This window comes from Nansenia antarctica (genome assembly GCF_963989245.1).
Source record: "Nansenia antarctica genome assembly, chromosome: 8".
In the NCBI taxonomy this organism is placed as follows: Eukaryota; Metazoa; Chordata; class Actinopteri; order Argentiniformes; family Microstomatidae; genus Nansenia; species Nansenia antarctica.
The window spans coordinates 39,303,051-39,375,139 of record NC_137678.1 but is presented as its reverse complement, the minus strand read 5'-3'; the positions used below and the strand labels follow the sequence as shown (position 1 = coordinate 39,375,139).

The window sequence follows — 72,089 nt, the reverse complement described above, 5'->3', positions numbered from 1 at the left end:
GACAAGACTGGAACGTTTCGGGTTTTCATCCAAGAAACCAAACTTGAATTCAGCTGCACCTGTTATGACACCTAACTGTTGAAATAGCAGAGCTCAAACAAAAGCAAGTGCTTCCGAAGAAAGTAGCAGAACTCACCTCCAGTATGTATAAGGAGACAGCTAGTTCGTTCAGGGCAGCCTATACTGTCGCTAAAGAAAGGATTATACAGTCGGTCCTACTCACTGATCCGATCATTCATGTGCCCAGATTGTAGAGCACATTGCACAAGAGATGAAAAACAAATTCATTTCTAATGTCAAATCACTTGATTCCCGTAGTAGCATAACATTAGATGAAAGCACAATTCATGGACGAGCATACATGATTATTTATGTCAGGTGCGATGTCACTGGAAATGGAGACGGGGACAATGTGTCGTGCTTGTGTAGTACCCTCGAAAATAATAACCAATAATATGGTTATTATAACTATAACTATTAATTACAACATTTATTTTAATGCAAAGTTGCCAACTAATAATTATTTCTACAGCCAACTGTAAGGGGTTAAATTTAGATCAGGACTGAAGAGGGGAGTCAATGGCGTTGTATTTAGTAGGTCAGGTGGTAGTCTGCCCAGTGTCATCTAGGCCGCTCCCGCGCTGCCTTCAGAGCAAACTTGGGAAGAGAAGCTAGTCCTGTTAATATCCTGTGTTTTCCAGGTTTGTTACAACGTGAAAAGCACACAAATTAACTTTTAACTGTTATTATATTAATGTAGAATACATCAGAGATATGTTTTGAGTAGACTTGAGTGTTTAGAATCCGACTTTTGATTAACGTGAGAATTGTGCCCGTTGCCTTTCTGTATGTCCATTGCTAGCTAGCTGCTAGCCAGGCATCCAAACGGCACGTTATAATGCGGTCAAAACCGTCAGATGAAGTGATTTTCCTGAATACACTTGACAGTCATTTTGATTAGTATTTCGAAAGTTTGTTGTTTATATTTGATGCCAATAGGCTAATATTACGTTTTGTGAATGTTTTAGTCTTAAAGTAAGACTACAGTTTAAATTGTATTATATTGCTATATCCCAGTGTGTCGTGATGATAATTTGGAATAGCCAATTGAGAATGTTTTTGAGTGAGACACTCTTGCCACAGAATAGTAGGCTACTGTATGACTTGGTACCAGAATAAGTAGGTCTATTATATGTTTATTGAAAAGTGTGTGTTTATAGATTGGAGGAGAATGTGGATTTATTATTTTATTACAATTTCATTCAATTATACTATGAGTGTATTATGCTAGGTAATAGCATACACACCAGCATAAATGCTGCAACAAATTGACATTTAATTGAGTCTTGAAAGACATGGATATATTTCACACTAGCATTAGGGACATATTTGGAAAATGATTGTTTTATCGGATATTGTAAATAAATTCAGAGCAAACTTGGGAAGAGAGAAGCTAGTCTTCATTCCTGTGCTAATATCCTGTGTTTTCCAGGGGATTGAAGAGCACGGACACTTTAATAACTGCTATCACGCATCATCGCCTGGTGCGGGTAACACTAACAAGGAAAGTGAATGGACTGTATAGCAAAAACAACAAAATGATTGGCCGAGATACCCGTGACTATCACTTACAGCTGTTGTTTCATGTGGCTGGGGCCAGAACAGTAGCAGGTGCTGGGGTCATACTAATGTGTTGTTGTTTTGTTTGTTTTTCCTTGTGTAAAGTGGAACTGCAACATGGAAGCCCCAGACCATCCAGAACCTATGGAAATGGACTTGCTGTCTGCACAGGCGGAAATGGACTTGCTGTCTGCTTAGGCGGAAATGGACTTACTGTCTGCACAGGCGGAAATCGACCTGCTGTCTTCACAGGCTAACATGGACCTTCTACCTGTACAAACTGGTATGAACCCAGGGCCTGCACTGACTGGTATGAACCCTCTGCCTGGACAGACTGTTATGGACATACTGGCCTGTCCTGAATTACTGGCGCCAGAGGGCAACTGTGTGGAGCAGAGGGACATCGGCGAGTCGACCCCCCTCCTCACCCAATCGGAGAGGGAGAGACAGAAAACTCAGGATAGCCTAAGCATTCTGGGAGACCCAGACTCACTTGAACTTTCCAAAGCCCAGGTGGAGGAGTTTTACAACCGCACGTTTCCAGAACCCTCCACGGGTCCCAGCCAGGCTCTCGCGAAAGCCACAGGAGCGGCGGAGCCCACGAGAGACCGGCCTGAAGCCGCTCAGCGTGTAAGTGGGATGGGGATGCTGGACGCAGGAGAGGAGGAGCAAATGGACATAGCGCATAAGGACTCCTCCACTGCACCCACCCAATATGAAGAAATGTTAGTCAGTTGTAATATTGACGTCAATGTGCCTTCGTTAATCAAAGTAGAGGATTCGTACTTTGACAACGGCCCAGAAAAAGAGGGGGCCTTTTCAGACCAGGTATCGGTGTTACAAGGGGAAGAGGGTCCAAACACAAGGCCAGAAGGAGCCATCGTGATCTCAGATGTTAGCCCTACTACCCCTGTCAATGAGCCAGACACACTGGAGGAGAGAGGAGAGGAGCTGCCAGTAGGGGGCAATGTGTCCCCACAATCGTCCAATGCCAAATCAGTTAAAGGTATGTTCAGCACACTGGGAAAAACGTTCATTATCTTTCGACTGTAAAAATGATTTCTCCCTTCTTGCTTGTCATTTATTGAAACGGTTGTACAGAAAGTCTTGTGAACTGACTGTGTACAAATGTCCTTTTTGATTTGTTCTTGACTTTACTATTTTGATATCAGTTGCAGTCCTTTCGTTCAGTTAGATTCTTTGTTTTGTCTCAACAGAGAGTTGTGCTGAAACTGTGGTTACCATTGATGGCGCTGGAGTAGCTACAAATGTTGAATTGACTACGGTAACAATTCTTAAACAAAGACATATATACTCTAGTATGTGGATTTGTTGTTGTTGTTGTTTTAGTTATTGTCCCTGTAGTTTATTATAGAAATGTCGGAAAGGACAACGTCAAGGAGAGTCGGGAGAAGGGGGACAAACCGTGACTGACAAGGGTAGGGGGCGCCACTACCTCATCCAACACAGACATGAGGAGGCACCACTCCTCCATCCAACACAGACATGAGGAGGCACCACTCCTCCATCCAACACAGACATGAGGAGGCACCACTCCTCCATCCAACACAGACATGAGGAGGCACCACTACCTCATCCAACACAGACATGAGGAGGCACCACTACCTCATCCAACACAGACATGAGGAGGCACCACTACCTCATCCAACACAGACATGAGGAGGCACCACTCCTCCATCCAACACAGACATGAGGAGGCACCACTACCTCATCCAACACAGACATGAGGAGGCACCACTACCTCATCCAACACAGACATGAGGAGGCACCACTCCTCCATCCAACACAGACATGAGGAGGCACCACTACCTCATCCAACACAGACATGAGGAGGCACCACTCCTCCATCCAACACAGACGTGAGGAGGCACCACTACCTCATCCAACACAGACATGAGGAGGCACCACTCCTCCATCCAACACAGACATGAGGAGGCACCACTCCTCCATCCAACACAGACATGAGGAGGCACCACTCCTCCATCCAACACAGACATGAGGAGGCACCACTACCTCATCCAACACAGACATGAGGAGGCACCACTACCTCATCCAACACAGACATGAGGAGGCACCACTACCTCATCCAACACAGACATGAGGAGGCACCACTACCTCATCCAACACAGACATGAGGAGGCACCACTCCTCCATCCAACACAGACATGAGGAGGCACCACTCCTCCATCCAACACAGACATGAGGAGGCACCACTACCTCATCCAACACAGACATGAGGAGGCACCACTCCTCCATCCAACACAGACATGAGGAGGCACCACTCCTCCATCCAACACAGACATGAGGAGGCACCACTCCTCCATCCAACACAGACATGAGGAGGCACCACTACCTCATCCAACACAGACATGAGGAGGCACCACTCCTCCATCCAACACACATATGAGGAGGCACCACTCCTCCATCCAACACAGACATGAGGAGGCACCACTCCTCCATCCAACACAGACATGAGGAGGCGCCACTACCTCATCCAACACAGACATGAGGAGGCACACTGAAGAAATGCCACATATGTTTTGAGACCTGTCGACCATGAAACCTTCCAATCACGAAACACTAAGGACAAATGTATATGACCAAATTAGAATCCATGCAACAATAACACACCTTGGACAAAATATCATTGATTTACTTCTTAATTCTTCCATCTATCGTCATCATGATTTTCCTCCAGACATGGGCCTTTCGTTTTGTCAGAGACTTTAGGATCCTGTGTGTGATTGTCCTGCGTGTGATTGTCCTATGTGTTGATACCAGTGCTTTCTCTCCCGTAGCAGACCAGCAGTCGGACAACGACTCTGAGGCGTCCCGCGGCCTGCGTCGCTCCTCCAGGTCGTCCCTGAAGAAGCCCCAGTACAGTACAGTCTTCAGTAGGAAACCCCAGAGGAAAAAGCCATGTGCCTACTGTAAACAGTGAGAACCGTCAGTCTCTACTACACAAACCTTCAGTTTTAATTCTAGCCTCATAAACAGTATCGGCTGTCCACTGTTAGGGAAAACCTGAAAACAGTCGAAACCCGTGTGATTGTTTCTACCATAGGGTGTCATCTGTTGTTTTGATCACTGTGTTGTCTTGCCTATTTTAGGGACATGGGGGAGAGTAAGGCCCCGTTGATTGCACAGGTTGGCCAGACTTTCCAAGAGTTCTGCAGCAGCACTTGCCATTCCAAGTATGAGGCCCGGCTGGAGATTGGCCTAGCAAAGGAACCAAGCCCCTCCCAGGCCAGGAGATGTAGTGTGTGCAGCAGCACACGTGAGGTACTTCTATCTTCTTAAAGACACGCCCATCTGTTCAGCTAGTTACACTGCCCCCCCTCAATAACTTGCACCGTTTTGGGGGACATCACAAGAATGAAAATGAAATACATGAATTTAGCAATGTTCACTGCCTGCTCTCAAAAAGATTGTAATGATTCTAGGCTACTGCTGCTGTCAGGTTAAACATACAGGAGCACATTTGGGAGACACCTCGACAATCACCCTTTATCTGAATCAGTGACTTATTGAGGTGAGAGTTCTGAAGGGGTCGGTGTGTATTGCATGCCAGTCACATTAGGATGATAACCACTCTCAGGTATGAGTACAGCTGGATCACTGCTTTGCACATTGGACAGTAATGGGTAGGTCATGTACTTTTGTCATGAAATGTAATGGCCATACATTACTGGGTAGTAAAGTTGGTCTGCAGCTTCTGTTCTTGCAACAAGTCAAAAATCTATGTTTACCTCAGAAAGCTGGCACTAACCATACCTATTCTGGTTTGAGTTTCACTCACCATCTGGTAGCCATTTGTGAATTAGTACAATACAATGTATTAAAAAATAAGTAAGTGCTTTTTAATGCCAAGCGCTGCAAAACCAAACAATGATGTGATTATGCTATAGGTTACATTCTTTATAAAGCTGCCTCTGTGGAAGACGTGCTGGTTCCACTTCTGATCAGCACGCTTCAATCTGACCTCAGTCTATGTAACGTGAAATATTTGTCACATTGTGGGCTTGTCCCTGAAGTGGCTCCTAAAAAGCCTTCATCCTAGTGGCAGATGTTTCCCTGTCTTCTCATCTTGGTCGATTTGTACTGAGCAGTTTGTATGTCAGTGTATGATGGACATGATAATGGAGTTTTATTTTTTAATCAAACCTAGATTTCTGTGATCAGTGATCATGTTCAGCCTTGAGTTTGACACATCTCTCTTCTCCGTCTCAGATGGTCCATGAAGTGAGCAGCGGGAACACGGTGCATCTCCTCTGCAGTGACGCCTGCTTCACCCGCTTCCGGGCCACCAAGGGCCTCAAGACCAGCTGCTGTGACGCCTGCGGCACCTACATCAACATGTCTGACTGTCGGGCTGAGTACCTCCTCCATGAGGGCCAGCAGAGGAGGTTCTGCAACTCTTCCTGTCTGAGGCTCTATAAGATGGTGAGGATGTTTGTCTTTAATCCTTTAACGTCCGATTCTCGTTACATATAGCCAACAAAGTCTTTGAACATCTGGTTAAGTGTCTGTATGCCGTCAGTTCACAAAAGGAACGTACTGTCTTGGACGCTAGATTCTAATAAACACTTGAAGCACCATCTGGTGCTGGGGCGTTTTACTGACACCGGCGTAAGTCTTTTCACCAGTCTGTAAACACAGAACTTCTGCTCCTCTGAAAGAGTATCGTACATGGACAAAAGAGTGAGATTATGGAAATCAATGGATGCAAAATGCTCATAAGATGTCCAGAAATACAGTACATTTTCTAAGAAACAGAAATGTTTGGCAAAGGTATAGTCAGATAAAATGTATATATGCAACACTTTCATGCATAGGCTTTCATGTTAAATAATATTTTTGAGGCTCAAAAGCTGAATGAAAACTGGGATGTTAAAGGGATGTTCCACTTCTTTGAAATGTTTTCATGGGTTGGCCCAGACCGAGGCTTTAGTTGAGTATTCCACACAGGGGACACTTCAATTCAAAACATCTTGCAGACACTTCAATTCAAGTCCTATTATGACTAAATCCCTCTGCATGGATGTGTTTGTTTGTTATGCTGTAATACAGTTTTTGTAACAAAATGCTAAAGTGTATTACAACATAGTATAGTGAATGTAATGAAAAATCATGTGTCCTGAATGAAGGGGGCCCATATGATTACTCAGTAATAGGGGTGTATGTCGCGGTTTTCGGTACAATAGGGTAATTATTATTTTACAGTTTTTCTCAATTGCTAAAACACATTTCACAAAACTTTCCTCCATTTTCCCAAAACTCTAAACACAACACACTTTTCTAAAGCTACATAAACAAAACCACACCTTCTCTCTTCAAAACTCAAACTTTCACACCAAAACAGCTGCTCAAAGCCTGCAAAAATGTAAACACTATAAGCACAGGGTATCCGCGGTGTCTTGAAAAGTATTAAAAGTTGATAAATCAATTTTGGGAAAATCAAGACCCTTAATAAGTATTAAAAAGTCTTATCCCGATTTTATGAGGTCTTGAATTTTGTTGGTATTTTTCTGAATTAGACTGTCCAAAGAGTTTGAGTCCTAAAAACCTTTAGTAAAAGTTTGTGAATTTATTAGTTTTATTAAAAAACAAAGATGAACCGGAAATTCTGTTGTATGATAGTGGTCTAGTCTATTGCAAACTAAAACTGTTTAGTTAAAGGTCTCACTGATGTAAACGGTTACAGCTCGAAGTGGCGGTGAGGTCTGGAAAAATATTGACAAGGTCTTTAAAAAGTTTTAGAAAGGTATTGAAATTAACCTCAAGATTCCTGTATATACCCTGAATAAGAATACCAGATAGAAAAGTCTGAGGCCTCGAGCTCATCACCCAGATGATGCACCGATTCGCGGCGTTTGCATCCGAAGCATAGAGGGAAACCATAATTAATTATCCACGATCGTTGCTTAGCAACAAACGGCCAGTAAAAGAAAGTTGACCAAAACAAACGTATGAATCGATAATGATGGGTCTTATCTACACAACATTTCGGATGGAGGTATTATTAGGCAGTGTAAACTTTCCACCTAGGACATAGCCTATAAGGCCTAACTAACAGTAGGTGTCACCAAAGTTTTACATGAAAAATGTAACTGTTTTATTGATAACCAGGATAGCCTTTGATGGATCACATCAAGCTTTTAAAATCACTCATCTCTTTCAAAAGATGAAATCCCCTCTTGCTTTGCAGCCTAACATGGGTAAGAAGCAGAATGGAAAGGGGAAGAAGGAGACGCAGGAGCCACCAGAGGAGTTTGTTGTAGAGAAGGTGATGGACCAATGCATCGTCAATGGGAAGGTTGAATTCTTTCTCAAATGGAAAGGATTTACAGAGTGAGTACAACCTGGAAGTGCTTCCCTGGTATGGGGCTATGTTTGTAGAATTAAATGTGAATTATTGGCTTGGTGATCATTTTTTTATTTTATATTTCAGTACGGATAACACATGGGAGCCTGAGGAAAACCTTGACTGTCCGGAGCTGCTTTCAGCGTTCCTTGAATCTCAGAAGAATGTAGTGGAGAAGCCTGATTCCAACAAAAGGAAGTCCTCCACTGAGGAGCCAGAGACTGAGGAAAACAAAGCTAAGAAGAAGAAGGATACGGTGGGTGTGCTGACTGATCTGCAGCTGTGGTTATCAAGTGTATGTGCATGCAATGATTGTACCCACTTAGATAGCCTTTTCCATTTACACCTGTAGGTCTTGAATTTTGTTGGTATTTTTCTGAATTAGACTCTGTCCAAAGAGTTTGAGTCCTAAAAACTTTTAGTAAAAGTTTGTGAATTTATTCGTTTTATTAAAAAACAAAGATGAACCGGAAATTCTGTTGTATGATAGTGGTCTAGTCTATTGCAAACTAAAACTGTTAAGTTAAAGGTCTCACTGATGTAAACGGTTACAGCTCGAAGTGGCGGTGAGGTCTGGAAAAATATTGACAAGGTCTTTAAAAAGTCTTAGAAAGGTATTAAAATTAACCTCAAGATTCCTGTATATACCCTGAAGCATCATTACAGACTACAACAAAACAACTGAAAACACAATGTTCAGTGTGTGAGAATGTTCTTTTTTTCACAACTGCCAAAGCACATTTTTAGAAACCTTACAGTATCTGTTCTCAGAATATATCACTGTAGAGTATTGGGCATTCATAGATGTGTGTGTTTCATATGAACAGTATGTAAATCTACAGAAAATACAGTATGTTACGGTACATGTGGGAAAACTAGGGTTAGGGTTAGGTGCTAGGGTGACTTGGTACATGCTGGCATGTCTAACCCTAACCCTAACCTTAACCCTAACCCTAACCCTAACCTTAACCCTAGCACCCTAGCACCTAACCCTAACCCTAGTTTTCCCACATGTACCGTATTCCCACATGTACCGTAACATGTACACTACTGTACTGTATCACAACTCAATGCAAACACTACAGAGGATCCATTACACACAACAATACTCACTAAAAACAATGTTCAGGGCAGGGTTTCCGTTAACCGGTAATTCCCGGACTTTGTCCGGTAAAATTTATTGAAGTCCGACAAAATGAAAACTCGTCGGACATTTATGTCCGGTGAAAATAATTCCCTCTAAGCACAATTTGAATACAATTCGCTAAAGTTCACATTCTGATTCCTTCTATTTTAAAAAAGACGAATATATAGGCTATGTATTTCTTTTATTATTATATGATTTGACACCGGCATGATGATGACTCCTAATGTGTAGGCTGCCTATGCGAAACAGCGGTTGTTTCCGGTGTGCGCTATAACTCGTGCACAATCGAGTCGAGGCAGAGAGGAGGATAGCGATGTTTCTCTCTGTGATAGTGTGATTATGCAAGCCTTTTCTGAAAGGGATGAGAACCCGATTGTTTCAGCTTCTCCCAGGGAGAAAGTGGTAGAGTTACCATCCTCCCCGAGTCCTACCATACCATCCGCTGACAGCCTATCTCTCCCGGTAACCGGCGAGCGATTGCGTGTCGCTCAAGTAGCTGATCAGTCATTAAACAATTGTTTTTTACATGCAGCTAGTGAGGAATCTGAAATAGGGGGCAACGTAGTTTATTTCCTTAACGATGGGATATTAATGCGTAAATGGTCTCCTCCTAATGCAAATGGTTGTGAGTGGAATACTGTAAAACAAGTGGTTGTGCCTGTGGGTTATAGACAACAGGTGTTATCTGTAGCACATGAGAGCCAGTGGTCAGGACATTTAGGTATAACTAAAACTTATCAGCTGATATTGAAACATTTCTTTTGGCCCGGACTGAAGGCGGATGTTGCCAAGCACTGCCGCTGTTGCCATACTTGTCAGATGGCGGGTAAGCCTAATCAATCCATTCCACCCGCACCATTGCATCCCATTCCTGCTATAGGGGAGCCATTTGAACGTGTAATAATTGATTGTGTTGGACCTTTGCCTAGGACTAAAAGTGGAAGTCAGTATTTGCTCACTACTATGTGCGCTGCTACTCGTTTTCCCGAAGCTGTTCGGTTGCGTAACATATCAGCTAAACGAAATGCGTTCCCAACCAGCGAGACCTGGTTATAGAAATGACGTTGTTTTATTGATAAAAAAAAGGGTCAAACTGGAAAGAGAAAATAGAAAACTCACATTAATCCCAAACAATTTAACAAACTTCAGTTAACGTAATGTGGAGTCCGTTCATTGATCGATGCTGTCTGTTCAGTTCCCAGAGGCGCCCGTTCAGCGCTGGACATATAGCGCGCATGCGAATCATGTTATATTATTATATATTATATAGCTCGCATCTAATCGTATCGGATGAGAAATAGACATTAAATGGCATATATAGGCCGCTACACAACAGTAATCACCGCGACAAACAGCTATATTAGATTTGGAAAAAAAAATATATAATTTTGAAAAAAAATATTTTTATTATATTTTAATATGTCCGGAATATATCACGTTTGTCCGGTAAATCGAAATCTTCCCGGACACGATGTCCGGCGGCAATTTTTTCTAACGGAAACCCTGGTTCAGGGTGTGATGTTTTTTTTATTTATTTATGGATCTATACCACACACACACACACACACACACACACACACACACACACACACACACACACACACACACACACACACACACACACACACACACGCACACACACACACACACACACACACACACACACACACACACACACCACAATCATTTGCAACAAGTGTCTTACATTTTGAGTCGTTATGTTTAATGAATGAAGCTAGGTGTGTTCATTGTGTTAACATTTTGCTGACTGTGGCAAGCATTTTGCATCACATGAGCTTTAATTTGAGAATTTGAGCAGAGTTTTTTGCAACTTGTTCTTCTTCGGCGTATGGGTAGTTGTTTTTCCTCTCCACTCCACCAGGCTCGGGGCCGAGGGGCTACCCTTTTACCACCCCGAGACCTGGTTGAGGGGCTCACCCGGGCTATATTTCTGGACACCCCTCCAGAAGCCACGTCATCGTCTCGTCATCTAATACCGACAGACCATGCATCCCGTTGGGTGGGTGGTACACCGGGCAATCCAGGATAATATGGTCTGCGGTTTGGTCCTCTGCGCCACACTCGCACGACGCATTTGGGGCCAAGCCCCATCTGTGCATTGATGAGCGGAAACGCCCGACGCCGGTCCGGAGACGATTGAGCCTCACCCAGGATAGCCTTGGCAAGTCCATCCCGAGGGGCTCAGCGCCGGCGACTGGGATGTGGTCGCGGAGTTTGGAGGTGTTAGCCTCCCACTCCGCGCGCCACATATAATCCGCCCATCCTGCCGCACTGATGTTGAGATTTCTGCATTGCTGCCTGAGATCCTGTGCGGCAGGCACAAATGGGTGTCTCGACTTGAGACGCCGGGAGGGCTCCGCTGTTATAGTGAGCCTATCATGGAGCAGATGGTTATTAAGCTCCACGGCCCGGCAGGCGAGACGTGCTGTGGCTCCCATGCGGCGGAGGCCTGCGGGCTGGATGCCTGCTAGGATGGGAAGGTTGTCCACGGGGGTAGGACGCAAGCATCCTGTCACAATGCGCAAGGCTTCGTTTATAGGCGAGTCGATGAGGCGGGTGTGGGCACTGCGACACCATACTGGGGCGCAGTATTCACTAGTTGAATAAACGAGGGCTAGGGCTGCCGTGCGCAAGGTCCTTGCGCCGGCGCCCCAGCCCGAGCCAACCAGTCGCCTCATCAACGCCACACGAGCTGTTAACTTCTTGCGCAGTGACTCGAGGTGTCGGCGAAACGTGAGCGTCCTGTCCAATGTCACGCCGAGATACATTGGCTCAGCGGAACATGGCAGGGGAGTTCCATCTAGGTGTACTCTAAGCTCACGTTTAGCCTCCCTGTTGTTAAGGTGGAAGGCAGCCGGCACCGTCTTTGCCTCGCTAAGCTTCAATCTCCATTTCCGGAAGTATGCCACTAGTGTCTGCATGTCCTGGCTCAGAATCCCCTCCACAGACTGCCAGACTGTGGGGTCTCTAAAGCTAGACAAGCGAATAGAGAGCACTCAGCATCCGTGCATGTTGATGTGGCGTGGCAAACACCTTCTCGTGGTGCCCCCCGTAAGTAGCTAATGACTGCCAAAAGCAAGAAGCGAAACAAAGTTTGCCAACCAGGGCCCCTCACCCGGGCTGGTGTTCGGCAGCAGCCGGGGGAGAGGTCTGCTGACCTCGAACCCAGAATACTGCAGCTGAACACCGAAGGACTTGCAACTTGTGTTTTAGCAAGACAAAATGTGTTTAGATTTATGAGAAAAGGAGGATTGTGTTTTGTGAATTGTGTCTTCATGTGAAATGTGTTTATGGTTTTGGCAAATGGGAGCTAGTTTTATTAAATGTGTTTAGAGAACTGGTCATTTGGTTTAGAGAATTGGCTTTTGTGTTTTAGCAATTGGGAAAAACTGTATTATTATTACATTATTATTAAACCTTGGTTTACTCTGTTTGAACAGTACTATACTTGTATAATAAAGTTACATTTGTGATGTAGTGCGCAGTTACTGTTATCAGTGGGCCTAGATGTCTACCCATCGGTCGTGAGAGTGATGGCAGGTCCCTTGGATAAGTCATGGACAACTGTAGTTTGTGCTTGTTTATAAAGGGCTGGTAAGATTTTCTGGTTGAACTGCGGACGAGAGGGAACTACGTAACAAGGCTCGATTACTTTCATCATGTTTAGAACCTGTGTTCTCAACAACAGAATATGGTCTGCTGCTGTAAAAACACCTATTGCGTTTCTTATTGCTTTGGCCCCATTGCAGTTGAACAATGCCGGCATATAGCTTTGGTCTGATCCACCTGTCTTTGTCCATCGTCATTGTAGGTAACTGTCATTCTGCCAAACAGGAGACTTCAGGTCTGCTGTGTTTCTGAATACTCCCGCAACTTCACGTGCTTGCTAACAGTTTTGTGATTGTTCAGAATTTGCAGTGTGTCATTTTCTGTTCAAACAAAACCACATAATCATGACCAGGTTATCACAGAGTTTAGGGTTAGGGTCTAATGTCCACATGCATTGTTAATGAGACGGATTATACAGCTATTGGAATGAGGGTAAACTCCGCGCAAGCCGATTTATCTTAATGTGAGGGCATGGTGGAATAGCATTTTGGGTATTCTTGATGGAATCAAGGATCCGATATGATTGTCACACAGGGATGAGCAAAGCATTGTCAATGATTAATCATGGAATATCTTTTGGAGTCAGATGTAATGTAGTGTTATGTTGTTTAAGTTGGTCATGTGACCACCGGTATGAGTTTGACATCTCTTGTGCGTGTGCATGCGTACTGGCTGAGTTTACTTCAACACACAAACAAGTTCTGCATGTGCGGTGGGTAAAAGAATGCTGCATTCGTTCAGTACACACGTACTGAACCGAAGGACCCATACTGGAAATATTCTGTACGAATACGTGTACCGTTACACCCCTAATATCTAAGGAAGCAACAACACTTCACTAAAAACTTTCTGACCTAATAAACTACATCCAATGTCAGCCCCAAACCAGGAAAACATTTCACAACAGTGGAACTTCACTTTAATAGTCGTAATTCTACCTGAATGAGATCTCACGCATTCGGCATCTAGCCATAAAGATATATGTACAGTACGATATATGCACAGAGCAGGGGCAATGGTTATCAATCCAATATGTACAGTATACATGTATGTGCAAAAACAATTGAAATGAGTATGCGATGAAAGAAAACATTTTCGCTGTGCTTTCTCTTTGATTTCAGAAAAACACCAAGGTGCTCTCGTGCCAGTGGTGTAAGACTCTGTGCAAGAGCTTTGACATGCTGTCTAAATTCATTATTGTCTTGACCTAGGTTATTTCTTAATCAGTGCAAACTAAATCTGGAGTGTTATTGATAGATGATAATAGATCAGGCTAATTAGTGGATTTATTTATTACCATTTATTATTGTTAATGTTTGCTTAGATATTTTAATGCTGGCATTCATTTGTTAAAGTTAACTATTTATAGCAGGAGGCCACTGACAATGGTTTGATTTGTATTGTTGATTTTCCTCCAGATTTAGTTGAGGACGATGGAAGCCAGAGCATTGAAAGAGGACTGCAAGACCCTGTGGAGAATCTGCCTCTTGTGAAAGACCTCTCTGAGGGGAGGGAGGAGGCCTGGGTTAACAGGCTTTCTGAGGAGACAGAAACACTGGAAATAGCCGACATTCTGCTCATGTTGAAGCGGAGAAAAAAGGAGTGAAAAGAAATGTTGAAGTGTAGGAAAAGAGGATATGTGCTTGCCTATGTATGTGCTAATCTGTAATGGTATTGTCAGCACTACACTTTCACACAAAATGTGTCAGTTCTACATTTATCCAACGTCTCCCTGAGGTTTAAAATAAGTGAATTAAAACAAAGCCAGACATTTGGAAGATAATTCGTTAGTTTTAATTTTTTTCCCAGATACATATTCAAGTGTTCAAGATTTCATGAATATATTCAGTTTTTATAGAATATAAATTCTAGCAAAACATTTACAGCAACAATAATCAAATGTACTTTACAGCACTGATAAATCTATTTGTTTTTCTTTACTAGTTCTTCATAAACTGTAGAAACACTGCATTTAATTGTTTCACATAGAAAAGATTGCACCCATTCACCATAAACACACGTTGGATGTCCCCATTTGGAATTAAAGCAAAGGCAATATATAACACAATGGGTTGTCAAGGGTTGAGCGTCTTTCCTTAATCAAAGTGCATTCTAAAATTACAATACATCAAATATCTGGTTGACACAATATTCCATATACAATTCTGTTTTACATAACGGCAATGTCACGTCAATGAAGGTGATTGCAATAAAGCACTCTCTATAAAACTAGTCTATGATGATAAAGGGGAAGACATCTGTCCTCCAGTGAACCTCTGGTTGAGTCTTTCTACCATCTCTTCTGTCTGGGCAAAAAGTGAAATACTCTCATTCTATTCTAATGAACTGACAATCAACAGGGATCAACCGTAAACTAAAAACACTCATTACTGAGAACTATAGGGAACCTGTCTGCATTAACAGTCATCAAACAGACAGGTTGTAACCCAAGGACTGGAGTGAGCACCTGTAGGTCACAGGCCATAAGAACAGCATCATAACTTTGTGTAGCTGTGATTTCAGTAAAGGAAAACGTTATCTAATTCAATTGCTATCTATTTTTGTTTCATCACAGATAATACACATACTTTAATCTCTGTATTGTTATTATGTCCTCTACTTTCAGTAGTCTCTGCTACACACACACATTATGTGTACTTGACTAACATGGTGTAACCTCACAAAGTTTTACAATATCATTTAAAACGACGTCGGCAAGTACAGTACTCCTCGACTTTTGAGAATATGATAATCCAACTCTTCCACATGAGTGATATGCATTTGCGATTTGTACATAAGGCTATGGAGGAAGACGAAAGTAAAATGTGGAGAAAATACGACATTCCAACATTATTTTTGAAAGAAATACACGTTTAAAAAAGCAACTGCGTGTGTTACATGGCATTAACATACTGTCCATTTCACTGATGAGGGTCGTTTTTTTTCTCTGATGGACAACGAGCAGAAACCCAGGTGGCTATAGTACACTATCAACGTAATGTTCTGAAATTTAAAAGGCTAACCATGGCCATTAGTCAACTCCTTCATAATGTCACTTCAAAACTGGCGTCAATGTCTTGGGTAACATAGACTGGAATACATTGCTGTACAACCCAAGCTTTTGGCCTACTAAGGACGACATACTGTAGAGTCAGGTGCTAATGTAGCTAATTAACAAAGTAAAACCATACCAAAGCAAGACAACTTCTTCGGACAAAGACCGACTGACGACAACCCGTTTGTGATGCTACAAGCTGAGACAACAGTTTTACTGAGATGTGGTTCATATAGAAAGGCATACTGGTATCAACACTGAATATATCACAACCCCCTCTGATCTGAACAAATGTTATGTCCCATTCAGTGGACATTTGGTGCACTACACTACGGTTTTGTCTTTAATCAAAGAGTATAATTATCTTCTCATGTTGTAGGAAAAAGGCAATTGTTTTGCTAATCCTGTTGGTCTACCTCACAAATGAAAAGTCCTAATGAACTGTATTGTATGTATGCAGACGTGTTGATCAGAAGCAGGTGGATAAGAGGTAACCTAACCTGATTGAGAAGCAAACCAAAAGATATGAGAATTCTGTGAGGTTGTAGGCTAGGGGGATGGGACAACATGAAGGGGCTCTGAGTCACCAAGCAGAGAAAATGGGTGTTTCTAGGATGGCCAACATCATAGACACTAGGCTAGGCTAGGCCACGCTACTCCACATCAGATGCGTCGTTGTCAGAGAGGTGGTAGTTGCTTCCTTTAACCCTGATGTACTCCACCTGCTGCCCCTCGTCTGAGTCTGTGACGCCGCAGGAGCAGAGCTGGCTCTCGAACAGGGACTCTATCTCCTCCAGCCTCCGGCCTTTGGTCTCAGGCAGGCAGCCGTAGATGAAGAGGGTACCCAGCAGAGCCAGGCTCGAGTAGAGGAAGAACGCCCCTGCGGACGCAACAGGTGATCTGTCATCATTAAGCACCAGGGAAAAAACTACAAGCATCGACTCAGTCAGGGCTAGGTTTTCTCCTCACGGCCCACCACACTAGCTGAGCAGCAAAATGTCTAGTTATAACTTGGGAGGTCTTGCCCTTTCCTTTATACATTAGATACACATTGGAGAGCACTGCAGTGAAAGTATCAGTTACAGTGAACATGAATTGTGTTCTGCTCCTACAGTACATTAACCTCACACCCCTGTAGGACTGTACTTATCCCTCCCAGGGAAACGGTACTGGGCAAAGCAGTGTGAAATGACATACAGTACGGCACATTAGCCTCATACATGGATACATGCAGACATAGGCATAGTGGGGCGGCTGTGGCGCAGGAGGTAGAGCTGGCGTCTAATGATCGCAAGGTTGGCTGGTTGGCGGTTCGAGCCCCGGCAGCCCACATGTCGAAGTGTCCTTGGGCAAGACACTGAACCCCAAAATTGCTCCCAGTGAGCGGGCCAGCTCCTTGCATGGCAGCTTGCCACCATTGGTGTGTGAATGGGTGTGTGAATGAGAGGCCATTGTAAAGCGCTTTGGAGCAGCAAAAAAAAAGGCGCTATTTACCATTGACAGTCCATTTACCATTGATACCGATTCCATTATTGATTCTGCATATCGGGTCAATTCTTTATCGATTCCTGATAAATTTTCTGTGTGTGGAAAAAAAGTACACAGGTTTTCAGTGTCAACACAGATGTATAATATCTGAACATGACATATAATGGAAAATAAATGTAATGTTCCTTTTCTTTAAAGCATATCACTTTGTAAACAAATATAAAACTGATAAACTCAACAATTCTTCTGCAGAAAAATGTGCATGTCTGCTTTCTCTGGGAGGATCTGTAGCAACAGTCTGTCATTGTCTAAAATGGATGAAATGGGAGAATATTTGTACAGCATTCGTTTTCAATTAGCGTTTCTTAGTCAAAGAAAGAAATCTGCCGAGCTAATATTAGCATAGGATATTTACCCTCAGTAACGGACATGTTGCTCGCTTGGGAAGCAGTGGCACTCGTGCCTGTCAAAAACATGTAATTCCTGTAATTTTAGCCCATGTTGCCTCGAAAGATGTAACATATTGCTGGTGTTTCCACTCTTACTTGAAATTATAATTTTACAGATTTTACAATTAGCAATGTCCTTTTTGAAATTAAGCCATGTTTTATGAATGAATTATTGTATATGGGTGAATTAAAATTGCTAGAATGAATTACAGTGGAAATGTGTGGGATTTTGAATATAAGTTGATATGGCTAGCCAATCAAGTCAGGTGGCTGAATGGCTGCCATGCTCACCCGGTCATGGCTGCAGGTGGTCAGTCTAGCAGAGTCGGACGGGTCGAGGAGGAATAGATAACCTCGGAGGCGTACGATTCCGATGCATCAAACAATTTGGAACCGGTTCTCCATTCCCATCCCTAGTTGTGTATGGATCTTTCACGGTTCTTTAAGTCTCTGAACGACAGCAGAACGGATTGTGTTTGTGAAAGCTGTTTATTTAAAGATGACACCATGAGGGAATTACAATCAGTTGTGGGATCTGAACAGGTTGTATTAGATGACTTTAGATTCAACTTTATTGTCATTGCAGAGTACAAGTACCAGACAACGAAATGCAGTGGCATGATTTTGGCATTATTGTGGCATAGTTTGGTATTTGAACGTGGTGTGTGCTGTTTGGCCTTCTGCAGGTGCAGTAAATTACATGGCCACTCACCCAGGCTACTACACAGAGCTGGTGGAGCAGTCCCTGGGCACCAGCACCCTGGTCACAGACGAGATAGAGAGAGACCTGCACCGTTCCCTCCCCGAGTACCCGGCCTTCCAGAGTGACACGGGCATCTCCGCCCTCCGGCGAGTCCTCACCGCTTACGCCTACAGGAACCCCAAAATCGGCTACTGCCAGGTACGAGGCTGGTCGTGACGTTAGAATTATAAGGTTCTATCTCCATTTTTGTCAAAATTGAGTTTTTTTACATAATCTGATCCATTAGGTGTTTATTAATGCCTGTTTGGTGTTATTTTTTAAATGTTGACATGTTTGAGTTAGTAATTCATAAAATACAAAGGTTCCATCTCACAATGGAATGTAAAAACGTTGACGCTCAATATCTCTGAACTACCCTAAACGGAGATAGAACCTTATAATTCTAAACTCACGTGGTGTTAAACCCCTTATATTAACCCCCCTCTGTCTATTAAAAAAAAAAAAACTCCAAACATCCACAAAAAAAAGCCCATCCTTACCCGTCTCCTGACCTGTCTGTTGTGAAGGCCATGAACATCCTGACGTCGGTGCTGTTACTCTACGCCAAAGAGGAAGAGGCCTTCTGGCTGCTGGTGGCCGTGTGTGAGAGGATGTTGCCTGACTACTTCAACCGCAGGATCATCGGTGAGGGGTCGTGTCACACACGTTTGATTTTAAACCTCCTACTGTTTAGTAGCGAACACTGTGGGGACCCAGTTTGCTAGAACAAATAGTGTTGAGCAGAGCAAAAAAAGACCTTACTGTTTCTTATTGTGTACTGTTTCTTATTGTGTCTATTACAAAGTAAAGACGACCGACATTCCTCCAATTTGAAAATGTTTTACACACACACACACGTGTCAGTGTGTTGGCTGCAATTATGTTCCGACTGCCATTTGGGCCTTGTGTTGCTGGGAATGGCTGAGTGATAACCTGTGTCTTGTGTTTCCTCAGGTGCGCTGGTGGACCAGGCCGTGTTTGAGGAGCTGATCCGAGCGCAGCTCTCGCAGCTGACGGAACACATGACAGACCTGACCTTCTTCTCGTCTGTCTCTCTGTCCTGGTTCCTCACTCTGTTCATCAGCGTCTTGCCCATCGAGAGCGTCGTTAACGTGGTGGACTGTTTCTTCTACGACGGCATCAAGGCCATCTTGCAGCTGGGGCTGGCGGTGCTGGACTATAACATCCAGGGCCTGATTAGCAGCCACGACGATGCCGAGGCAGTCACCATCCTCAACAGGTCAGTGTCAACAAGAGACCAGGTTCTGACGCCTAAATGACACATCCGCCCTTACCTCAGCGGCGTGTAGGGGTGTAACGGATCACCTGACTCACGGATCGGATCGTGTCGCGGTTTCTGAGTCACAGATTGGATCATTTTTCGGAATCAACAAAAAACATTTTTGTTTCTAAAACCTGCTTTTTCCTTGAATTCTGTAAAAACACCACTTTTATTGTGTGAAACAAAAAACATTCAAAAAACATTCAAGAAAAACTGGTCAAATATACATAACATATTCTACTGCATACTACATATACTACATATTCTCTGAAATACACATTCATCTTAAATTATAGTGCAGTAGGAGAGAGTGAATCACTGGGCTCTTTAAAGCAGACGAATAAACATGTTTTATGCCACTTTTAACTAAATAATAAAGTGAAACCTTCCCTTAAACATGGTATGACAAAAAATGGCTACATTATCAGAAGTTGTCGAGCTACCTTTTTCGTGCCTCCCGTCAACACACCAGGGTGATGTTGTGTCAAATGTGTGGCCATGCTTGACGTATTGCCTCTCTCATACGACTTTCTCGTTGCACAATTCCTACACACCGTAACTTTTTTATCGACCACCCTTCTTCCATCATTGTTATAATTGACAGAGAAGCCAAAGTGCTCCCATACATGGGATTTTAAATGACGAGGGAGGCCTTTCGAGTTCTTCTCCGCCGCCAACATTACTAGCACTCGCCATGATACACTTGTTGCTGTGGATTCCCATCTTCACGTGTAGTGAGTAAACAACAGATTTTTGTTTTTTTTTGTTTGCATTATCAACCTATCATTGCGCTTTACAGTAAATCTATCTTTTCATGGCAACTCTACATTGTGATTTACAAGAGAGATTAACTAATACTAATACTAACTAAACTAATATTATTACTTGGTTACATTTTGCAATTGAACCGCGGTACACATGCCTGCTGAACCGTGTGTGGGGGGGGGGGGATCCGTACGGATCAAGGATCAGCTGTGATCCGTTACACCCCTAGCGGCGTGTGTGCGTGGCGGAACTTTTACGGGCGCCATTGAGGTAAGGTAAGGTAGACGCAGCATGTGTCATTTAGCCCTGAGGGGATCAACTAAAGTCGCCGATTACAAATCACTCTTTATGGTTTCGGAAGCGAGATTCAAATAATCTCCTTCAGTTCCTTCTTTTAGGGGGTGTTCTCACTAGAACATTTTCTTCACTTGGAATCAGAGTTTAGGATCAAATTCGCTTTGCTCTGCGTTATTTGGAGCGGTGAGAACGCGCATTCGAAGTCGCTCCCGGAGCAAACAACCAACGCTTGCTCCGCTTGAAAAGGGTGGTTTTGCTCAGATTAGAAACGACGCACCCAGGCTGTCCATAGGAAAACAACAGCGCATGCGTGTTGATCTGGATAAGAGCGGGACGAATGGGCAATTTAAAAAATTTCGGACCAATCAACTACCACGTCTGTTGCTTCGATTGCGTATGCTACTTCATTTACATAAAGGGCTGTGAGAACGCAAATCAGATAAATAATTTATGCAACAATGTTGCAAACTCATCCACTTGCTCCGGGTCCTGATTCAGACTTTCATGTGAGAACCTTATTGTTTTCCCTGACTGGTTTTTTGACAGTGTGACCAACAAGGACAGTCCCCTCCCTCCCACGGTGCAGCAAGCGTCAGTGAGCAGCAGTGACAGGACGTCCCACCCCAAGGTGGACATCAGTGATCTCATCAGAGAGGCCTATGAGGTATGTTCCACCTAGGCTACCCATGAACCTCCTCTGGCGCTCATGGTGCTATGTTCAATGAGAGGCATACAGTAGTTTTATCTTGTGTCATTTTATTCCAGAAATACGGAGATATACGGTCAGAGGAAGTCGAGAGCATGCGGAAAAGAAACAAACTTTACGTCATCCAAACCTTGGAGGACACTACCAAGCAAAATGTTGTGAGTGTCACATTCCGTGAAAGTGAAAATTCCGTTTTTTTTTTCATTGCTTATTAATTATTATTGTATTTAGGATTAATGGAGACACTTTTTTCCAGCTTCGGGTGTCACAAGAAGTCAAGTTCAGTGCTTCCCAGCTCGACGGCCTTTACGCATTGTTCAAGGTGGGTGAAAACCGCTCAGTCCCTCTTTGAAGACATAATAAAACACCTCAGCTTTAATGTCCCCCCTTATGTGGACACATAACACTGACTGGCATGGAGATGGAAATGTGTTGAAAATAGACGATGCTCTATTAACCAATCACTGACTGAGATTGAAACTGTAAAAGTTCCTCTTCCAGAGTGAAAGCTTCTGAGGATCTGACACCGGTCGAATGAAGAACACCAAGATGTTTCCAGTTACCTAACATTTATTACCGTATAGCATAGGAAAATATATTCACATTGTTAACTGTCTGGGGGGATGGGAATTTCTTCAATTCTCCTCTGTTTCCAGAGGCAACATTTCCTCAGCTGCTATTGGACCATGAACAGTCCAGCCCTGCTGCACCACGACCCCAGCCTGGCCTATCTGGACCAGTACCAGCTGGGCTTCCAGCAGTTCAGCCTGCTGTTCTCCCTCCTGGAGCCCTGGTCCCTCTGCAGCAACAAGGACGCCCTCTCCCTCTGGGCCTTCCGTTTGATCGATGAGAACCAGGACGGCCTTGTCAACTTCAAGGAGTTCTGTTGTGCTCTGGGTAAGGTCACCTGAACGCCTGTTCTTTTTTTTTTTTTTATTTGTTTTTCAGATTTTATCCCTTTTTCACCCAATTTGGTAGCCAATTTAACCCAACTTAGCATCCAATTATCCCCTGCCTATTGCATAGGATCCGCCGCACGACCCCGTGGCCGGCAGTCCCAGAGGAGGGCGCCAGGCAGACTAGGCTGACTGGCTCCTCGAGCCCAGTACCGTTATTCCGGCACCCAGGGGGCGGTGTTGCGCGACGGATCCTAGTCCAGAAATACTCCTATACCCCCCTCGGAAGCGGCCGGCCAATATCCCGCTTCCCGTGTGCCTCGGCCATATCTGGATCTGGCGAGCCGGGATACGAACCCCGGCCCCGGTGGGCAGCATGCACCTGAACGCCTGTTCTAACAAACCCCTCTCCCCTTGTCTGACCCTTACCCCCCCACCTCTGTGGTAAACTAGGTGTCACTAATCTAATCCTGGATCACCCTCAGGCAACCTTTCTCTCTATTTTCCCCCACTCATTGTGTTTTTCTTCCCATAGACATTGTGTACAGTGGCAGTTTCACAGATAAGCTGAAATTCCTGTTTAAGCTTCATCTTCCACCAGGTGAGTCAATTAGATGAGTTACTTCTCCGTCAACCTTGTTTACGTGTCATTCCTGGTCTATGATGCCTTGTAATCTGTGTTGACGCTTTGGTAAATATTTCCTTGGAAAAAGCTAATTTACTTCACCCTCTCAAGACTTTCCGCTAAACTAACTTCTAATCTCCACTATACAGTATATTTCATCCTGCCCTTCTATATTTTCTCTCAGAACAGTTGGCTTTGGTCTGTGTTAGCTGTCTGTCCTATAATACTGCATGCTCTCACTGAGGATTGCTTCTAGCGTTCACAGGTAGTCCTTCCCACTCAAAGGGCCAAAGACTTCCCCACTTTATTCCAATGACAGAAGACTCCTCCCACTTCAGTCGACTGACTGGTCAGCTTGCTCTGCTGTATTCCTTCTCCTCTCTTAACAATTTCACATTTTGGGCCTAACTCCTTTCATTGTGCTTGTTTTGATCTTTTTTTAACAACATCTTATCATTTGTCTGCATTTTGAACGATATGAAGTCGTATGGTTACTTTGAGGCAATTTAAAAGCAAAAAAAAATCTTCCTTTGCAGTGTCCGATCTACCAGAGGACGGTGTGATAAGAAAAAGCCCTGAAAGAGGTGACGCTTCTCTTTGACTATGCTCTTTGACTATGCTCTTTGAATTTTGCTTGAAACCAAATTCCCTTACACATTGTACACACACCATACTCGTGTCTGAACAGAACATTTTCCATAGGCAGAGGAAAAGTGGACCTGCAGGCCTACCTGAAGCAATGGCAAGACGAGATACTGAAGAAAGAGGAGAGCATCAAGGATTTACCCAGAATTAACCAGGTAAAAAAAAACAGTGTCCAGGGTAGTATCTATTATAAAGGTACACTCATGAACTTATAGTATCACTGTCACCATAACTATTCTTCTATTGCTAATCATTGGAAGATCCATCTGTATGCTCCTTATGTTTTGCTTTAATTTAGATTTTTTTGTTTTAGTTTTGTCTGTTCTGTTATTTTGCTTGTCATGTCTTCTGTGGTTCATAGGTCCTGTTGTTACTGTAGTTTTTGTCTATTTTATTTCATTCTTATTTTTGATTTTTTTTAAACAATATTTTATTAGAAGGAAGTACACAGTACAGCACTTATGGGTACACAAATAAGGAATGAAGGTCCTTCTATTTTTTCTTTTTCCCTATGTATCCACCCACCCATCAACCAAACACATATTGCCAATAGAAAATTAATAATAAAATAAAATAAATATATATGTGGTGTGTTAGTTTTATATATTATATATATTATATACATATAATAATAAAATAATAATAATTAAAAAATAATAATCTTGTTTTTTTTGTTTTGTTGAATGTGTTGTCTAATTGTCTTGTTATTGTATTGTTGTTGCATAGGACCCCCTCGAAAACGGGGGCTATTCCTAATAAAGCGATTTCTTATACGTAATCAGTCAGATGCAGGCTTATCTCTTGAACTGATCAGCCTCTCAATACGAGATAATGAATTATAATGACTTAATTATAATGACTCAGATTTAATTCACTTGCCATGTATTGATTTTTAATCCAAATATGCCGTGATTTTACATTCTGACTGCACAAACACATCATCTTCCAAATCTTACCATCCACCCGTCTCCCAATTGTGTCCTCAGGCTCAGTTCATCCAGTTCTCCAAGACTCTCTACAACTTGTTCCACGGTGACCCTGAGGAGGAGTCTCAGTACCGTGCGGTGGTCCGTGTGACCAGTCTCCTCCTGAGGATGGAGGAAGTAGGGCGGAGGCTCCAGGAGGCGGAGCCCAGCAGCCCTCAGGAGCTCACCAGCCCTGCACAGACTGCTTCAGATGGGCTTCTGGCTGATGGGAACGCCTCTACCACCCCAGAGAATAGGTCAGACACCCCCGGCACCACCAGCACCCTGGAGGCAAGGTCTAAGTCACAGGAGGTGGAGTGGTCCTTCTCGTTTGAGCAGATCCTGGCGTCCCTGCTCAACGAGCCGGTCCTCGTGCGCTTCTTTGAGAAGCCTGTAGACATTCAGTCACGTCTGGACCATGCCAAGGGTGCCCAAGTGAAAGCCAAGGCAAACAAGTGAAGGATACACTGTAGGTCTAACCCTCTTTATCAAAGCCATTGATGTTCACTCTCTCCATCCTCTCTTGTGTTCTTTCACCTAGCCAGGTAAACAAGAACAGACTGTCAATCCCATTCACTGTCACCAACTGCAGAAATACACTTCTGGGAAGAAAAAAAAAATCGTTCACACAAGTAAAGCGGATAAATATGTTGTGTTCTGTAGGTTCATTCTAGCCTGGCTCCATATCTAGGGTGTCCTGTCTAAGTAACAGGACAATGAAGCATTTTGTCTTCTTTTGGCTCTCTACTCCAAAACTTTGGATTTGAAGATAGTTGACTTAATTAATTGGTTTAATTAATGGGAGAATTGGCTTGACTGGTATTTCTGGTAAGTCAGGTGTGTTCATCACATGATTTGTGCAAGCATAAGAGAGCTGTCAATGTCTAGTATTGATTCTAGGCTTTTCGTGACGTTAGAATTATAAGGTTCTATCTCAATTTTTGTCAAAATTTAGTTTTTTACATAATCTGATCCATTAGGTGTTTATTAATGTGGTGTTATTTTTTAAATGTTGAAATGTTTTTGGTTAGTAATTAATAAAATACAAAGGTTCCATCTCACAAAACAAAATGGAATGTAAAAACTTTGACGCTCAATATCTCTGAACTACCCTAAACGGAGATAGAACCTTATAATTCTAAGCTCACGTATTGGTGTTTGTGAACATGAGGACCAAAGCGGGGTCAATGAAAGTCTAGGAAGCCTTTAAAAAAGTACCTAAAAAGCTTGCAGAGGTCTGGGAAAAGGTCTTGTGGACAGATACTACCATGTACCAGAGTGATTGCAAGTGGAAAGATTGGGGGGGAAGGATCTGCCTGATTTACAGCATACCACCTCATCTTTGAAACATGGTAGAGGGGGTGTTAATGTTAGGGCATGCATAGCTGCCACTACAACTGGCTAACTTGTCTTCATTTATGATGTAACTGCTGATGGCAGAATATATTCTGAAGTGTACAGAAACATCTTGTCTGCTCAAGCACAAGCAAATGCCTCCAAATTCATTGGATTGGGCGTCATCATACAGTAAGACAATGACCCCATACATACTGCCATGGCAACGAGAGTTTTTCAGGGCCAAAAAGTGTAAACAACTCAAGATCACCAGAGAAGATGCAGTTATTGCATGCAAAGGATTTTCAACCAAATACTAAACTTGAGTGCTTGATTTGGACATTTCATCAATACAGTATATTTATTTTTGTAAACGTTCTTTTTTGGTGGGGCAGTTCCACTAAGATTTGTTTCTGTTTTTATTGGATTGAGACAGAGAAAGACAGGAAGTAAGGAGGAGAGGGTATGTCAGCAGGCCAAATTCTAACCCATGCGGACATTGGCATATGTGTGCATTGTAGGCAGTGGTGCTAGACCTCTGGACCACCCCAGGCTGTGACATTTGATCATCTGTCCCATCACTTTTAGGTCCCCTGAAATAGGGGAACTATACATAAACGGTATTGTCATTCTGAATGGTGAAACAAATATGTACACTATGATTAAAGAAAAGCTGAGAATCTTTACTTTGACTTTAACCTCAGTCAATCCAAACGTTTGGAGTGGACAGTCAAGAGAAGAAAAATACTTCATTGTCCCATTACTTACGCCGGCCACTGTATATGAGTTATAGCCAACTCCTCTGTTGTCATACCAACGATAGTCATAGGAGTTGGCTAAAGCAGTCTACACACCAGGAGCCAGGCGAGGTTCTTAGACCCAGGTCTCAGACCTGTCCTTTGCACACCAGCGAACCTGATCAAGCGTTTTGCTTTTGATGAGTGATTTTTCTCATGCAGCCTTAAATCTCTCAGCTAATCTCTCAGAAACACCAGCTTTTTTCACTTTAGGACGACTGGCAATGTGGCAAGACATATGAAGGGAGCAGCAACACATTCCAGGGGAGTCACTTGAAGCCATAACACGGAGATCATTTTGAAACAGGAACATGTAAATTCCATGTATTGTATATGAGAGCTTTACTGTTCCTTGTCTGTAATTATGTAAGTATTCAAGAATAAAGAGATTAAAGATGTGTCCTATAGAGGCATCTTTGTTATTGTATGTTCAGGTTAACTTTATGATGAAGGGTTAAGGCCAAATCTCTGGTGATTTATTTCTGAATGGGGCTTATGAAAATACAATAGGAACTTACTTGCTAAATGCCCAAAACACAGTTGACTGTCACCATTCTACTTTTCTGTTAGTACATTTCTTGAATGTTTGCCTTCGCTTGAATTCTCAAATGCAATTGTCTTGTTTGAGAGTATTGTGTGTGAGAGAGTAAGAGCATTGTCATTGCCAAGTCATGTCACTTTCAGGGCACAAAAAAACAAACGTGAGCCACTCACAGTAGCCACTGCTTTCAAAGGAAGACATAGTAATGCAATATTTCAATTATTTTATCATTCTTTTTTACAGTCTTAAAAGGAAAGTAGGTGTGTGTGATAGACTTTAAACATGCCTGATGGTCGCTCTCTTTTGTTTGATATTGCATCATTTGCTTAAGTTGCAAAGTTGAAGGGATTAAAGATGTTTAAGGGATTTTAGTAAATAAAACATGTTATATTCATCATAATCATCATATCTTATCAAATGAAAATCTTGATATATTTGATTATAGTATAGATTTATGAGACTGCAGATGAAAACTATTTGACAGAGTATAACATCTAGTGGATACCCTGTTACACATTCCTTTCTATGTTTTTATTTTTATTTTTATTCTTTTTTAATCTTTTTAAAATGCTAATGCATGACAGTGCATGGGAATGAACAAATGACGACAACAAATCATTCCAAATGCAAAACATTAGCTGGTTCTGAATGTCCTACTTTGTTTCTTAGATGTAGTGGACTGTAAAACTGGGCATTTTAGTCAGCATTTTTTTTTTTTGAAACCCTGCTACAACCTCCTCTGTGTAGTAAGGATATTTCTACTTTAAATACAGTGATAAATGTTTATTTTCCAAATGATTGTGTCAAGACAATGAGAGCTGGATGAGCATTTCTTTTATATGGTCTGTACTTTCGTTGTTTGGTACCTGTACTGTAGCAATGACAATAAAGACCATTCATTCATTCATTCATTCATTCATTGAGTGTTCTTCCTCAGTGCCATCTGTGAGTAAAATCAACCTTGCAGTTGTAGTATAGTGAATAAACCCCACCTCTCACTCTTGATTAAATACTTGGCTAAGTAAATAAATACCTCTTAAATATCTTGTTATAATAGCTGCTAAGATTTTAGAAATATTTGCTTGACAGCACAATAACGTAAACAATATATAAATACTTTGCCGTTCTGTTGTCAGTAAAATCGATATCATAGGATGATGCTTAAGTGTTGGTAGTTAATTCTGTAGATAATTGCAGCACTGGTCGTCCTTGAGTATACATTTGGAAGGAGTTGGAATTCACCTGTAAACAAGTCCGCCCTTTCCATAATTTTTAGGCATGCTCATGTTACAGCAGCAACTTAAAACAATTATAGCAGAGTGCATCGTCTTAACAAAAGTGGTAGTGTCAAAATCAGCTAAAGCAGGTGTTGGGTGATTGTTGTCTACCGAAACCCTCAGATGTTCACTCGAGGGGACCATTCATGCAAGAAACATGGCCTATAGGCCTTATTAGTAAGGCAATAGACATGTGGAGTCAGGTGGCTATGGAATAGCTGCAACCCCATAGGATAATGGTATATATTATCAGTGAAATATTGCTGTATTAGACATTACTTTTACCATAAAAGAGAGAAAAACATCACGCTTTTTAATTTCATAGCACAAATGTATTTATGCCAATCCAAGTAAAATTTAAATTTGTTCAATGTAATAATGTAATGGTCCCCATTTCAATAACCACAGCAAATGTAAATGCTTTCATTTGGTATGGTATGATGACTACAATACAATGTATGTGCTGCCTGGTTTATGTATTGTTGTTTTTCTGGAGAGGTGCGTTGGAATACTGTTTTCCAAGATTTGTTTGATCTGCCTGTGCCTACCACAAGTGACACTTTATGTGAATGTCAGAGAAATAAAAATGTTACCATGAAATCAAATAATCTAAACCTGTCTATATCTTGGCGTCATTTCATATGTTATGTTACTTATTTGAATGAGGTTTAGTTGAGTGAGTGGAGCAGTCTGTCAGTTGCCGCTTCTGCAGTCGACAGCGTGGCTGTGATTGGCTTATTCGACTGTTTCCTCGCGATAGCCATACATGTAGGCTGTGTTCGTAAATTTGCTCTGAGAGCGCCGGAGCGCACACTCGGTTCAACGTGATAAAGGGACCATATCCTTCTATGAGGAGAGGCTCACCTGGCACTCCTGTCCTGAGGATGAGTCACAGTAGCACCCCATCACCTGACAAATGTCACATTGAGGCTAAACCTTCTCCGCGACCACCATCTTGTCTTGTTGAGAGTTCGCTGGCCGTGTTTTCTTTCTCAATTCCTTGCTCAGGATTGCCTCATAATCCATAACCTCCTTTCTTGTTTTGTCTCCTTCCATTGTTATATATAAATATATTTCAATTTGAATTAATATACCCCATCACCTGACAAGTGGCCCTGTTCCTGCCTCCGGACTGTTCTAAGGCACTAAAATATGTTTTTCTTTCAAAGAGCTGTTCAATAAAGGTTTATATGCTTCATTTTACCCTCTCTGTCTGGTCTCTTGTGTGTTTTCACTATGAAAGTGACATGGACCCTGACCTCTCTAGTTACATTGGTGACTACATACTGCAACGCTTCTTTTGCCACCTTTCATATGAAGGAAGACTTTCTGCTGATCAGTGCCAACAGTCAACAAGTCGATTACCTGTTGGCTCAGGAGTCCCATGTCAGGAAAGGAGCATGACATAATAAAGTGCCCTCTGTTTGTCTTTGGAAAGTTTGTCTAAAAAGTACATGTTGGTCTGATCATGGCCTACTCTAGCAATTTAGGTTTTAGCAAAAGTACGGAATGTCACCTTTTGATTTTACGGTATTTTACCATCAAAGGAAAGGGTCACTATTTGGCTTGACATTTGTTTTATATGCATCTCCCATGTTGATGACTGACCCCAGATTTTTGAGTGCTTACCTTTTATTTAGCTGTATCTAGTGAAGTGTGATCGCTCAATTCAGAGATGGAATGGGAGTAAATGGGGCACTTAGCTTCTTATTCCATTAAGCACCAAAATGTCCTTTTAGAAATTCCTTAGCTAATTTTGTAGTAACTACATGTCTTCTAGGGGCTTTAGGTATATTACCAAAGGATTCTTGCAAAGTAATATTTAAATCAAAGTATGTTATATGCCGTGCCTTTGGAAAGTATTCAGACGCCTTCACTTTTTACACATTTTGTTGTGTTATAGAGTCAATTTAAAATGGATTGAATTAAAAAATAATTTGCCATCAATCCACACACAATACCCCAGAAGGACACAGTGAAAACATGTTTTAAAATACAGAAATACCTCATGTACATAAGTGTTCAGACCCTTCGCTATGACGATCAACAAATATCTCTAAGTTGAATTGAGTCCATCTTAAAACAAAAAAAACAAAAAAAATCAATGTAATTAGTATTATTTATATTTATGTATATGATAAATATTTTAAAATAAACACGTTTTCCAAAAGAACTACGCGCACCATTAATCTCCTGTGAATGACAGTAGGCCTTTGACTGCCTGCAATTTACCACCAAGACACTATGGGGCGCAGTAGAATATTGTGCAACAGCAGAATATGATCGTTGAGAGCTTGCGAACGTGAAAACACGATTATTGAGAAGAAAACATTCAGTAGCTAGCTATCATGCCGCCCCAAAAAAGGCCACTGCTGCCGACCGAGGCGACAAGACTGGAAAGTTTCGGGTTTTCATCCAAGAAACCAAACTTGAATTCAGCTGCACCTGTTATGACACCTAACTGTTGAAATAGCAGAGCTCAAACAAAAGCAAGTGCTTCCGAAGAAAGTAGCAGAACTCACCTCCAGTATGTATAAGGAGACAGCTAGTTCGTTCAGGGCAGCCTATACTGTCGCTAAAGAAAGGATTATACAGTCGGTCCTACTCACTGATCCGATCATTCATGTGCCCAGATTGTAGAGCACATTGCACAAGAGATGAAAAACAAATTCATTTCTAATGTCAAATCACTTGATTCCCGTAGTAGCATAACATTAGATGAAAGCACAATTCATGGACGAGCATACATGATTATTTATGTCAGGTGCGATGTCACTGGAAATGGAGACGGGGACAATGTGTCATGCTTGTGTAGTACCCTCGAAAATAATAACCAATAATATGGTTATTATAACTATAACTATTAATTACAACATTTATTTTAATGCAAAGTTGCCAACTAATAATTATTTCTACAGCCAACTGTAAGGGGTTAAATTTAGATCAGGACTGAAGAGGGGAGTCAATGGCGTTGTATTTAGTAGGTCAGGTGGTAGTCTGCCCAGTGTCATCTAGGCCGCTCCCGCGCTGCCTTCAGAGCAAACTTGGGAAGAGAAGCTAGTCCTGTTAATATCCTGTGTTTTCCAGGTTTGTTACAACGTGAAAAGCACACAAATTAACTTTTAACTGTTATTATATTAATGTAGAATACATCAGAGATATGTTTTGAGTAGACTTGAGTGTTTAGAATCCGACTTTTGATTAACGTGAGAATTGTGCCCGTTGCCTTTCTGTATGTCCATTGCTAGCTAGCTGCTAGCCAGGCATCCAAACGGCACGTTATAATGCGGTCAAAACCGTCAGATGAAGTGATTTTCCTGAATACACTTGACAGTCATTTTGATTAGTATTTCGAAAGTTTGTTGTTTATATTTGATGCCAATAGGCTAATATTACGTTTTGTGAATGTTTTAGTCTTAAAGTAAGACTACAGTTTAAATTGTATTATATTGCTATATCCCAGTGTGTCGTGATGATAATTTGGAATAGCCAATTGAGAATGTTTTTGAGTGAGACACTCTTGCCACAGAATAGTAGGCTACTGTATGACTTGGTACCAGAATAAGTAGGTCTATTATATGTTTATTGAAAAGTGTGTGTTTATAGATTGGAGGAGAATGTGGATTTATTATTTTATTACAATTTCATTCAATTATACTATGAGTGTATTATGCTAGGTAATAGCATACACACCAGCATAAATGCTGCAACAAATTGACATTTAATTGAGTCTTGAAAGACATGGATATATTTCACACTAGCATTAGGGACATATTTGGAAAATGATTGTTTTATCGGATATTGTAAATAAATTCAGAGCAAACTTGGGAAGAGAGAAGCTAGTCTTCATTCCTGTGCTAATATCCTGTGTTTTCCAGGGGATTGAAGAGCACGGACACTTTAATAACTGCTATCACGCATCATCGCCTGGTGCGGGTAACACTAACAAGGAAAGTGAATGGACTGTATAGCAAAAACAACAAAATGATTGGCCGAGATACCCGTGACTATCACTTACAGCTGTTGTTTCATGTGGTGCTGTTGATGTGGTGAAATGAGTAGCCTATGGCTAATTAAAACTTGTAAGTCCCATCGCTGTGTGGGCATGATTCGCGCGGGCGCATGAGAAAATTTCGCACTGTTATTTTGGAGACCCCCACAAAGCTCAGCTTATAACTCGAACCCTGCTGGGGCCAGAACAGTAGCAGGTGCTGGGGTCATACTAATGTTGACATGTGTTGTTGTTTTGTTTGTTTTTCCTTGTGTAAAGTGGAACTGCAACATGGAAGCCCCAGACCATCCAGAACCTATGGAAATGGACTTGCTGTCTGCACAGGCGGAAATGGACTTGCTGTCTGCTTAGGCGGAAATGGACTTGCTGTCTGCACAGGCGGAAATCGACCTGCTGTCTTCACAGGCTAACATGGACCTTCTACCTGTACAAACTGGTATGAACCCTCGGCCTGCACTGACTGGTATGAACCCTCTGCCTGGACAGACTGTTATGGACATACTGGCCTGTCCTGAATTACTGGCGCCAGAGGGCAACTGTGTGGAGCAGAGGGACATCGGCGAGTCGACCCCCCTCCTCACCCAATCGGAGAGGGAGAGACAGAAAACTCAGGATAGCCTAAGCATTCTGGGAGACCCAGACTCACTTGAACTTTCCAAAGCCCAGGTGGAGGAGTTTTACAACCGCACGTTTCCAGAACCCTCCACGGGTCCCAGCCAGGCTCTCGCGAAAGCCACAGGAGCGGCGGAGCCCACGAGAGACCGGCCTGAAGCCGCTCAGCGTGTAAGTGGGATGGGGATGCTGGACGCAGGAGAGGAGGAGCAAATGGACATAGCGCATAAGGACTCCTCCACTGCACCCACCCAATATGAAGAAATGTTAGTCAGTTGTAATATTGACGTCAATGTGCCTTCGTTAATCAAAGTAGAGGATTCGTACTTTGACAACGGCCCAGAAAAAGAGGGGGCCTTTTCAGACCAGGTATCGGTGTTACAAGGGGAAGAGGGTCCAAACACAAGGCCAGAAGGAGCCATCGTGATCTCAGATGTTAGCCCTACTACCCCTGTCAATGAGCCAGACACACTGGAGGAGAGAGGAGAGGAGCTGCCAGTAGGGGGCAATGTGTCCCCACAATCGTCCAATGCCAAATCAGTTGAAGGTATGTTCAGCACACTGGGAAAAACGTTCATTGTCTTTCGACTGTAAAAATGATTTCTCCCTTCTTGCTTGTCATTTATTGAAACGGTTGTACAGAAAGTATTGTGAACTGACTGTGTACAAATGTCCTATTTGATTTGTTCTTGACTTTACTATTTTGATATCAGTTGCAGTCCTTTCGTTCAGTTAGATTCTTTGTTTTGTGTCAACAGAGAGTTGTGCTGAAACTGTGGTTACCATTGATGGCGCTGGAGTAGCTACAAATGTTGAATTGACTACGGTAACAATTCTTAAACAAAGACATATATACTCTAGTATGTGGATTTGTTGTTGTTGTTGTTTTAGTTATTGTCCCTGTTTATTATAGAAATGTCGGAAAGGACAACGTCAAGGAGAGTCGGGAGAAGGGGGACAAACCGTGACTGACAAGGGTAGGGGGCGCCACTACCTCATCCAACACAGACATGAGTAGGCACCACTCCTCCATCCAACACAGACATGAGGAGGCACCACTCCTCCATCCAACACAGACATGAGGAGGCACCACTCCTCCATCCAACACAGACATGAGGAGGCACCACTCCTCCATCCAACACAGACATGAGGAGGCACCACTCCTCCATCCAACACAGACATGAGGAGGCACCACTCCTCCATCCAACACAGACATGAGGAGGCACCACTACCTCATCCAACACAGACATGAGGAGGCACCACTCCTCCATCCAACACAGACATGAGGAGGCACCACTCCTCCATCCAACACAGACATGAGGAGGCACCACTCCTCCATCCAACACAGACATGAGGAGGCACCACTACCTCATCCAACACAGACATGAGGAGGCACCACTCCTCCATCCAACACACACATGAGGAGGCACCACTCCTCCATCCAACACAGACATGAGGAGGCACCACTCCTCCATCCAACACAGACATGAGGAGGCGCCACTACCTCATCCAACCTAGACATGAGGAGGCACACTGAAGAAATGCCACATATGTTTTGAGACCTGTCGACCATGAAACCTTCCAATCACGAAACACTAAGGACAAATGTATATGACCAAATTAGAATCCATGCAACAATAACACACCTTGGACAAAATATCATTGATTTACTTCTTAATTTTTCCATCTATCGTCATCATGATTTTCCTCCAGACATGGGCCTTTCGTTTTGTCAGAGACTTTAGGATCCTGTGTGTGATTGTCCTGCGTGTGATTGTCCTATGTGTTGATACCAATGCTTTCTCTCCCGTAGCAGACCAGCAGTCGGACAACGACTCTGAGGCGTCCCGCGGCCTGCGTCGCTCCTCCAGGTCGTCCCTGAAGAAGCCCCAGTACAGTAGTCTTCAGTAGGAAACCCCAGAGGAAAAAGCCATGTGCCTACTGTAAACAGTGAGAACCGTCAGTCTCTACTACAGTTTTAATTCTAGCCTCATAAACAGTATCGGCTGTCCACTGTTAGGGAAAACCTGAAAACAGTCGAAACCCGTGTGATTGTTTCTACCGTAGGGTGTCATCTGTTGTTTTGATCACTGTGTTGTCTTGCCTATTTTAGGGACATGGGGGAGAGTAAGGCCCCGTTGATTGCACAGGTTGGCCAGACTTTCCAAGAGTTCTGCAGCAGCACTTGCCATTCCAAGTATGAGGCCCGGCTGGAGATTGGCCTAGCAAAGGAACCAAGCCTCTCCCAGGCCAGGAGATGTAGTGTGTGCAGCAGCACACGTGAGGTACTTCTATCTTCTTAAAGACACGCCCATCTGTTCAGCTAGTTACACTGCCCCCCCTCAATAACTTGCACCGTTTTGGGGGACATCACAAGAATGAAAATGAAATACATGAATTTAGCAGTGTTCACTGCCTGCTCTCAAAAAGATTGTAATGATTCTAGGCTACTGCTGCTGTCAGGTTAAACATACAGGAGCACATTTGGGAGACACCTCGACAATCACCCTTTATCTGAATCAGTGACTTATTGAGGTGAGAGTTCTGAAGGGGTCGGTGTGTATTGCATGCCAGTCACATTAGGATGATAACCACTCTCAGGTATGAGTACAGCTGGATCACTGCTTTGCACATTGGACAGTAATGGGTAGGTCATGTACTTTTGTCATGAAATGTAATGGCCATACATTACTGGGTAGTAAAGTTGGTCTGCAGCTTCTGTTCTTGCAACAAGTCAAAAATCTATGTTTACCTCAGAAAGCTGGCACTAACCATACCTATTCTGGTTTGAGTTTCACTCACCATCTGGTAGCCATTTGTGAATTAGTACAATAAAATGTATTAAAAAATAAGTAAGTGCTTTTTAATGCCAAGCGCTGCAAAACCAAACAATGATGTGATTATGCTATAGGTTACATTCTGCTGCCTCTGTGGAAGACGTGCTGGTTCCACTTCTGATCAGCACGCTTCAATCTGACCTCAGTCTATGTAACGTGAAATATTTGTCACATTGTGGGCTTGTCCCAGAAGTGGCTCCTAAAAAGCCATCATCCTAGTGGCAGATGTTTCCCTGTCTTCTCATCTTGGTCGATTTGTACTGAGCAGTTTGTATGTCAGTGTATGATGGACATGATAATGTAGTTTTATTTTTTTTAATCAAACCTAGATTTCTGTGATCAGTGATCATGTTCAGCCTTGAGTTTGACACGTCTCTCTTCTCCGTCTCAGATGGTCCATGAAGTGAGCAGCGGGAACACGGTGCATCTCCTCTGCAGTGACGCCTGCTTCACCCGCTTCCGGGCCACCAAGGGCCTCAAGACCAGCTGCTGTGACGCCTGCGGCACCTACATCAACATGTCTGACTGTCGGGCTGAGTACCTCCTCCATGAGGGCCAGCAGAGGAGGTTCTGCAACTCTTCCTGTCTGAGGCTCTATAAGATGGTGAGGATGTTTGTCTTTAATCCTTTAACGTCCGATTCTCGTTACATATAGCCAACAAAGTCTTTGAACATCTGGTTAAGTGTCTGTATGCCGTCAGTTCACAAAAGGAACGTACTGTCTTGGACGCTAGATTCTAATAAACACTTGAAGCACCATCTGGTGCTGGGGCGTTTTACTGACACCGGCGTAAGTCTTTTCACCAGTCTGTAAACACAGAACTTCTGCTCCTCTGAAAGAGTATCGTACATGGACAAAAGAGTGAGATTATGGAAATCAATGGATGCAAAATGCTCATAAGATGTCCAGAAATACAGTACATTTTCTAAGAAACAGAAATTTTTGGCAAAGGTATAGTCAGATAAAATGTATATATGCAACACTTTCATGCATAGGCTTTCATGTAAAATAATATTTTTGAGGCTCAAAAGCTGAATGAAAACTGGGATGTTAAAGGGATGTTCCACTTCTTTGAAATGTTTTCATGGGTTGGCCCAGACCGAGGCTTTAGTTGAGTATTCCACACAGGGGACACTTCAATTCAAAACATCTTGCAGACACTTCAATTCAAGTCCTATTATGACTAAATCCCTCTGCATGGATGTGTTTGTTTGTTATGCTGTAATACAGTTTTTGTAACAAAATGCTAAAGTGTATTACAACATAGTATAGTGAATGTAATGAAAAATCATGTGTCCTGAATGAAGGGGGCCCATATGATTACTCAGTAATAGGGGTGTATGTCGCGGTTTTCGGTACAATAGGGTAATTATTATTTTACAGTTTTTCTCAATTGCTAAAACACATTTCACAAAACTTTCCTCCATTTTCCCAAAACTCTAAACACAACACACTTTTCTAAAGCTACATAAACAAAACCACACCTTCTCTCTTCAAAACTCAAACTTTCACACCAAAACAGCTGCTCAAAGCCTGCAAAAATGTAAACACTATAAGCACAGGGTATCCGCGGTGTCTTGAAAAGTATTAAAAGTTGATAAATCAATTTTGGGAAAATCAAGACCCTTAATAAGTATTAAAAAGTCTTATCCCGATTTTATGAGGTCTTGAATTTTGTTGGTATTTTTCTGAATTAGACTGTCCAAAGAGTTTGAGTCCTAAAAACCTTTAGTAAAAGTTTGTGAATTTATTAGTTTTATTAAAAAACAAAGATGAACCGGACATTCTGTTGTATGATAGTGGTCTAGTCTATTGCAAACTAAAACTGTTAAGTTAAAGGTCTCACTGATGTAAACGGTTACAGCTCGAAGTGGCGGTGAGGTCTGGAAAAATATTGACAAGGTCTTTAAAAAGTCTTAGAAAGGTATTGAAATTAACCTCAAGATTCCTGTATATACCCTGAATAAGAATACCAGATAGAAAAGTCTGAGGCCTCGAGCTCATCACCCAGATGATGCACCGATTCGCGGCGTTTGCATCCGAAGCATAGAGGGAAACCATAATTAATTATCCACGATCGTTGCTTAGCAACAAACGGCCAGTAAAAGAAAGTTGACCAAAACAAACGTATGAAACGATAATGATGGGTCTTATCTACACAACATTTCGGATGGAGGTATTATTAGGCAGTGTAAACTTTCCACCTAGGACATAGCCTATAAGGCCTAACTAACATTAGGTGTCACCAAAGTTTTACATGAAAAATGTAACTGTTTTATTGATAACCAGGATAGCCTTTGATGGATCACATCAAGCTTTTAAAATCACTCATCTCTTTCAAAAGATGAAATCCCCTCTTGCTTTGCAGCCTAACATGGGTAAGAAGCAGAAGGGGAAGAAGGAGACGCAGGAGCCACCAGAGGAGTTTGTTGTAGAGAAGGTGATGGACCAATGCATCGTCAATGGGAAGGTTGAATTCTTTCTCAAATGGAAAGGATTTACAGAGTGAGTACAACCTGGAAGTGCTTCCCTGGTATGGGGCTATGTTTGTAGAATTAAATGTGAATTATTGGCTTGGTGATCTTTTTTTTATTTTATATTTCAGTACGGATAACACATGGGAGCCTGAGGAAAACCTTGACTGTCCGGAGCTGATTTCAGCGTTCCTTGAATCTCAGAAGAATGTAGTGGAGAAGCCTGATTCCAACAAAAGGAAGTCCTCCACTGAGGAGCCAGAGACTGAGGAAAACAAAGCTAAGAAGAAGAAGGATACGGTGGGTGTGCTGACTGATCTGCAGCTGTGGTTATCAAGTGTATGTGCATGCAATGATTGTACCCACTTAGATAGCCTTTTCCATTTACACCTGTAGGTCTTGAATTTTGTTGGTATTTTTCTGAATTAGACTCTGTCCAAAGAGTTTGAGTCCTAAAAACTTTTAGTAAAAGTTTGTGAATTTATTCGTTTTATTAAAAAACAAAGATGAACCGGAAATTCTGTTGTATGATAGTGGTCTAGTCTATTGCAAACTAAAACTGTTAAGTTAAAGGTCTCACTGATGTAAACGGTTACAGCTCGAAGTGGCGGTGAGGTCTGGAAAAATATTGACAAGGTCTTTAAAAAGTCTTAGAAAGGTATTGAAATTAACCTCAAGATTCCTGTATATACCCTGAAGCATCATTACAGACTACAACAAAACAACTGAAAACACAATGTTCAGTGTGTGAGAATGTTCTTTTTTTCACAACTGCCAAAGCACATTTTTAGAAACCTTACAGTATCTGTTCTCAGAATATATCACTGTAGAGTATTGGGCATTCATAGATGTGTGTGTTTCATATGAACAGTATGTAAATCTACAGAAAATACAGTATGTTACGGTACATGTGGGAAAACTAGGGTTAGGGTTAGGTGCTAGGGTGACTTGGTACATGCTGGCATGTCTAACCCTAACCCTAACCTTAACCCTAACCCTAACCCTAACCTTAACCCTAGCACCCTAGCACCTAACCCTAACCCTAGTTTTCCCACATGTACCGTATTCCCACATGTACCGTAACATGTACACTACTGTACTGTATCACAACTCAATGCAAACACTACAGAGGATCCATTACACACACACACACACACACACACACACACACACACACACACACATACACACACACACACACACACACACACACACACACACACACACACACACACACACACACCACAATCATTTGCAACAAGTGTCTTACATTTTGAGTCGTTATGTTTAATGAATGAAGCTAGGTGTGTTCATTGTGTTAACATTTTGCTGACTGTGGCAAGCATTTTGCATCACATGAGCTTTAATTTGAGAATTTGAGCAGAGTTTTTTGCAACTTGTTCTTCTTCGGCGTATGGGTAGTTGTTTTTCCTCTCCACTCCACCAGGCTCGGGGCCGAGGGGCTACCCTTTTACCACCCCGAGACCTGGTTGAGGGGCTCACCCGGGCTATATTTCTGGACACCCCTCCAGAAGCCACGTCATCGTCTCGTCATCTAATACCGACAGACCATGCATCCCGTTGGGTGGGTGGTACACCGGGCAATCCAGGATAATATGGTCTGCGGTTTGGTCCTCTGCGCCACACTCGCACGACGCATTTGGGGCCAAGCCCCATCTGTGCATTGATGAGCGGAAACGCCCGACGCCGGTCCGGAGACGATTGAGCCTCACCCAGGATAGCCTTGGGAAGTCCATCCCGAGGGGCTCAGCGCCGGCGACTGGGATGTGGTCGCGGAGTTTGGAGGTGTTAGCCTCCCACTCCGCGCGCCACATATAATCCGCCCATCCTGCCGCACTGATGTTGAGATTTCTGCATTGCTGCCTGAGATCCTGTGCGGCAGGCACAAATGGGTGTCTCGACTTGAGACGCCGGGAGGGCTCCGCTGTTATAGTGAGCCTATCATGGAGCAGATGGTTATTAAGCTCCACGGCCCGGCAGGCGAGACGTGCTGTGGCTCCCATGCGGCGGGAACGTGTCGGCGAAACGTGAGCGTCCTGTCCAATGTCACGCCGAGATAGATTGGCTCAGCGGAACATGGCAGGGGAGTTCCATCTAGGTGTACTCTAAGCTCACGTTTAGCCTCCCTGTTGTTAAGGTGGAAGGCAGCCGGCACCGTCTTTGCCTCGCTAAGCTTCAATCTCCATTTCCGGAAGTATGCCACTAGTGTCTGCATGTCCTGGCTCAGAATCCCCTCCACAGACTGCCAGACTGTGGGGTCTCTAAAGCTAGACAAGCGAATAGAGAGCACTCAGCATCCGTAAATGTTGATGTGGCGTGGCAAACACCTTCTCGTGGTGCTCCCCGTAAGTAGCTAATGACTGCCAAAAGCAAGAAGCGAAACAAAGTTTGCCAACCAGGGCCCCTCACCCGGGCTGGTGTTCGGCAGCAGCCGGGGGAGAGGTCTGCTGACCTCGAACCCAGAATACTGCAGCTGAACACCGAAGGACTTGCAACTTGTGTTTTAGCAAGACAAAATGTGTTTAGATTTATGAGAAAAGGAGGATTGTGTTTTGTGAATTGTGTCTTCATGTGAAATGTGTTTATGGTTTTGGCAAATGGGAGCTAGTTTTATTAAATGTGTTTAGAGAACTGGTCATTTGGTTTAGAGAATTGGCTTTTGTGTTTTAGCAATTGGGAAAAACTGTATTATTATTACATTATTATTAAACCTTGGTTTACTCTGTTTGAACAGTACTATGCTTGTATAATAAAGTTACATTTGTGATGTAGTGCGCAGTTACTGTTATCAGTGGGCCTAGATGTCTACCCATCGGTCGTGAGAGTGATGGCAGGTCCCTTGGATAAGTCATGGACAACTGTAGTTTGTGCTTGTTTATAAAGGGCTGGTAAGATTTTCTGGCTGAACTGCGGACGAGAGGGAACTACGTAACAAGGCTCGATTACTTTCATCATGTTTAGAACCTGTGTTCTCAACAACAGAATATGGTCTGCTGCTGTAAAAACACCTATTGCGTTTCTTATTGCTTTGGCCCCATTGCAGTTGAACAATGCCGGCATATAGCTTTGGTCTGATCCACCTGTCTTTGTCCATCGTCATTGTAGGTAACTGTCATTCTCCCAAACAGGAGACTTCAGGTCTGCTGTGTTTCTGAATACTCCCGCAACTTCACGTGCTTGCTAACAGTTTTGTGATTGTTCAGAATTTGCAGTGTGTCATTTTCTGTTCAAACAAAACCACATAATCATGACCAGGTTATCACAGAGTTTAGGGTTAGGGTCTAATGTCCACATGCATTGTTAATGAGACGGATTATACAGCTATTGGAATGAGGGTAAACTCCGCGCAAGCCGATTTATCTTAATGTGAGGGCATGGTGAAATAGCATTTTGGGTATTCATGATGGAATCAAGGATCCGATATTATTGTCACACAGGGATGAGCAAAGCATTGTCAATGATTAATCATGGAATATCTTTTGGAGTCAGATGTAATGTAGTGTTATGTTGTTTAAGTTGGTCATGTGACCACCGGTATGAGTTTGACATCTCTTGTGCGTGTGCATGCGTACTGGCTGAGTTTACTTCAACACACAAACAAGTTCTGCATGTGCGGTGGGTAAAAGAATGCTGCATTCGTTCAGTACACACACGTACTGAACCGAAGGACCCATACTGGAAATATTCTGTACGAATACGTGTACCGTTACACCCCTAATATCTAAGGAAGCAACAACACTTCACTAAAAACTTTCTGACCTAATAAACTACATCCAAAGTCAGCCCCAAACCAGGAAAACATTTCACAACAGTGGAACTTCACTTTAATAGTCGTAATTCTACCTGAATGAGATCTCACGCATTCGGCATCTAGCCATAAAGATATATGTACAGTACGATATATGCACAGAGCAGGGGCAATGGTTATCAATCCAATATGTACAGTATACATGTATGTGCAAAAACAATTGAAATGAGTATGCGATGAAAGAAAACATTTTCGCTGTGCTTTCTCTTTGATTTCAGAAAAACACCAAGGTGCTCTCGTGCCAGTGGTGTAAGACTCTGTGCAAGAGCTTTGACATGCTGTCTAAATTCATTATTGTCTTGACCTAGGTTATTTCTTAATCAGTGCAAACTAAATCTGGAGTGTTATTGATAGATGATAATAGATCAGGCTAATTAGTGGATTTATTTATTACCATTTATTATTGTTAATGTTTGCTTAGATATTTTAATGCTGGCATTCATTTGTTAAAGTTAACTATTTATAGCAGGAGGCCACTGACAATGGTTTGATTTGTATTGTTGATTTTCCTCCAGATTTAGTTGAGGACGATGGAAGCCAGAGCATTGAAAGAGGACTGCAAGACCCTGTGGAGAATCTGCCTCTTGTGAAAGACCTCTCTGAGGGGAGGGAGGAGGCCTGGGTTAACAGGCTTTCTGAGGAGACAGAAACACTGGAAACAGCCGACATTCTGCTCATGTTGAAGCGGAGAAAAAAGGAGTGAAAAGAAATGTTGAAGTGTAGGAAAAGAGGATATGTGCTTGCCTATGTATGTGCTAATCTGTAATGGTATTGTCAGCACTACACTTTCACACAAAATGTGTCAGTTCTACATTTATCCAACGTCTCCCTGAGGTTTAAAATAAGTGAATTAAAACAAAGCCAGACATTTGGAAGATAATTCGTTAGTTTTAATTTTTTCCCCAGATACATATTCAAGTGTTCAAGATTTCATGAATATATTCAGTTTTTATAGAATATAAATTCTAGCAAAACATTTACAGCAACAATAATCAAATGTACTTTACAGCACTGATAAATCTATTTGTTTTTCTTTACTAGTTCTTCATAAACTGTAGAAACACTGCATTTAATTGTTTCACATAGAAAAGATTGCACCCATTCACCATAAACACACGTTGGATGTCCCCATTTGGAATTAAAGCAAAGGCAATATATAACACAATGGGTTGTCAAGGGTTGAGCGTCTTTCCTTAATCAAAGTGCATTCTAAAATTACAATACATCAAATATCTGGTTGACACAATATTCCATATACAATTCTGTTTTACATAACGGCAATGTCACGTCAATGAAGGTGATTGCAATAAAGCACTCTCTATAAAACTAGTCTATGATGATAAAGGGGAAGACATCTGTCCTCCAGTGAACCTCTGGTTGAGTCTTTCTACCATCTCTTCTGTCTGGTCAAAAAGTGAAATACTCTCATTCTATTCTAATGAACTGACAATCAACAGGGATCAACCGTAAACTAAAAACACTCATTACTGAGAACTATAGGGAACCTGTCTGCATTAACAGTCATCAAACAGACAGGTTGTAACACAAGGACTGGAGTGAGCACCTGTAGGTCACAGGCCATAAGAACAGCATCATAACTTTGTGTAGCTGTGATTTCAGTAAAGGAAAACGTTATCTAATTCAATTGCTATCTATTTTTGTTTCATCACAGATAATACACATACTTTAATCTCTGTATTGTTATTATGTCCTCTACTTTCAGTAGTCTCTGCTACACACACACATTATGTGTACTTGACTAACAAGGTGTAACCTCACAAAGTTTTACAATATCATATAAAACGACGTCGGCAAGTACAGTACTCCTCGACTTTTGAGAATATGATAATCCAACTCTTCCACATGAGTGATATGCATTTGCGATTTGTACATAAGGCTATGGAGGAAGACGAAAGTAAAATGTGGAGAAAATACGACATTCCAACATTATTTTTGAAAGAAATACACGTTTAAAAAAGCAACTGCGTGTGTTACATGGCATTAACATACTGGCCATTTCACTGATGAGGGTCGTTTTTTTTCTCTGATGGACAACGAGCAGAAACCCAGGTGGCTAGACTATAGTACACTATCAACGTAATGTTCTGGCTAACCATGGCCATTAGTCAACTCCTTCATAATGTCACTTCAAAACTGGCGTCAATGTCTTGGGTAACATAGACTGGAATACATTGCTGTACAACCCAAGCCTTTGGCCTACTAAGGACGACATACTGTAGAGACAGGTGCTAATGTAGCTAATTAACAAAGTAAAACCATACCAAAGCAAGACAACTTCTTCGGACAAAGACCAAGTGACTGACAACCCGTTTGTGATGCTACAAGCTGAGACAACAGTTTTACTGAGATGTGGTTCATATAGAAAGGCATACTGGTATCAACACTGAATATATCACAACCCCCTCTGATCTGAACAAATGTTATGTCCCATTCAGTGGACATTTGGTGCACTACACTACGGTTTTGTCTTTAATCAAAGAGTATAATTATCTTCTCATGTTGTAGGAAAAAGGCAATTGTTTTGCTAATCCTGTTGGTCTACCTCACAAATGAAAAGTCCTAATGAACTGTATTGTATGTATGCAGACGTGTTGATCAGAAGCAGGTGGATAAGAGGTAACCTAACCTGATTGAGAAGCAAACCAAAAGATATGAGAATTATGTGAGGTTGTAGGCTAGGGGGATGGGACAACATGAAGGGGCTCTGAGTCACCAAGCAGAGAAAATGGGTGTTTCTAGGATGGCCAACATCATAGACACTAGGCTAGGCTAGGCCACGCTACTCCACATCAGATGCGTCGTTGTCAGAGAGGTGGTAGTTGCTTCCTTTAACCCTGATGTACTCCACCTGCCGCCCCTCGTCTGAGTCTGTGACGCCGCAGGAGCAGAGCTGGCTCTCGAACAGGGACTCTATCTCCTCCAGCCTCCGGCCTTTGGTCTCAGGCAGGCAGCCGTAGATGAAGAGGGTACCCAGCAGAGCCAGGCTCGAGTAGAGGAAGAACGCCCCTGCGGACGCAACAGGTGATCTGTCATCATTAAGCACCAGGGAAAAAACTACAAGCATCGACTCAGTCAGGGCTAGGTTTTCTCCTCACCGCCCACCACACTAGCTGAGCAGCAAAATGTCTAGTTATAACTTGGGAGGTCTTGCCCTTTCCTTTATACATTATTAGATACACATTGGAGAGCACTGCAGTGAAAGTATCAGTTACAGTGAACATGAATTGTGTTCTGCTCCTACAGTACATTAACCTCACACCCCTGTAGGACTGTACTTATCCCTCCCAGGGAAACGGTACTGGGCAAAGCAGTGTGAAATGACATACAGTACGGCACATTAGCCTCATACATGGATACATGCAGACATAGGCATAGTGGGGCGGCTGTGGCGCAGGAGGTAGAGCTGGCGTCTAATGATCGCAAGGTTGGCTGGTTGGCGGTTCGAGCCCCGGCAGCCCACATGTCGAAGTGTCCTTGGGCAAGACACTGAACCCCAAAATTGCTCCCAGTGAGCGGGCCAGCTCCTTGCATGGCAGCTTGCCACCATTGGTGTGTGAATGGGTGTGTGAATGAGAGGCCATTGTAAAGCGCTTTGGAGCAGCAAAAAAAGGCGCTATTTACCATTGACAATCCATTTACCATTGATACCGATTCCATTATTGATTCTGCATATCGGGTCAATTCTTTATCGATTCCTGATACATTTTCTGTGTGTGGAAAAAAAGTACACAGGTTTTCAGTGTCAACACAGATGTATAATATCTGAACATGACATATAATGGAAAATAAATGTAATGTTCCTTTTCTTTAAAGCATATCACTTTGTAAACAAATATAAAACTGATAAACTCAACAATTCTTCTGCAGAAAAATGTGCATGTCTGCTTTCTCTGGGAGGATCTGTAGCAACAGTCTGTCATTGTCTAAAATGGATGAAATGGGAGAATATTTGTACAGCATTCGTTTTCAATTAGCGTTTCTTAGTCAAAGAAAGAAATCTGCCGAGCTAATATTAGCATAGGATATTTACCCTCAGTAACGGACATGTTGCTCGCTTGGGAAGCAGTGGCACTCGTGCCTGTCAAAAACATGTAATTCCTGTAATTTTAGCCCATGTTGCCTCGAAAGATGTAACATATTGCTGGTGTTTCCACTCTTACTTGAAATTATAATTTTACAGATTTTACAATTAGCAATGTCCTTTTTGAAATTAAGCCATGTTTTATGAATGAATTATTGTATATGGGTGAATTAAAATTGCTAGAATGAATTACAGTGGAAATGTGTGGGATTTTGAATATAAGTTGATATGGCTAGCCAATCAAGTCAGGTGGCTGAATGGCTGCCATGCTCACCCGGTCATGGCTGCAGGTGGTCAGTCTAGCAGAGTCGGACGGGTCGAGGAGGAATAGATAACCTCGGAGGCGTACGATTCCGATGCATCAAACAATTTGGAACCGGTTCTCCATTCCCATCCCTAGTTGTGTATGGATCTTTCACGGTTCTTTAAGTCTCTGAACGACAGCAGAACGGATTGTGTTTGTGAAAGCTGTTAAAGATGACACCATGAGGGAATTACAATCAGTTGTGGGATCTGAACAGGTTGTATTAGATGACTTTAGATTCAACTTTATTGTCATTGCAGAGTACAAGTACCAGACAACGAAATGCAGTGGCATGATTTTGGCATTATTGTGGCATAGTTTGGTATTTGAACGTGGTGTGTGCTGTTTGGCCTTCTGCAGGTGCAGTAAATTACATGGCCACTCACCCAGGCTACTACACAGAGCTGGTGGAGCAGTCCCTGGGCACCAGCACCCTGGCCACAGACGAGATAGAGAGAGACCTGCACCGTTCCCTCCCCGAGCACCCGGCCTTCCAGAGTGACACGGGCATCTCCGCCCTCCGGCGAGTCCTCACCGCTTACGCCTACAGGAACCCCAAAATCGGCTACTGCCAGGTACGAGGCTGGTCGTGACGTTAGAATTATAAGGTTCTATCTCCATTTTTGTCAAAATTGAGTTTTTTTACATAATCTGATCCATTAGGTGTTTATTAATGCCTGTTTGGTGTTATTTTTTAAATGTTGACATGTTTGAGTTAGTAATTCATAAAATACAAAGGTTCCATCTCACAATGGAATGTAAAAACGTTGACGCTCAATATCTCTGAACTACCCTAAACGGAGATAGAACCTTATAATTCTAAACTCACGTGGTGTTAAACCCCTTATATTAACCCCCCTCTGTCTATTAAAAAAAAAAAAAACTCCAAACATCCACAAAAAAAAGCCCATCCTTACCCGTCTCCTGACCTGTCTGTTGTGAAGGCCATGAACATCCTGACGTCGGTGCTGTTACTCTACGCCAAAGAGGAAGAGGCCTTCTGGCTGCTGGTGGCCGTGTGTGAGAGGATGTTGCCTGACTACTTCAACCGCAGGATCATCGGTGAGGGGTCGTGTCACACACGTTTGATTTTAAACCTCCTACTGTTTAGTAGCGAACACTGTGGGGACCCAGTTTGCTAGAACAAATAGTGTTGAGCAGAGCAAAAAAAGACCTTACTGTTTCTTATTGTGTACTGTTTCTTATTGTGTCTATTACAAAGTAAAGACGACCGACATTCCTCCAATTTGAAAATGTTTTACACACACACACGTGTCAGTGTGTTGGCTGCAATTATGTTCCGACTGCCATTTGGGCCTTGTGTTGCTGGGAATGGCTGAGTGATAACCTGTGTCTTGTGTTTCCTCAGGTGCGCTGGTGGACCAGGCCGTGTTTGAGGAGCTGATCCGAGCGCAGCTCTCGCAGCTGACGGAACACATGACAGACCTGACCTTCTTCTCGTCTGTCTCTCTGTCCTGGTTCCTCACTCTGTTCATCAGCGTCTTGCCCATCGAGAGCGCCGTTAACGTGGTGGACTGTTTCTTCTACGACGGCATCAAGGCCATCTTGCAGCTGGGGCTGGCGGTGCTGGACTATAACATCCAGGGCCTGATTAGCAGCCACGACGATGCCGAGGCAGTCACCATCCTCAACAGGTCAGTGTCAACAAGAGACCAGGTTCTGACGCCTAAATGACACATCCGCCCTTACCTCAGCGGCGTGTAGGGGTGTAACGGATCACCTGACTCACGGATCGGATCGTGTCGCGGTTTCTGAGTCACAGATTGGATCATTTTTCGGAATCAACAAAAAACATTTTTGTTTCTAAAACCTGCTTTTTCCTTGAATTCTGTAAAAACACCACTTTTATTGTGTGAAACAAAAAACATTCAAAAAACATTCAAGATGTCAAAACTGGTCAAATATACATAACATATTCTACTGCATACTACATATACTACATATTCTCTGAAATACACATTCATCTTAAATTATAGTGCAGTAGGAGAGAGTGAATCACTGGGCTCTTTAAAGCAGACGAATAAACATGTTTTATGCCACTTTTAACTAAATAATAAAGTGAAACCTTCCCTTAAACATGGTATGACAAAAAATGGCTACATTATCAGAAGTTGTCGAGCTACCTTTTTCGTGCCTCCCGTCAACACACCAGGGTGATGTTGTGTCAAATGTGTGGCCATGCTTGACGTATTGCCTCTCTCATACGACTTTCTCGTTGCACAATTCCTACACACCGTAACTTTTTTATCGACCACCCTTCTTCCATCATTGTTATAATTGACAGAGAAGCCAAAGTGCTCCCATACATGGGATTTTAAATGACGAGGGAGGCCTTTCGAGTTCTTCTCCGCCGCCAACATTACTAGCACTCGCCATGATACACTTGTTGCTGTGGATTCCCATCTTCACGTGTAGTGAGTAAACAACAGATTTTTTTTTTTTTTTTTTTGCATTATCAACCTATCATTGCGCTTTACAGTAAAACAAAGCATGCAACTGTCGCGTCTATCTTTTCATGGCAACTCTACATTGTGATTTACAAGAGAGATTAACTAATACTAATACTAACTAAACTAATATTATTACTTGGTTACATTTTGCAATTGAACCGCGGTACACATGCCTGCTGAACCGTGTGTGGGGGGGGGGGGATCCGTACGGATCAAGGATCAGCTGTGATCCGTTACACCCCTAGCGGCGTGTGTGCGTGGCGGAACTTTTACGGGCGCCATTGAGGTAAGGTAAGGTAGACGCAGCATGTGTCATTTAGCCCTGAGGGGATCAACTAAAGTCGCCGATTACAAATCACTCTTTATGGTTTCGGAAGCGAGATTCAAATAATCTCCTTCAGTTCCTTCTTTTAGGGGGTGTTCTCACTAGAACATTTTCTTCACTTGGAATCAGAGTTTAGGATCAAATTCGCTTTGCTCTGCGTCATTTGGAGCGGTGAGAACGCGCATTCGAAGTCGCTCCCGGAGCAAACAACCAACGCTTGCTCCGCTTGAAAAGAGTGGTTTTGCTCAGATTAGAAACGACGCACCCAGGCTGTCCATAGGAAAACAACAGCGCATGCGTGTTGATCTGGATAAGAGCGGGACGAATGGGCAATTTAAAACATTTCGGACCAATCAACTACCACGTCTGTTGCTTCGATTGCGTATGCTACTTCATTTACATAAAGGGCTGTGAGAACGCAAATCAGATAAATAATTTATGCAACAATGTTGCAAACTCATCCACTTGCTCCGGGTCCTGATTCAGACTTTCATGTGAGAACCTTATTGGTAAACACCAAGATGTTTCCAGTTACCTAACATTTATTACCGTATAGCATAGGAAAATATATTCACATTGTTAACTGTCTGGGGGGATGGGAATTTCTTCAATTCTCCTCTGTTTCCAGAGGCAACATTTCCTCAGCTGCTATTGGACCATGAACAGTCCAGCCCTGCTGCACCACGACCCCAGCCTGGCCTATCTGGACCAGTACCAGCTGGGCTTCCAGCAGTTCAGCCTGCTGTTCTCCCTCCTGGAGCCCTGGTCCCTCTGCAGCAACAAGGACGCCCTCTCCCTCTGGGCCTTCCGTTTGATCGATGAGAACCAGGACGGCCTTGTCAACTTCAAGGAGTTCTGTTGTGCTCTGGGTAAGGTCACCTGAACGCCTGTTCTAACAAACCCCTCTCCCCTTGTCTGACCCTTACCCCCCCACCTCTGTGGTAAACTAGGTGTCACTAATCTAATCCTGGATCACCCTCAGGCAACCTTTCTCTCTATTTTCCCCCACTCATTGTGTTTTTCTTCCCATAGACATTGTGTACAGTGGCAGTTTCACAGATAAACTGAAATTCCTGTTTAAGCTTCATCTTCCACCAGGTGAGTCAATTAGATGAGTTACTTCTCCGTCAACCTTGTTTACGTGTCATTCCTGGTCTATGATTCTTTGTAATCTGTGTTGACGCTTTGGTAAATATTTCCTTGGAAAAAGCTAATTTACTTCACCCTCTCAAGACTTTCCGCTAAACTAACTTCTAATCTCCACTATACAGTATATTTCATCCTGCCCTTCTATATTTTCTCTCAGAACAGTTGGCTTTGGTCTGTGTTAGCTGTCTGTCCTATAATACTGCATGCTCTCACTGAGGATTGCTTCTAGCGTTCACAGGTAGTCCTTCCCACTCAAAGGACCAAAGACTTCCCCACTTTATTCCAATGACAGAAGACTTCTCCCACTTCAGTCGACTGACTGGTCAGCTTGCTCTGCTGTATTCCTTCTCCTCTCTTAACAATTTCACATTTTGGGCCTAACTCCTTTCATTGTGCTTGTTTTGATCTTTTTTTAACAACATCTTATCATTTGTCTGCATTTTGAACGATATGAAGTCGTATGGTTACTTTGAGGCAATTTAAAAGCAAAAAAAAATCTTCCTTTGCAGTGTCCGATCTACCAGAGGACGGTGTGATAAGAAAAAGCCCTGAAAGAGGTGACGCTTCTCTTTGACTATGCTCTTTGACTATGCTCTTTGAATTTTGCTTGAAACCAAATTCCCTTACACATTGTACACACACCATACTCGTGTCTGAACAGAACATTTTCCATAGGCAGAGGAAAAGTGGACCTGCAGGCCTACCTGAAGCAATGGCAAGACGAGATACTGAAGAAAGAGGAGAGCATCAAGGATTTACCCAGAATTAACCAGGTAAAAAAAAACAGTGTCCAGGGTAGTATCTATTATAAAGGTACACTCATGAACTTATAGTATCACTGTCACCATTACTATTCTTCTATTGCTAATCATTGGAAGATCCATCTGTATGCTCCTTATGTTTTGCTTTAATTTAGATTTTTTTGTTTTAGTTTTGTCTGTTCTGTTATTTTGCTTGTCATGTCTTCTGTGGTTCATAGGTCCTGTTGTTACTGTAGTTTTTGTCTATTTTATTTCATTCTTATTTTTTATTTTTTTTAAACAATATTTTATTAGAAGGAAGTACACAGTACAGCACTTATGGGTACACAAATAAGGAATGAAGGTCCTTCTATTTTTTCTTTTTCCCTATGTATCCACCCACCCATCAACCAAACACATATTGCCAATAGAAAATTAATAATAAAATAAAATAAATATATATATTATATACATATAATAATACAATAATAATAATAAAATAAAAAAATCTTGTTTTTTTTGTTTTGTTGAATGTGTTGTCTAATTGTCTTGTTATTGTATTGTTGTTGCATAGGACCCCCTCGAAAACGGGGGCTATTCCTAATAAAGCGATTTCTTATACGTAATCAGTCAGATGCAGGCTTATCTCTTGAACTGATCAGCCTCTCAATACGAGATAATGAATTATACTCTATCAGATTTAATTCACTTGCCATGTATTGATTTTTAATCCAAATATGCCGTGATTTTACATTCTGACTGCACAAACACATCATCTTCCAAATCTTACCATCCACCCGTCTCCCAATTGTGTCCTCAGGCTCAGTTCATCCAGTTCTCCAAGACTCTCTACAACTTGTTCCACGGTGACCCTGAGGAGGAGTCTCAGTACCGTGCGGTGGTCCGTGTGACCAGTCTCCTCCTGAGGATGGAGGAAGTAGGGCGGAGGCTCCAGGAGGCGGAGCCCAGCAGCCCTCAGGAGCTCACCAGCCCTGCACAGACTGCTTCAGAGGGGCTTCTGGCTGATGGGAACGCCTCTACCACCCCAGAGAATAGGTCAGACACCCCCGGCACCACCAGCACCCTGGAGGCAAGGTCTAAGTCACAGGAGGTGGAGTGGTCCTTCTCGTTTGAGCAGATCCTGGCGTCCTCGTGCGCTTCTTTGAGAAGCCTGTAGACATTCAGTCACGTCTGGACCATGCCAAGGGTGCCCAAGTGAAAGCCAAGGCAAACAAGTGAAGGATACACTGTAGGTCTAACCCTCTTTATCAAAGCCATTGATGTTCACTCTCTCCATCCTCTCTGGTGTTCTTTCACCTAGCCAGGTAAACAAGAACAGACTGTCAATCCCATTCACTGTCACCAACTGCAGAAATACACTTCTGGGAAGAAAAAAAAAATCGTTCACACAAGTAAAGCGGATAAATATGTTGTGTTCTGTAGGTTCATTCTAGCCTGGCTCCATATCTAGGGTGTCCTGTCTAAGTAACAGGACAATGAAGCATTTTGTCTTCTTTTGGCTCTCTACTCCAAAACTTTGGATTTGAAGATAGTTGACTTAATTAATTGGTTTAATTAATGGGAGAATTGGCTTGACTGGTATTTCTGGTAAGTCAGGTGTGTTCATCACATGATTTGTGCAAGCATAAGAGAGCTGTCAATGTCTAGTATTGATTCTAGGCTTTTCGTGACGTTAGAATTATAAGGTTCTATCTCAATTTTTGTCAAAATTTTGTTTTTTACATAATCTGATCCATTAGGTGTTTATTAATGTGGTGTTATTTTTTAAATGTTGAAATGTTTTTGGTTAGTAATTAATAAAATACAAAGGTTCCATCTCACAAAACAAAATGGAATATAAAAACTTTGACGCTCAATATCTCTGAACTACCCTAAACGGAGATAGAACCTTATAATTCTAAGCTCACGTATTGGTGTTTGTGAACATGAGGACCAAAGCGGGGTCAATGAAAGTCTAGGAAGCCTTTAAAAAAGTACCTAAAAAGCTTGCAGAGGTCTGGGAAAAGGTCTTGTGGACAGATACTACCATGTACCAGAGTGATTGCAAGTGGAAAGATTGGGGGGGAAGGATCTGCCTGATTTACAGCATACCACCTCATCTTTGAAACATGGTAGAGGGGGTGTTAATGTTAGGGCATGCATAGCTGCCACTACAACTGGCTAACTTGTCTTCATTTATGATGTAACTGCTGATGGCAGAATATATTCTGAAGTGTACAGAAACATCTTGTCTGCTCAAGCACAAGCAAATGCCTCCAAATTCATTGGATTGGGCGTCATCATACAGTAAGACAATGACCCCATACATACTGCCATGGCAACGAGAGTTTTTCAGGGCCAAAAAGTGTAAACAACTCAAGATCACCAGAGAAGATGCAGTTATTGCATGCAAAGGATTTTCAACCAAATACTAAACTTGAGTGCTTGATTTGGACATTTCATCAATACAGTATATTTATTTTTGTAAACGTTCTTTTTTGGTGGGGCAGTTCCACTAAGATTTGTTTCTGTTTTTATTGGATTGAGACAGAGAAAGACAGGAAGTAAGGAGGAGAGGGTATGTCAGCAGGCCAAATTCTAACCCATGCGGACATTGGCATATGTGTGCATTGTCGGCAGTGGTGCTAGACCTCTGGACCACCCCAGGCTGTGACATTTGATCATCTGTCCCATCACTTTTAGGTCCCCTGAAATAGGGGAACTATACATAAACGGTATTGTCATTCTGAATGGTGAAACAAATATGTACACTATGATTAAAGAAAAGCTGAGAATCTTTACTTTGACTTTAACCTCAGTCAATCCAAACGTTTGGAGTGGACAGCCAAGAGAAGAAAAATACTTCATTGTCCCATTACTTACGCCGGCCACTGTATATGAGTTATAGCCAACTCCTCTGTTGTCATACCAACGATAGTCATAGGAGTTGGCTAAAGCAGTCTACACACCAGGAGCCAGGCGAGGTTCTTAGACCCAGGTCTCAGACCTGTCCTTTGCACACCAGCGAACCTGATCAAGCGTTTTGCTTTTGATGAGTGATTTTTCTCATGCAGCCTTAAATCTCTCAGCTAATCTCTCAGAAACACCAGCTTTTTTCACTTTAGGACGACTGGCAATGTGGCAAGACATATGAAGGGAGCAGCAACACATTCCAGGGGAGTCACTTGAAGCCATAACACGGAGATCATTTTGAAACAGGAACATGTAAATTCCATGTATTGTATATGAGAGCTTTACTGTTCCTTGTCTGTAATTATGTAAGTATTCAAGAATAAAGAGATTAAAGATGTGTCCTATAGAGGCATCTTTGTTATTGTATGTTCAGGTTAACTTTATGATGAAGGGTTAAGGCCAAATCTCTGGTGATTTATTTCTGAATGGGGCTTATGAAAATACAATAGGAACTTACTTGCTAAATGCCCAAAACACAGTTGACTGTCACCATTCTACTTTTCTGTTAGTACATTTCTTGAATGTTTGCCTTCGCTTGAATTCTCAAATGCAATTGTCTTGTTTGAGAGTATTGTGTGTGAGAGAGTAAGAGCATTGTCATTGCCAAGTCATGTCACTTTCAGGGCACAAAAAAAAAATGAAAACAAACGTGAGCCACTCACAGTAGCCACTGCTTTCAAAGGAAGACATAGTAATGCAATATTTCAATTATTTTATCATTCTTTTTTACAGTCTTAAAAGGAAAGTAGGTGTGTGTGATAGACTTTAAACATGCCTGATGGTCGCTCTCTTTTGTTTGATATTGCATCATTTGCTTAAGTTGCAAAGTTGAAGGGATTAAATATGTTTAAGGGATTTTAGTAAATAAAACATGTTATATTCATCATAATCATCATATCTTATCAAATGAAAATCTTGATATATTTGATTATTGTATAGATTTATGAGACTGCAGATGAAAACTATTTGACAGAGTATAACATCTAGTGGATACCCTGTTACACATTCCTTTCTATGTTTTTATTTTTATTTTTATTCTTTTTTAATCTTTTTAAAATGCTAATGCATGACAGTGCATGGGAATGAACAAATGACGACAACACATCATTCCAAATGCAAAACATTAGCTGGTTCTGAATGTCCTACTTTGTTTCTTAGATGTAGTGGACTGTAAAACTGGGAATTTTAGTCAGCATTTTTTTTTTTTTTGAAACCCTGCTACAACCTCCTCTGTGTAGTAAGGATATTTCTACTTTAAATACAGTGATAAATGTTTATTTTCCAAATGATTGTGTCAAGACAATGAGAGCTGGATGAGCATTTCTTTTATATGGTCTGTACTTTCGTTGTTTGGTACCTGTACTGTAGCAATGACAATAAAGACCATTCATTCATTCATTCATTCATTGAGTGTTCTTCCTCAGTGCCATCTGTGAGTAAAATCAACCTTGCAGTTGTAGTATAGTGAATAAACCCCACCTCTCACTCTTGATTAAATACTTGGCTAAGTAAATAAATACCTCTTAAATATCTTGTTATAATAGCTGCTAAGATTTTAGAAATATTTGCTTGACAGCACAATAACGTAAACAATATATAAATACTTTGCCGTTCTGTTGTCAGTAAAATCGATATCATAGGATGATGCTTAAGTGTTGGTAGTTAATTCTGTAGATAATTGCAGCACTGGTCGTCCTTGAGTATACATTTGGAAGGAGTTGGAATTCACCTGTAAACAAGTCCGCCCTTTCCATAATTTTTAGGCATGCTCATGTTACAGCAGCAACTTAAAACAATTATAGCAGAGTGCATCGTCTTAACAAAAGTGGTAGTGTCAAAATCAGCTAAAGCAGGTGTTGGGTGATTGTTGTCTACCGAAACCCTCAGATGTTCACTCGAGGGGACCATTCATGCAAGAAACATGGCCTATAGGCCTTATTAGTAAGGCAATAGACATGTGGAGTCAGGTGGCTATGGAATAGCTGCAACCCCATAGGATAATGGTATATATTATCAGTGAAATATTGCTGTATTAGACATTACTTTTACCATAAAAGAGAGAAAAACATCACGCTTTTTAATTTCATAGCACAAATGTATTTATGCCAATCCAAGTAAAATTTAAATTTGTTCAATGTAATAATGTAATGGTCCCCATTTCAATAACCACAGCAAATGTAAATGCTTTCATTTGGTATGGTATGATGACTACAATACAATGTATGTGCTGCCTGGTTTATGTATTGTTGTTTTTCTGGAGGGGTGCGTTGGAATACTGTTTTCCAAGATTTGTTTGATCTGCCTGTGCCTACCACAAGTGACACTTTATGTGAATGTCAGAGAAATAAAAATGTTACCATGAAATCAAATAATCTAAACCTGTGTGGTGGGTTAACATAATTCACCCCCGGAACTATGGGTTGGGATTATTGTTTCCGCACGGAGGGTTAAGTGGGTGGTACTCGAGTTGTTACATCAGTGATATAGTTACTGCTTGAAGCATGTGGTCGCAGCTTGTTCATGTTTGTTAATAAACGTTTAGCTGTGACATTTGATACGCCGCCTCCGACTCCCGTCTCTCGGCACTACACTGGTGACATCGACGTCAGTCCCGTTGAAGTATCCGAGACTGAACCGAACATGGCAAATAACGCCGTTATTCTCAAATTGCCGGAGTTTTGGGAGACGTCCGCGGCAGCATGGTTCGCACAGACGGAGGCGCAGTTCGCCCTCCGTGGGATTACAGATGACGCCACACGCTACTACCATGTCGTCTCGGCGCTGGGGAGCTCCACTGCAGCCAGAACGGTGGGCTTCATTACAGTTCCCCCTGCCCTGAATAAATATACAGCGTTTAAGGCTCTCCTCCTCAAGACCTTCGAACTATCACGGTCAGAACGAGCCCGACGTCTGTTCGCAATTCAGGGGCTGGGAGACAGCAAGCCTTCCCAGCACATGGACATGATGCTGAACCTACTAGGTACGGAGGAACCTAATTTTCTATTTATGGAACTGTTTCTTCGGCACATGCCTGCACATGTACAGACAGCGCTCGCTGTCTATATCTTGGCGTCATTGCATATGTTATGTTACTTATTTGAATGAGGTTTAGTTGAGTGAGTGGAGCAGTCTGTCAGTTGCTTCTGCAGTCGAGAGCGTGGCTGTGATTGGCTTATTCGACTGTTTCCTCGCGATAGCCATACATGTAGGCTGCGTTCGTAAATTTGCTCTGAGAGCGCCGGAGCGCACACTCGGTTCAACGTGATAAAGCGACCATGTAATTTGATTGGACAAGAGGCATTCCATGAGTGCTGATCAGATTTCCAGAGCAACTTTACGAACGCACCAATACATGTAGAAACCAGCCAATGAAATGTTTCATGTTGCTGTTTAGGTACATGCGTGCGATATCCCTCTGCTAAACCACATATTTTGAGGTAAACATAGCGCGATTTAAAGTTACAGTTAAGAAAATAATGGTTGAATCATTGTTAAAGTTACAGTTAAGAAAATAATGGTTGAATCATTGTTATTTTACAATAAATGTGTACTAACTATATCAGACTTGGAGACAAATACCTATAGACCGCAGTTGTATGCCGTCGTAGTGAGCTAACGTTAGATAGCTAGCTAGCTGAATCTGGACTAGTGGTACTTGCTAGTTGCTTTACCACTAAAAATAGCTGGTTGCTGGCTGTCGTTTTGGTTAGCTTGCTGCTAGCTTAGCTTCCTATACAATTTCACGTTTGAGTTTTGTTATGAAATTGAAACTTTATCAGTAAGTGTCGCCAATATGGACGGACTGTGAGATTCATACAGTAGCCTAGCTACAAACTACCTCACATTGCTGCGGAGACGAAGTTGTCAATAAATTAGGCCCAGGCTTTATAGCTGGTTGTTACGTAGGTTGCCACCTTTCAGTCAGAGAATTAAGGGACACCCCTCGCAGTAGGGGCCCCGCTCCTCGGGACCACGACCACCACGGGCCCAAGGGCGGGGTGGGGGCGCCAGTGCTAGTAAATCATAAGTTAAACATCGTTTCAATAAAGCCTTAAGGGCTGCCAAGTTTCACCAAAAGTTTGGAGTGAGATTTTTTGGCGGTGGAGCGACCCAAAACTGCACGTGTGCCCCTCTGTGCCCCTCAAAACCCCAAAACTGTGCCCCTCTCTCCCACACAATTATTTATGCTAGTTTCCTGCAATTTTACATGTTGTTCATAATAAACCAGCACAAGAAATAAAAATAATTGTAACATTTGATAAAACAAGACAAATTCAGACAATACATAATATTTATGTAAGTCTTAATAAACAAATAAAGTAGCCTACAGAGTCTAAAAGAAAATTGGGCCCCATCAACAGGGCCCCTTGGTCAGCATTTTTTTTTGAGGGACCCCCAATTGTTGTATTTGTATTGTACATTGTATTTAATAATAATACTAATAACAATGTTATATTATGTTACAGTAGAGAAACAAAAAACAGTTACCAAAACTGTAAAGTTGCAACGTAGGCCTATCATCTCACCCAAATTAAGTGAATATTAAGTGAATTTTAGAAACGGTATGCCATAGTGTCTTTGAGATAAAGGATACAATCCGTTTTCACACTCGTGTTGAATAACAGAAGATTAATGGAGCGGGGAAAACATGAGTGTGAGGACGGAGGATGATGAGCAAAGTCCCATCATGGATATTTCACTGCCAATCTCTCCTCCATCACCCCGAAAAAGAGAACAGAGGATGAAACAACTTGCGATTTGAAAGTACCAGGCTACCAGATACGTACATGCACATATTTTGCAACCAGGGTTGCCAGACGGAATTGACCATTTCCAGCCCAACCAGTCTAAAAGCTGCCGAATCCACCCGTCCAGTGTGACCATAAGTAGTCCAATCTGGCAACCCTGCTTGCTACGTTCTGACTAGGGATGCACCGAACATTCGGCCACCGAATGTATTCGGCCGAATATCGCAAAATAAAGCACATTCGGTATTCGGCCGAATGTGTGAAAACACCGAATGTTTACCACCGAATAGTGGGCGTGTTTTGATGAAGTTCCAGCGCCATCTAGTGGCGAAGATAATACCTATACTGATCCGATCTGGATCTCTCATAAACTGAACACGGACATTTCATTGAGTTAGATTCGTTCATTATTATTTTTGTAGCACTGCATTTTTTCTCTACAGTGTGAACACGAAGTGCAATTTGTTGAAGATATTCAGTGATATAAATATATAGATATATAAATAAACAAAGGACACCTTTTACACCCATTATGAGTGTTTACAGTGAGAGTGTGGGAGAGTTCTTAGATACTCATCTTTTTCGCAGCCATCTTTATTTTATTTATTGTGCTTTGTTGGTATAGACTGATGTCTGCTGGAATGTTCAATAAAAGTTATTTTTTTTCAATCTCAATTTCTTTCTTTGAGAAGCATGAATAAAAAGCAAAATGTATTTAGTTTATGCAATGATAAAATTAAAAACTGCCGATACACATTCGGTATTCGGCCAAGTGTTTCCTTAAATTCGGCTTCGGCCTCGGCCAAGAATTTTCATTTCGGTGCATCCCTAGTTCTGACTTACGTGCAGCTCGAGTGAACACAGGTTCTTCCAGCAGCGCGCGCCTCCCGCTTCGATTGCAGACTCAAGTTAACGCGCGTGCTGAAAGATGCCACGAAACTCGTGTCCGGTAGCTTTATTTAAAGGAATTTCTAAAATAAAAGACTTGGCAGCTCTGTATGATATATTGGAGGAATCACGCAATGCGGGTGGATTGAAAATACGGAACAAACAGCGTTCCGTATTGGTTCAAAACGGGACGCATCTTTTAACTGTCAGATACGGAACGATTCCGTATTTTAAGGGACGGGTGGCAACCCTATTGTTACGTTATAACAAAAACCAAAAAGTTGGATAAGCTACTAATGTTGACATGTGTTGTTGTTTTGTTTGTTTTTCCTTGTGTAAAGTGGAACTGCAACATGGAAGCCCCAGACCATCCAGAACCTATGGACTCTTTTCAGATCGCCATGGACTTGCTGTCTGCTCAGGCTGATATGGACTTGCTGTCTGCTCAGGCGGAAATGGACTTGCTGTCTGCACAGGCGGAAATCGACCTGCTGTCTTCACAGGCTAACATGGACCTTCTACCTGTACAAACTGGTATGAACCCTCGGCCTGCACTGACTGTTATGGACATACTGGCCTGTCCTGAATTACTGGCGCCAGAGGGCACTCTGGGAGCCATCAGAGGAAGTGTACCCAGAGGTGTCAGTGCTACTCTGGCTTTGGGATCGGTGGCTTGACTGACTGGAAAGGGTGCAGGTTTGGGGGAGGAAGACTCACCCTGGGGGGCACGGCTGGGGCCAGACTCACCCTGGGGGGCACGGCCGGGGCTGGGGCCCAGGGTTCGAGTTATGTGGGAGCCAATGGAAGGTCTGAGCTCCCATGAAAGCAGTCAAATCATACATCTGTGGGGGTCGCTAATAATAGGGATGCTCCGATCTGGATTTTTGGGGCCGATACCGATCACCGATTTTTTTCCTCAAGATCAACCGATACCGATACCGATACCGATTTTTAAAAAAATACATAACTGTAGGCCTACTGACTGGATAGCCTACATATTTTTTGCTTTTTAGATAAAAGTTTTGATCCATTAGGCACCAAGCAAACGCAGACCCATTTTTATGGCATAGTAAAAGTCTGGCCTATCACCCAGTTAGGGCCTGAAGCCCAAGTCAGTCGATATGGCTGTATAAAAGACATTATAAACGTGGCCTTCATGGTTTACATACTGTTACGTCCTCCTATGTTTTCTGTTCAGTTATCTGTCTTCCCCAGAAAATAAATAAATAAAAATAATCGGCTTTTGCGATCGGCCATTTTTGCCGATCACCGATCGAGTCATTTGGAGTGAAATCGGCCGATTTAAATCGGTGGCCGATAAATCGGAGCATCCCTAGCTAATAATATATTACCACAACCATTATTTGATCAAAAATGTCAATGTAACCCAGGCAAACCTGCAGGTCTGTGGGGAGAGTCCTGGGCCTCTGTGCCTCCAGAGTGGAGCTCACTCTCACACCCAGCAAGATCTCTCTCATGGGAGCCTCACTTCTCTTCACACATGTGGCACGGCTACACAAGCTCAGACTGAATCAGAGCATGGCAGTGAAACTGGCCAGACTGGTAACAGGGACATGGAGAGGCAGCGCTTCATTGACAATCCACAAGCTCTCCTTAGTCCTAAAGAGCCCCCAGCCACCAGAGAGAGAGTTGTCCAGGGTTGTGAGTAGTGTGGCCTCCCTGCTGAGACTCTGCACAGTGCAGTGTCTGGACCTGACTGGGTGCTGCCTCCCTGGTCACTTGTCTTCTGAGACAGAGAAGCTGTTGCTTGTAGTCATATACGAAGCACAAGACCAGGACCTGACTCAGTCGTTCCTGCAGAAGGTTGGTGGAGACCTGACCTCCTGCACTCTGGACTGGAAGGTCCTCCTCTACCTGCTGCAGTGTTCAACCCTCGACATCACTGTGGACCTCAGGAAGAACAGGCTTCTCGAGAAAGACATTACCGATCTTCTGCCCTTTCTAGGGAGAGTGATTTTCAAAAGGCCCAGTCCCAGCTTTATGATGTCAGCCATCAGAGAGATATACAAGAGTCGTGCCAGTGGCTGTGTGTCCAGTTTGTTGAGGTCATCCAACCATGTGATCAACCTGAACACCAGAGAGATGGACAGAGTGGACTGTGCTGCTCTGCGCTTCACCCTCAAGCACAGTGACAGCGTCCAACTCAGCCTGCTGTGGACCTCCATACCACCGGGGGAGATGGAGAGCACCCTGCCTCTCCTGGACAAAGTGTCCCAACTCAGTGTTGACAGGAGGCTGCTACTGAGGTTCCTCCACTGCTGCTGCGATGCCTCGAACATCCAGCAGGGGGCAGCAGCAGCAACAGCGTTGCTCAGGGCTCTGCAGCACAGGCTGGACTTCTCCTGCTCCTCTTCAGTGGACCTGTCGCACGCGCAGGAGGAGAGGGAGGACGAGGCTCTGCGTCTGACGCAGAGGGGCTGTCGGACCTGGACCTCAGCCACTGCCGACTCACGGACGCCCTGCTAGAGCCGCTGCTCACACACCTGCACAAAGCACAAATCCTGGACCTGAGTCACAATGACATCACTGACGCTCTGACTGACAGAGTCCTCCACCTTTCAAATGAAGGAAGACTTTCTGCTGATCAGTGCCAACAGTCAACAAGTCGATTACCTGTTGGCTCAGGAGTCCCATGTCAGGAAAGGAGCATGACATAATAAAGTGCCCTCTGTTTGTCTTTGGAAAGTTTGTCTAAAAAGTACATTTTGGTCTGATCATGGCCTACTCTAGCAATTTAGGTTTTAGCAAAAGTACGGAATGTCACCTTTTGATTTTACGGTATTTTACCATCAAAGGAAAGGGTCACTATTTGGTTTGACATTTGTTTTATATGCATCTCCCATGTTGATGACTGACCCCAGATTTTTGAGTGCTTACCTTTTATTTAGCTGTATCTAGTGAAGTGTGATCGCTCAATTCAGAGATGGAATGGGAGTAAATGGGGCACTTAGCTTCTTATTCCATTAAGCACCAAAATGTCCTTTTAGAAATTCCTACAGTTGACTTTTTTTTTTTTTTTTTTTTCTGATGTGGTCATTCATTGACTTTATTAAGAACTCCACATGTTTTTCAATAGAAATAATTTACCAGTCAAATTAATCTTACATCATGGGAGAAAAAAAAAAGAGTGAGCTGATATGATGCGTTTTTGTGTGACTATATGCCAAATTTGTGATACTCATTGTTTAACCTTAAACATACTTTAAGTGTGCCCACTCTCAGTAGTAAACAACATTCTTAGGAGCAGGCATATACCATATCAAGTAACAGTGAGACCAGTTTAACTCTAAGGACATAGGAGCCTTACATTGGTCAGCAGGGTAGAACAGCATGGACACAGGATAGAGCCATGTATGGGAACTAATGTCAGTATTGTAAGTTACGAGGTAAAGCTATTCCCTCTCTGAGAACGGTATATAAGCTGTAACAAACAATCAGTACTTTGCTCGGCACCAGCCGTAGCCAAGCTCGGCATCCCTTATGTCGTAGCCATGCTTGAAGCTTGGACTTAACAGAGCATGCTGCCTTGGAAACATCTGTACAAGAGAATGCAACCCAGAGAATGCAACCCAGAGAATGCAACCCAGAATACAATGATTACAATTCAACCTTCTCTCTGAGTCATCAATATATCATTTCCGGCCACCTGACCAAGAAAGATCTCCATATATCACTCATATCCTCATCCCCTCTCAGTAGCAGGAGCGGTCCTGGGAGGAGGCGGGCGCACCGTCTGCAGACGACTCCACGTCATCTGGACCGCCCAGCCCCTCACCGTCATTGTCACTGTCCCCGCCCTGCAGGCCTGGGCAGAAGTTGGCCGTGTCGTTGGCGTTGTTGTAGTCGTAGTCTCCGATGCCTTCCCCCAGCTCCCCGGACAGACACTTTTCGTCTTTACACAGCTGCACGCTGGAGGGCTTGAGGCTGTGTTCGTCGAAGCTTCTCCATGAATCCTTGTCGCTGGCCTTTGGCCACTTGATCTTGGGTTTCCGGTCTGGCTTCTCTGGGGTTTCTTTGGTGGATTCTCTACCTGACGTTCTGCTCTGATGCTCCTGTTGTGGGTCGTGCAGATGTGGTTGCAAATCCTGCTGGGGAGGCTGTTCTTGCTCTCTCTCACTGGATGCAATGGTGGGATCAGTAGCACTGTGGTGCTCAACCTGGCTCTGATTCCTCCTTGTCTGACCTGCTGGCGCAGTGCAAGCTTGCATCTGGTAGCTGCCGCCGCATTTTGTCCTCCCCTGGTGGATCCGCAGGCCCAAGTAGGTTGTTACTTTGGACCTAAGAAAGATCTCCATATATCACTCATATCCTCATCCCTTCTCAGTGGGCTTGCTTGATGACGATATCAGACATGTCATCCACCTTGACAAGCTCCAAATTCTTCTCATTGGCCAGTTGCAGCAGGGCCACAAACGCCAGGGGCACCGACAGGTTCTGAGCCATGTTGGAGGGCAGACTTTGAAGCAGGATCTTTATGGTCTCCCTAAAGAGTTTCTCTCCAGACACCTCTGATGTCTCTGCTGCCCCTCACCGTCATTGTCACTGTCCCCGCCCTGCAGGCCTGGGCAGAAGTTGGCCGTGTCGTTGGCGTTGTTGTAGTCGTAGTCTCCGATGCCTTCCCCCAGCTCCCCGGACAGACACTTTTCGTCTTTACACAGCTGCACGCTGGAGGGCTTGAGGCTGTGTTCGTCGAAGCTTCTCCATGGATCCTTGTCGCTGGCCTTTGGCCACTTGATCTTGGGTTTCCGGTCTGGCTTCTCTGGGGTTTCTTTGGTGGATTCTCTACCTGACGTTCTGCTCTCATGCTCCTGTTGTGGGTCGTGCAGATGTGGTTGCAAATCCTGCTGGGGAGGCTGTTCTTGCTCTCTCTCACTGGATGCAATGGTGGGATCAGTAGCACTGTGGTGCTCAACCTGGCTCTGATTCCTCCTTGTCTGACCTGCTGGCGCAGTGCAAGCTTGCATCTGGTAGCTGCCGCTGCATTTTGTCCTCCCCTGGTGGATCCGCAGGCCCAAGTAGGTTGTTACTTTGGACCTAAGAAAGATCTCCATATATCACTCATATCCTCATCCCTTCTCAGTGGGCTTGCTTGATGACGATATCACACATGTCATCCACCTTGACAAGCTCCAAATTCTTCTCATTGGCCAGTTGCAGCAGGGCCACAAACGCCAGGGGCACCGACAGGTTCTGAGCCATGTTGGAGGGCAGACTTTGAAGCAGGATCTTTATGGTCTCCCTAAAGAGTTTCTCTCCAGACACCTCTGATGTCTCTGCTGCCCCTCACCGTCATTGTCACTGTCCCCGCCCTGCAGGCCTGGGCAGAAGTTGGCCGTGTCGTTGGCGTTGTTGTAGTCGTAGTCTCCGATGCCTTCCCCCAGCTCCCCGGACAGACACTTTTCGTCTTTACACAGCTGCACGCTGGAGGGCTTGAGGCTGTGTTCGTCGAAGCTTCTCCATGAATCCTTGTCGCTGGCCTTTGGCCACTTGATCTTGGGTTTCCGGTCTGGCTTCTCTGGGGTTTCTTTGGTGGATTCTCTACCTGACGTTCTGCTCTCATGCTCCTGTTGTGGGTCGTGCAGATGTGGTTGCAAATCCTGCTGGGGAGGCTGTTCTTGCTCTCTCTCACTGGATGCAATGGTGGGATCAGTAGCACTGTGGTGCTCAACCTGGCTCTGATTCCTCCTTGTCTGACCTGCTGGCGCAGTGCAAGCTTGCATCTGGTAGCTGCCGCCGCATTTTGTCCTCCCCTGGTGGATCCGCAGGCCCAAGTAGGTTGTTACTTTGGACCTAAGAAAGATCTCCATATATCACTCATATCCTCATCCCTTCTCAGTGGGCTTGCTTGATGACGATATCAGACATGTCATCCACCTTGACAAGCTCCAAATTCTTCTCATTGGCCAGTTGCAGCAGGGCCACAAACGCCAGGGGCACCGACAGGTTCTGAGCCATGTTGGAGGGCAGACTTTGAAGCAGGATCTTTATGGTCTCCCTAAAGAGTTTCTCTCCAGACACCTCTGATGTCTCTGCTGCCCCTCACCGTCATTGTCACTGTCCCCGCCCTGCAGGCCTGGGCAGAAGTTGGCCGTGTCGTTGGCGTTGTTGTAGTCGTAGTCTCCGATGCCTTCCCCCAGCTCCCCGGACAGACACTTTTCGTCTTTACACAGCTGCACGCTGGAGGGCTTGAGGCTGTGTTCGTCGAAGCTTCTCCATGAATCCTTGTCGCTGGCCTTTGGCCACTTGATCTTGGGTTTCCGGTCTGGCTTCTCTGGGGTTTCTTTGGTGGATTCTCTACCTGACGTTCTGCTCTCATGCTCCTGTTGTGGGTCGTGCAGATGTGGTTGCAAATCCTGCTGGGGAGGCTGTTCTTGCTCTCTCTCACTGGATGCAATGGTGGGATCAGTAGCACTGTGGTGCTCAACCTGGCTCTGATTCCTCCTTGTCTGACCTGCTGGCGCAGTGCAAGCTTGCATCTGGTAGCTGCCGCCGCATTTTGTCCTCCCCTGGTGGATCCGCAGGCCCAAGTAGGTTGTTACTTTGGACCTAAGAAAGATCTCCATATATCACTCATATCCTCATCCCTTCTCAGTGGGCTTGCTTGATGACGATATCACACATGTCATCCACCTTGACAAGCTCCAAATTCTTCTCATTGGCCAGTTGCAGCAGGGCCACAAACGCCAGGGGCACCGACAGGTTCTGAGCCATGTTGGAGGGCAGACTTTGAAGCAGGATCTTTATGGTCTCCCTAAAGAGTTTCTCTCCAGACACCTCTGATGTCTCTGCTGCCCCTCACCGTCATTGTCACTGTCCCCGCCCTGCAGGCCTGGGCAGAAGTTGGCCGTGTCGTTGGCGTTGTTGTAGTCGTAGTCTCCGATGCCTTTCCCCAGCTCCCCGGACAGACACTTTTCGTCTTTACACAGCTGCACGCTGGAGGGCTTGAGGCTGTGTTCGTCGAAGCTTCTCCATGAATCCTTGTCGCTGGCCTTTGGCCACTTGATCTTGGGTTTCCGGTCTGGCTTCTCTGGGGTTTCTTTGGTGGATTCTCTACCTGACGTTCTGCTCTCATGCTCCTGTTGTGGGTCGTGCAGATGTGGTTGCAAATCCTGCTGGGGAGGCTGTTCTTGCTCTCTCTCACTGGATGCAATGGTGGGATCAGTAGCACTGTGGTGCTCAACCTGGCTCTGATTCCTCCTTGTCTGACCTGCTGGCGCAGTGCAAGCTTGCATCTGGTAGCTGCCGCCGCATTTTGTCCTCCCCTGGTGGATCCGCAGGCCCAAGTAGGTTGTTACTTTGGACCTAAGAAAGATCTCCATATATCACTCATATCCTCATCCCTTCTCAGTGGGCTTGCTTGATGACGATATCACACATGTCATCCACCTTGACAAGCTCCAAATTCTTCTCATTGGCCAGTTGCAGCAGGGCCACAAACGCCAGGGGCACCGACAGGTTCTGAGCCATGTTGGAGGGCAGACTTTGAAGCAGGATCTTTATGGTCTCCCTAAAGAGTTTCTCTCCAGACACCTCTGATGTCTCTGCTGCCCCTCACCGTCATTGTCACTGTCCCCGCCCTGCAGGCCTGGGCAGAAGTTGGCCGTGTCGTTGGCGTTGTTGTAGTCGTAGTCTCCGATGCCTTCCCCCAGCTCCCCGGACAGACACTTTTCGTCTTTACACAGCTGCACGCTGGAGGGCTTGAGGCTGTGTTCGTCGAAGCTTCTCCATGAATCCTTGTCGCTGGCCTTTGGCCACTTGATCTTGGGTTTCCGGTCTGGCTTCTCTGGGGTTTCTTTGGTGGATTCTCTACCTGACGTTCTGCTCTCATGCTCCTGTTGTGGGTCGTGCAGATGTGGTTGCAAATCCTGCTGGGGAGGCTGTTCTTGCTCTCTCTCACTGGATGCAATGGTGGGATCAGTAGCACTGTGGTGCTCAACCTGGCTCTGATTCCTCCTTGTCTGACCTGCTGGCGCAGTGCAAGCTTGCATCTGGTAGCTGCCGCCGCATTTTGTCCTCCCCTGGTGGATCCGCAGGCCCAAGTAGGTTGTTACTTTGGACCTAAGAAAGATCTCCATATATCACTCATATCCTCATCCCTTCTCAGTGGGCTTGCTTGATGACGATATCACACATGTCATCCACCTTGACAAGCTCCAAATTCTTCTCATTGGCCAGTTGCAGCAGGGCCACAAACGCCAGGGGCACCGACAGGTTCTGAGCCATGTTGGAGGGCAGACTTTGAAGCAGGATCTTTATGGTCTCCCTAAAGAGTTTCTCTCCAGACACCTCTGATGTCTCTGCTGCCCCTCACCGTCATTGTCACTGTCCCCGCCCTGCAGGCCTGGGCAGAAGTTGGCCGTGTCGTTGGCGTTGTTGTAGTCGTAGTCTCCGATGCCTTCCCCCAGCTCCCCGGACAGACACTTTTCGTCTTTACACAGCTGCACGCTGGAGGGCTTGAGGCTGTGTTGGGACAGGGTCTCTGGGAGGAACTTGAAGTCTGCAGGTAGAGTGGTCTTCTTGTTGCCGGTGTTGAGGGCTGACTTGGTGTTAGTGGTAGCAGCTCTGGTACAGTGGAAGTGGGTCTCAAAGTTGACGTCGTCGTTGAAGTCGATCTCAAACACCTTCTTGGGCTTCCTCTTGCGAGTCTCCTTGTCAGGCGCGTGGTCCTGTTTATGCTTGGGCTTAATCTGTCAGTAGCCGGGGCCGGCCCACGTGGCCATGGGCTTGGGGCTGAAGTAGGAGTACTCCCTGGGCTGGGAGGACAGCTGCGGGCACATGGTGGCGAAAATGGCGATGTCCCCCTCTCCGATGGGAATCATATCCCGTCCTTCCTTGGAGCCCTCCCCACAGTCCCCTGGGCCCCCCTCCTCGTAATCGGCGTCAAAGTCGTCCCCGAAGTCCTGGCCCCCGCCGCCGCCCTCTTCCTCATCCGACTCCGCCTCGGCGTTCACGTCAAACACGTGCTCCCCCTGCTTCATATTCTCCAGCAGCTGGTTCATGGTCTGATCGGGGTTCCAGCTGGTGAAGGAGAAGTCCTCCAGGGAAGGGCAGATGGACAGACTCTTCTTCAGCAACTAGTTTATCTATCATCCAGTTGGAGATCCAGCATTCAGGTCCAATATCACGGCGATATCCGATATCAGTATCGGATCGGGACATCCCTAGTCACCAAGGTCCTCTGACTTTGAAATTGTCTTCTGAGACAGAGAAGCTGTTGCTTGTAGTCGTATACGAAGCATAAGACCAGGACCTGACTCAGTCGTTCCTGCAGAAGGTTGGTGGAGACCTGACCTCCTGCACTCTGGACTGGAAGGTCCTCCTCTACCTGCTGCAGTGTTCAACCCTCGACATCACTGTGGACCTCAGGAAGAACAGGCTTCTCGAGAAAGACATTACCGATCTTCTGCCCTTTCTAGGGAGTGATTTTCAAAAGGCCCAGTCCCAGCTTTATGATGTCAGCCATCAGAGAGATATACAAGAGTCGTGCCAGTGGCTGTGTGTCCAGTTTGTTGAGGTCATCCAACCATGTGATCAACCTGAACACCAGAGAGATGGACAGAGTGGACTGTGCTGCTCTGCGCTTCACCCTCAAGCACAGTGACAGCGTCCAACTCAGCCTGCTGTGGACCTCCATACCACCGGGGGAGATGGAGAGCACCCTGCCTCTCCTGGACAAAGTGTCCCAACTCAGTGTTGACAGGAGGCTGCTACTGAGGTTCCTCCACTGCTGCTGCGATGCCTCGAACATCCAGCAGGGGGCAGCAGCAGCAACAGCGTTGCTCAGGGCTCTGCAGCACAGGCTGGACTTCTCCTGCTCCTCTTCAGTGGACCTGTCGCACGCGCAGGAGGAGAGGGAGGACGAGGCTCTGCGTCTGACGCAGAGGGGCTGTCGGACCTGGACCTCAGCCACTGCCGACTCACGGACGCCCTGCTAGAGCCGCTGCTCACACACCTGCACAAAGCACAAGTCCTGGACCTGAGTCACAATGACATCACTGACGCTCTGACTGACAGAGTCCTCCACCTTTCAAATGAAGGAAGACTTTCTGCTGATCAGTGCCAACAGTCAACAAGTCGATTACCTGTTGGCTCAGGAGTCCCATGTCAGGAAAGGAGCATGACATAATAAAGTGCCCTCTGTTTGTCTTTGGAAAGTTTGTCTAAAAAGTACATTTTGGTCTGATCATGGCCTACTCTAGCAATTTAGGTTTTAGCAAAAGTACGGAATGTCACCTTTTGATTTTACGGTGTTTTACCATCAAAGGAAAGGGTCACTATTTGGCTTGACATTTGTTTTATATGCATCTCCCATGTTGATGACTGACCCCAGATTTTTGAGTGCTTACCTTTTATTTAGCTGTATCTAGTGAAGTGTGATCGCTCAATTCAGAGATGGAATGGGAGTAAATGGGGCACTTAGCTTCTTATTCCATTAAGCACCAAAATGTCCTTTTAGAAATTCCTACAGTTATAGTACATAGTACATTCATAGCAGTTATAGTACAGTTATAGTACATAATATCATATTGTAATTTTTAGATTAGCTACTAAATCTCGACCGGCATGTTTTGAAAAGTTTAAAAGTTTTCAAGCAAACGTTGCAGCTCAAAGTGCTCCAATCATATAATCATAATTTAATTATTTTGTCATTTAAACGCAATGAATAATAAATACTTATGGAGGAAACGGTACATAGATGATAGAATTAGCAAAACTCCAAATATGAACTACATCAAATGGGAAAATCATCTGCCAAAAACAATTTCTGGATATTAAATAAATAAATCAGCAGCAAGATGCTCTCATAAAAGCCTCTTATACAGTAAATGTGATAAAGGGACCATATCCTTCTATGAGGAGAGGCTCACCTGGCACTCCTGTCCTGAGGATGAGTCACAGTAGCACCCCATCACCTGACAAATGTCACATTGAGGCTAAACCTTCTCCGCGACCACCATCTTGTCTTGTTGAGAGTTCGCTGGCTGTGTTTTCTTTCTCAATTCCTTGCTCAGGATTGCCTCATAATCCATAACCTCCTTTCTTGTTTTGTCTCCTTCCATTGTTATATAAATATATTTCAATTTGAATTAATAAACCGAATCACCTGACAAATGTCCCCGTGGCCCTGTTCCAGCCTCCGGACTGTTCTAAGGCACTAAAATATGTTTTTCTTTCAAAGAGCTGTTCAATAAAGGTTTATATGCTTCATTTTACCCTCTCTGTCTGGTCTCTTGTGTGTTTTCACAATGAAAGTGACATGGACCCTGACCTCTCTAGTTACATTGGTGACTACATACTGCAACGCTTCTTTTGCCACCTTTCATATGAAGGAAGACTTTCTGCTGATCAGTGCCAACAGTCAACAAGTCGATTACCTGTTGGCTCAGGAGTCCCATGTCAGGAAAGGAGCATGACATAATAAAGTGCCCTCTGTTTGTCTTTGGAAAGTTTGTCTAAAAAGTACATTTTGGTCTGATCATGGCCTACTCTAGCAATTTAGGTTTTAGCAAAAGTACGGAATGTCACCTTTTGATTTTACGGTATTTTACCATCAAAGGAAAGGGTCACTATTTGGCTTGACATTTGTTTTATATGCATCTCCCATGTTGATGACTGACCCCAGATTTTTGAGTGCTTACCTTTTATTTAGCTGTATCTAGTGAAGTGTGATCGCTCAATTCAGAGATGGAATGGGAGTAAATGGGGCACTTAGCTTCTTATTCCATTAAGCACCAAAATGTCCTTTTAGAAATTCCTTAGCTAATTTTGTAGTAACTACATGTCTTCTAGGGGCTTTAGGTATATTACCAAAGGATTCTTGCAAAGTAATATTTAAATCAAAGTATGTTATATGCCGTGCCTTTGGAAAGTATTCAGACGCCTTCACTTTTTACACATTTTGTTGTGTTATAGAGTCAATTTAAAATGGATTGAATGAAAAAATAATTTGCCATCA

The 72,089-nt window shown here is 43.5% G+C and overlaps 1 protein-coding gene and 2 pseudogenes across 3 annotated transcripts; 2 read left to right on the top strand and 1 right to left on the bottom strand.

Annotated features, from left to right (window-relative positions):
• Positions 1–18,071: 18,071 nt before the first annotated feature.
• LOC308164188 (TBC1 domain family member 8B-like) lies at positions 18,072–25,283 on the top strand (the record flags this gene model as incomplete). The annotated part of the gene is made up of 13 exons (XM_080538332.1): positions 18,072–18,084; positions 18,461–18,675; positions 19,044–19,161; positions 19,471–19,756; positions 21,359–21,524; positions 21,626–21,724; positions 21,823–21,888; positions 22,223–22,463; positions 22,998–23,063; positions 23,344–23,436; positions 23,624–23,671; positions 23,790–23,887; positions 24,719–25,283. 13 exons carry the CDS (start codon positions 18,072–18,074, stop codon positions 25,154–25,156), a joined length of 1,947 nt encoding a protein of 648 aa, XP_080394458.1. The 3' UTR covers positions 25,157–25,283.
• A 21,511-nt stretch (positions 25,284–46,794) lies between these two features.
• On the top strand, positions 46,795–52,742 carry LOC308164187 (TBC1 domain family member 8B-like; annotated as a pseudogene). The gene is made up of 10 exons: positions 46,795–46,807; positions 47,179–47,393; positions 47,763–47,880; positions 48,188–48,473; positions 50,245–50,483; positions 50,647–50,712; positions 50,993–51,085; positions 51,273–51,320; positions 51,439–51,536; positions 52,324–52,742. The product of its transcript is annotated as a TBC1 domain family member 8B-like (transcript).
• A 13,979-nt stretch (positions 52,743–66,721) lies between these two features.
• On the bottom strand, positions 66,722–69,526 carry LOC308164186 (annotated as a pseudogene). The gene is made up of 5 exons: positions 69,488–69,526; positions 68,420–69,207; positions 67,664–68,029; positions 66,908–67,273; positions 66,722–66,857 (listed from the first exon to the last, which is right to left on the bottom strand). The product of its transcript is annotated as an uncharacterized misc_RNA (transcript).
• Between the last annotated feature and the right edge of the window lie 2,563 nt (positions 69,527–72,089).